This window comes from Pristiophorus japonicus, chromosome 8 (genome assembly GCF_044704955.1).
Source record: "Pristiophorus japonicus isolate sPriJap1 chromosome 8, sPriJap1.hap1, whole genome shotgun sequence".
In the NCBI taxonomy this organism is placed as follows: domain Eukaryota; kingdom Metazoa; phylum Chordata; class Chondrichthyes; family Pristiophoridae; genus Pristiophorus; species Pristiophorus japonicus.
The window spans coordinates 188,421,587-188,493,675 of NC_091984.1; the positions used below are offsets into that span (position 1 = coordinate 188,421,587).

The following is a 72,089-nucleotide window of genomic DNA, read 5'->3' on the forward strand; positions in this document are numbered from 1 at the left end:
AGTTCTCTGAGGCAGCGAATTCTATAGATTTACAACCATCTGAGAGAAGAAATTTCTCCTCATCTCAGTTTTAAATGGGCGTCCCCTTATTGTAAGATCATGCCCTCTAGTTCTAGTCTCCCCATCAGTGGAAACATCCTCTCTGCATCCACCTTGTCAAGCCCCCTCAAAATCTTATACATTTCGATAAGATCACCTCTCATTCTTCTGAATTCCAATGAGTAGAGGCCCAACCTACTCAACCTTTCCTCATAAGTCAACCCCCTCATCTCTGGAATCAACCGAGTGAACTTTCTCTGAACTGCCTCCAAAGCAAGTATATCCTTTCGTAAATATGGAAAAAAAAATGCACGCAGTTTGGAGGAGTCCAACTCCAACTTTGCACGGGGCTTTTTGCAGAATTGGAGCCCATCCTTTCTAACATGGAATGGGTGGTCACCTCCATCATAGAAACATAGAAACATAGAAAATAGGTGCAGGAGTAGGCCATTCGGCCCTTCGAGCCTGCACCAACATTCAATAAGATCACGGCTGATCATTCGCCTCAGTACCCCTTTCCTGCTTTCTCTCCATATCCCTTCATCCCTTTAGCCATGAGGGCCATATCAAACTCCCTCTTGAATATATCCAAATAAACTGGCATCTACAACTCTCTGCGGTAGGGAATTCCACAGGTTAACAACTCTCTGAGTGAAGAAGTTTCTCCTCATCTCAGTCCTAAATGGCTTACCCCTTATCCTTAGACAATGTCCCCTGTTCTGGATTTCCCCAACATCGGGAACATTCTTCCTGCATCTAACCTGTCCAGCCTCGTCAGAATTTTACATGTTTCTATGAGATCGCCTCTCATCCTTCTAAACTCCAGTGAATACAGGCCCAGTCGATCCAGTCTCTCCTCATATGTCAGTCCTGCCATCCCGGGAATCAGTCTGGTGAACCTTCGCTGCACTCCCTCAATAGCAAGAAAGTCCGTCTTCAGATTAGGAGTCCAAAACTGAACACAATATTCCAGGTGAGGCCTCACTAAGGCCCTGTACAACTGCATTAAGACCTCCCTGCTCCTATACTCAAATCCCCTAGCTATGAAGGCCAACATACCATTTGTCTTCTTCACTGCCTGCTGAACCTGCATGCCAGCTTTCAATGATTGATTTACCATGACACCCAGGTCTCACTGCACCTCCACTTTTCCTAATCTGCCCCCATTCAGATAATATTCTGCCTTCGTGTTTTTGCCACCAAAGTGGATAACCTCACATTTATCCACATTATACTGCACCTGCCATGCGTTTGCCCACTCACCTAACTTGTCCAAGTCACCCTGCATCCTTTTAGCGTCCTCCTCACAGCTCACACTGCCACCCAGCTTAGTGTCATCTGCAAACTTGGAGATATTACACTCAATTCCCTCATCCAAATCATTAATGTATATTGTAAATAGCTGGGGTCCCAGCACTGAGCCCTGCAGTACCCAATTAGTCACTGCCTGCCATTCTGAAAAGGACCCGTTTACCTTGACTCTCTGCTTTCTGTCTGCCAACCAGTTCTCTATCCATGTCAGCACATTACCCCCAATACCATGTGCTTTAATTTGGCACACCAATCTCTTGTGTGGGACCTTGTCAAAAGCCTTTTCAAAGTCCAAATACACCACATCCACTGGTTCTCCCTTGTCCACTCTACCAGTTACATCCTCAAAAAATTCCAGAAGATTTGTCAAGCAGGATTTCCCTTTCATCAATCCATGCTGACTTGGACCGATCTCGTCACTGCTTTCCAAATGTGTTGCCATTTCACCTTTAATAATTGATTCCAACATTTTCCCCACTACTGATGTCAGGCTAACTGGTCTATAATTACCCACTTTCTCGCTCCCTCCTTTCTTAAAAAGTGGTGTTACATTAGCTACCCTCCAATCCATAGGAATCGATCCAAAATCGATAGATCGTTGGAAAATGATCACCAATGCATCCACTATTTCTAGGGCTACATCCTTAAATACTCTTGGATGCAGACTATCAGGCCCCGGGGATTTATTGGCCTTCAGTCCCATCAATTTCCCTAACACAATTTTCCGTCTAATAAGGATTTCCTTCAGTTCCTCCTTCACACTAGACCCTCGCTTCCCTAGTATTTCCGGAAGGTTATTTGTATCTTCCTTCGAGAAGACAGAACCAAAGTATTTGTTTAATTGGTCCGCCATTTCTTTGTTCCCCATTATAAATTCACCTGAATCTGACTGCAAGGGAACTACGTTTGTTTTCACTAATCTTTTTCTCTTCACATATCTATAGAAGCTTTTGCAGTCAGTTTTTGTGTTCCCAGCTAGCTTCCTCTCATACTCTATTTTCCCCCTCCTAATTAAATCCTTTGTCCGCCTCTGCTGTATTACAAAATTCTCCCAGTCCTCAAGTTTGCTGCTTTTTCTGGCCAATTTATATGCCTCTTCCTTGGATTCAACACTATCTTTAATTTCCCTTGTAAGCCACGGTTAAAATAAGAACATAAGAACATAAGAATTAGGAACAGGAGTAGGCCATCTAGCCCCTCGAGCCTGCTCCGCCATTCAAAAAGATCATGGCTGATCTGGCCGTGGACTCAGCTCCACTTACCCGCCCGCTCCTCATAACCCTTAATTCGCTTATTGGTTAAAATAATTCCTTTATTGGTTAAAATAATTCCCTTATTGGTTAAGATAATTCCCTTATTGGTTAAAATGGTTGAGGCACCTTCCCCATTTTATTTTTACTTCAGACAGGGATGTACAATTGTTGAAGTTCATCCATGTGATCCTTAAATGTTTGCCATTGCCTATCCACTATCAACCCTTTAAGTATCACTCGCCAGTCTATTCTAGCCAATTCACGTCTTATACCATCGAAGTTACCTTTCCTTAAGTTCAAGACCCTAGTCTCTGAATTAACTGTGTCACTCCCCAGCTTAATAAAGAATTCTACCATGTTATGGTCACTCTTCCCAAAGGGGCCTCGTACAACAAGATTGCTAATTAGTCCTTTCTCATTATACATCACCCAGTCTAGGATGGCCAGCTCTCTCGTTGGTTCTTCGACATATTGGTCTCGAAAACCATCCCTAATACACTCCAGGAAATCCTCCTCCACTGCATTGCTACCAGTTTGGTTAGCCCAATCAATATGTAGATTAAAGTTGCCCATGATTACTGCTGTACCTTTATTGCATGCATCCCTAATTTCTTGTTTGATGCTGTCCCCAACCTCACTACTACTGTTTGGTGGTCTGTACACAACTCCCACTAGCGTTTTCTGCCCTTTGGTATTCCGTAGCTCCACCCATACAGATTCCACATCATCAGAGCTAATCTTCCTTACTATTGCATTAATTTCCTCTTTAACCAGCAACGCTACCCCAACTCCTTTTCCTTTCTGTCTATCCTTCCTAAATGTTGAATACCCTTGGATGTTGAGTTCCTAGCCTTGGTTACCCTGGAGCCATGTCTCCGTGATGCCAATTACATCATATCCGTTAACTGCTATCTGCGCAGTTAATTCGTCCACCTTATTCCGAATACTCCTCGCATTGAGGCACAGAACCTTCAGGCTTGACTTTTTAACACACTTTGCCCCTTTCGAATTTTGCTCTAATGTGGTCCTTTTTGCTTTTTGCCTTGGGTTTCTCTGCCCTCCACTTTTACTTTTCTTCTTTCTATCTTTTGCTTCTGCCCCATTCTACTTCCCTCTGTCTCCCTGCATAGGTTCCCATCCCCCTGCCATATTAGTTTAACCCCTCCCTGACAGCACTAGCAAACACTCCCCCTAGGACATTGGTTCCGGTCCTGCCCAGGTGCAGACCGTGCACCCAGATCTGATGGCTGATATCACAACTTCCATTGCAGCACAAGCAGCTTCCATCAAAGGTCTGATTGCTGCACTGGAAGCTCAGACTGCTGCCATTGTGGTTCTGGATACCACTGTTCAAAGGTGCTTCCAGGGCATTGCAGCAGTCCATTAATCTGTTCTCCAACAGATTAATAGGATTGCTGAGGCGCCGCCCCGGGAGAGTGGCAGTGGTTCCATGGATCACAAACCTGCTGCCTTCTCTCAGGATGACAGCATTCCTGCTCCCACCCCGGCCATTTTGCCAGTACCCTTGCTGTTGCTTGTCAGCCAGCCAGCCCAGACTGCTGCAGCCCAAGTTGAGATGGTGCAGTCTGAAGCCGGACCCTCTAGGCCTAGAAAAGCTCAAGGTCCCCCTCCAAGGCCATGAGCAGTCTCCTCAATTGGAGGTCAGCAGCCTTCCAGCACCCATGCTGCCGTCACTGGGGAAGCACCTCATAGGAGCGCTAGGTGCAAGAAATTCAAAAGAAGATGCAGAGGTATTCTTTATAAAGCATTTGTTAGCAGCCTACAAAAATTGAGCAGCGGCTATTTAATTGACAGACAATTATTTTTATAGTTACTACAACTACAGTGACCCTTTCAGCTACCATCACTGTCTCTGCTGGGCATATGACAAAGAGACATGGAAGACAGGCACTGAGGGAATGCACAAGGCTTATTAGTTTAATTTTGTATGCATTATGTAATGTGAATTTATAAAAATGGATGGAAATGTGCATTTTCTGGTGGCATTTATTTTTGTGTTATTAGAAAAAGAACGAAGTGATGGTCACTGATGGAGGAAAGGTAAAGAGTATGGGACTGTTGGTGAATGTGGAGGTTACTGGTATTATTCATGAAGTGTGTGATCACGCAGAGCCTGGGCAGAAAGGTGTCATGTATCTTACATTATTATATATAACTGTATCCTAACATACTATACATGACTGTAATAAGATATGACCTGTAACCACCAGCATACCTTACCACCAGGGATGCACTTGCATGAGACAGGTATATAAGGACAGGTCTCAGGCAAGTGCAGCATTCCAGAGCTGTGAAATAAAGGTGCAGGTCCAGAGTGACCTTGACTTCACTGCATGCCTCGTGTGAATCTGTACTGAGGGGACAGGACTTTACAAAAGGGACATCTATGTTGTAGCTTTCCTTCCTCTTCCTGTTCCTCCACTTCCTGTTGCACTTCCTCCTCCTCCACTTTCTTCACTTTGTCCCCCTCCATCCTCGTGCTCCTGCTCCTCCTCATGCTCCTGCTCCTCAGCTTCTCACCTGATAGGTGATGGCAAGGGTTGTTCCTTCATAATGGCCAGTTTGTGCAGCATGCAGCATACTATCACAAATCTCGATACCCGCTCAGCTGAGTACTGCAGGGTTCTTCCAAAGCAGTCCAGGTAGTGGAAGCGTTGCTTGAGGACTCCGGTGATGTTTCGTGCGATAGTATGGCTCTCATTGTAGGCCTGCTGTGCATGTGTGCGTGGATTCCTGGCTGGAGTCATGACCCTTGTCGTCCAGTAGCCAGCCTTTGACTTGCTGTGGTGGGTCAAATACAGATGGTACAAAGGACTGCCGCAGAATGACGGAATCATGACTGCTGTCAGGGTATTGAGCATTCACCTGCATGATGGGCTGCCTGTAGTCGCACACCAGCTGCACATTGAGGGAGTGCAATCCCTTTTGGTTCATAATAATGGCCGAGTTCACACGAGGTGCATGAAAAGCGATGTGCTGCAGTCAATGGCACCCTGCACCATGGGGAAGCCTACAATCCATGCAAGCCCTTGAGCCGTGCTTGTCTCTGGCAAGAGGGAATAAGATGAAAGTGATTCTCTGTTTATAGAGAGTCTGAGTAACCTCCATTATACAGCAGTGCATTGCAAACTGCGTGATGTTGCTTATATCTCCAGCTTAATAAAAGTTAAGAGCCATGGTCACCTTGACAGCCACAGGCAATGTTGTCCTTACGCTGCTTTGAGGTTGTATTGGTCCTTGCTGATATTGAGGTAAAAGAATTGCTCCTTAAGGACCCTCGGCCCTTCTCTTCCCCCTCCTCCTCCTCCTCCCACTTCCAGCAGCTTGTTCTGCTCTGCGTGGCCTCTCTTCATTCTCCATCATGCTCAATTCCCAGAGGAAGCCTTATCAGGCCACCCATGTCTACAAGCAATTTGTCTCTGCACAAGATTTTAAATGACCATAAAACTGCTTCAATGCCAGCCACACCACTCCCTGCAGAGTATTCACACTTCAACCAAGTATGGGAAAGCTTCAAACACAAGTACAATTGCACTAGCAGCCAGCAGAAATAATCCAGCAACTAGCCTGTAAGTAGTTCATGATCCCTTTAAATATCGTTGGTGGGAGGTCCTTCATTCCGTTTAACATCCTGTTCAGATGTGTGAGGTTAAGACAAGGCATAGGCTGGAGTGTGGAGTTCGAAAATGGCGGCGCTGGTGTCAAATCAGCATTGAACATTGATGTCATCTTCCCGCTGCTCTCCATGTTGCCAGCGATCGTTAGGCACGCGCACAAAAACCCCTTTGCCAAGATGGCGTCTTTCTTGTCAGAAGTGTGAATGTACGCATCTTGGACCCCATTCGCAATCCTTATGTGGCCGCATAAGTGCTTAGAAATTGGCACTACACGACCCAATTTAACCCCCTTTGCATTTTAAACAGCATTTATTTCTACTGCTGTGCTAGTAAAAAATTGTTTAGCTATAAAGTCAGTCCACTTTAAGATGTGTGCATATCCACACTGAAGAATGTCATTTGACCTCAGCACACTACACTCAACTCTTTCCACCCACAAAATATTTGACACTGTGGCACATAAGGAGATATTAGGACAGGCAGGTCAAAAGCTCGGTCAAAGAGCTAGGTTTGGATGAGCAACTTAAAGGAAGATAGAGAGATAGAGAAGTGTGGATATTCAGGAAGGAAATTCCAGAGCTTAGGGCCCAGGCAGCTGAAGGCACAGCTGTCAATGGTGGCATGATGAAAATTGAGGAGGCGCAGGAGGCCAGAATTGGAGGAGTACAGAGATCTTGAGAGGATTGCAGCGCTGGAGGAGGTTACAGAGATTGGGAGAGGCGAGGCCATTGGGACATTTGAACACAAGGATGAGAATTTTAAAATCATGGCATTGTCAGACCAAGAGCCAATATAGGTCACAGAGCACAGGGGTGATGGGTGAACGGGGCTCGGTGCGAGCTAGGATTCGAGCAGCAGAGATTTGGACATTTCTCTGCGTGCTTTGTCCTGCAGTGCCAAGCCCCAACTTTCCACCCAATTCATGGCGCTGACTGTTCTGTGCCTGGAATTTTTTTCTTCCTCTTGAAGGCATTGATTCTTGTCCGTGGGAGTAGGGCCAGCTTGCTTACGGGTAGGCTCGCTACCCTCTGCCAACCGAGTGCCTAGGGCGCGATCTTCATGTATGAAGCTGGAGAATGAGGCTGACTCCAATCCTGTCCGCGCTCAACACATGCATTTGCAGTGAGAGGTAGAGTGGGGGGGGGGGGCGGGGGCAGATACACCTAACTCTAAGGACACAATGGGTGCCTTTCCTGGTCTGTATGCCTCAGTACTGCACTAGGTACCAGGTTGTACATTAATTCAGTGAATCCTCCTTAGGGAGGAGCTGAGGCATTTTTTTGGAATAAAATATTTGCCATCCTTGATCAAAAACCCTGAAATTTTGCGAGAGGCTTTAAGTGCTGAGTGAGCAAGACTGGCCAGGTAGCACTTTCCTCTTCCTACTACTCTTGATTCACTACTCAGGTCTCCAGGCAGTTTCCCATTAATATATTAAATAACTTACTTAACTCCTGCCACCTGATCTTTAACTTTTAAAGAATGACCCAAGTGCTGGTATTTAACTTTTCAAAACTTTAACGCCAATGTTCCTTGCAGGCCCTTCCATTTAAGAGAGGTACTTAACCTGTTTAAATGGCCTAAGTGCTGGCGATTAACTTTTAATAATCTTACTGAGTTGCTGGCTCTGGGCTAAGCAGAGATGTGTAACTGTGCGGAGGATAAAGCTATACAGACCCCTGGGCTCATAAACCCTTCATGCTCAGACCCAAATAAAGGCTCTGAAATTCCATGGGGTGCAATCCCAGTGGTTGCGGGAGATATATAGACATATATTATGGGATATTGCAAGGCCCATGTAGACAGCCAGACAAGTGGTGATGTTTCCATTGATGGGGGAGTCCAAAACTAGAGACCAGAAATATATTATAGTCATTAATAAATCCGATAGGAAATTCAGGAGAAACTTCTTTACCCAGAAAGTGGTGACTGGTGAGAATGTGGAACTTGCTACTACAAAGAGTAGAAGAAATAGGAATTTTTTGGGTTGGCAGGCTGCAACTAATAGGGTGCCGCAAGGATCGGTGCTTGGGCCTCAGCTATTCACAATCTATATCAATGATTTGGATGAGGGTACCAAATGCAATATATCCAAGTTTGCTGATGGTACAAAGTTAAGTGGGAATGTAAGTTGTGAGGAGGATGCAAAGTGGTTTCAAGGGGATATATACAAACTAAGTGAGTGGGCAAGAACATGGTAGATGGAATATAATGTGGAGAAATGTGAAGTTATTCACTTTGATAGGAAAAATATAAAAGCAAAGTATTTTTTAAATGGTGAGAAATTGGGAAATGTTGGTGTTCAGAGGGACCTGCGTGTCCTTGTACACAAATCACTGAAAGTTAACATGCAGGTACAGCAAGCAATTAATAAAGAAAATGGTATGTTGGCCAATAATACACCTGTGAAGTGCCTAGGGAAAGGTGCTACATAAATACAAGTTGTTGTTGTTTATTGCAGGAGGATTTGCATATAAGAGTAAAGACATCTTACTGCAATTATACAGGGCCCTGGTGAGACTGCGCCTGGAGTATTGTGTGCAGTTTTGGTCTCCTTACCTAAAGAATGATATACTTGCCATTGAGGGAGTGCAACAAAGATTCACCACTGATTCCGGGGATGGGGGGATTGTCCTATGAGGAGAGATTGAGTAGACTAGGCCTATATTCTCTGAAGTTTAGAAGAATGAGAGGTGATCTCATTGAAATATACAAAATTCTTACAGGGCTTGACAGTGTCAATGCAGGGAGGATGTTTCCTCTGGCTGGGGAGTCTAGAATCAGGGGTCACAGTCTCAGAATAAGGGGGTTGGCCATTTAGGACTGAGGAGAAACTTCTTCACTCAGAGGGTGGTGAATCTTTGGAATTCTCTGCCCCAGAGTAAATTCAAGACAAAGATCGATAGATCTTTGGATATTAAGGGAATCAAAGAATATGGGGACAGTGCAGGTAATTGGAGTTGAGGTAGAAGATCAGCCATGATCTTATTGAATGGCAGAGCAGGCTCGAGGGCCGAATGGCATACTCCTGCTCCTAATTCTTATGTTCTTATGAGGGGAATACTACAGATGCCTTTAAATGGTAGCTAGATAAGCACAAGAAGGTGAAAGGAATGGAGTGATATGCCAATAGGGTGAGATGAAGCAGGGTGGGAGGAGGCTCGTGTGGAGCATAAACACCGGCACAGACCGGTTGTGCCGAATGGCCTGTTTCTGTGCTGCAAATTCAATGTCATTCTGCCACGTTAGTGTGGAGGAGCAGCATCTGTTCAGGAGCCCATGCTGGAGGAGCTAAGGAACAATACCTGTGGGTATAGGGGAGTCATGTACAGGCCTGCAAGCATTGGGAGACTGGCTCATGGGACCAGGCCCAGCTTACTCGCAGGTCCATCAGGACCTTCTGTATTCTTAGCAGTCACCCGATTGAAGTTGAGGAGACATCTGCTCTCACCGTGTCACATTGTTTACATGCTCTTAATACGCAAGAAAATAAAAACACCTTGGCACGGGCAGATGGAGTCTGATTTGTTGCACAGCTGGGCTGAATAAGATTTCCTTCACGACCGAAGCCTATAGTTGTATTCTCATTGAGTCTGTACCTTCTATTAGTTTAGAAATGCAACACCATCTCCTGGGTAAGGGGCTGGGGAACACTTGAGACTTTAAATCTTTTCCAAAACATGGTTAGAATAAAAACATTGTTGGAACTCTATTACCTTAGGCCCTGTGCCGAGTCGCTGAAATAGCCATGTGTAGTGTCTGTTTGGCACAGGTTTTTTATACACATAAGTTGATCCTATTAACGTATGGAACAATAACAGTTAGTTAAGTTGTTCAGTATTTCAGTCAAATGGGAACTTCATTTCATGGGCTGGGGGGTTTCTGCCTCTGTGCTCACTGGCCCATGATTATTCTACTCATTAAAATGAATGGGGGACAGGGGTGGTAAATGACAGGCTGGTGAGTAAAACAAACAGAAACCCCCTAATCTAGGTGTTGGCCATGGTTCAGTGCGTAGAACTCTTGCCTTTGAGTGAGAAGGTTGTGGGTTCAAGCCCCACTCCCGAGACGTGACCACAAAGTCTAGGTTTCACTTGAGTGCTGTGAGACGTTAAACCCTCTCAGATGGATGTAAAAAATGCCACGGCACTATTTGAAAGAGTGCTCCCTGATGTCCCTCAACCAACATCGCTAAAACAGATTATCTGGTCATTTATCTCATTGCTGTTTGTGGGAGCTTGCTGTGCACAAAATTGGCTACCGCAATTCCTCGTCAAAAGTAATTAGTTGTGAAATTCTTGGGGGATATCCTGAGGTCATGGAAGACATTATATAAATTCTAGTCAGGCTCAGTGGACAGCTCACATAGCTGGAGAAAGAAATCATCGGCAGAACATGTGATCGTTCAGAGTCGGCCTAAGCTTCAAATCTCTGACAGGCGCTGCCTGATATATCAGCTGTTTCATCTTTCCTGCACCAGCCAGAGAAACACATTGATAATTTGGCTTCATTTCTGTAATCATCTGACCTGGTCAATCGTCAATTATCTGTCTCCAAATTGGCTGCAAAATAGAAATGTTTGTCCTGCCCCCTCCTTGCCTGAGGGCATTGATTCCTTAACCGTTGCACCAACATACGTGGGATCCTCAACAATGAGTGTCCGCAAGCCATCTGACTATAGAGGGCATCAGGGCCTCGTTCTCACCAGACATCCACACTTCCAACAGGGGGCGCTGGATAGTGATCCAGAGCCGGAACAATGGCCGATTTTCCCTGCCCTATTCCAAAGGCACTGAGACCCATTGTATTGTCCTGTAACACTTACAAACATACGAACAATGATGGACAGGTAAAGACTCTTTGGTCCATCCAGCCTGTCCCACACAGTTGTGATACCCTGTGCATCACAATATATACCCTCTCCACCCTACCCGAAACCATGTGATCTCCTGGGAGAGGTGAAAAATCAGATAAAGACCCAGGCCAATTTTGAGGGAAAAAATCTGGGAAATTCCTCTCCGACCGATCTCGGTGATCGAAACTAGCCCAGTAGATCGCCCTGAAATACCTACCTTTCGTAACAGATCATGTACACCCCAGCCATACACAGGTCCAGCTCTCGCTTGAAGGAAATCAGCGATTCAGCATCCACCACATGAGAGGGCAGCCTGTTCCCGAGGTGCACTATTCTCTGGGAAAAGAACCACCTCCTGACATCTAACCTAGTTGACATCAGCCAACTCTTCACAACACGGGCAATCAAACCTGCGTTCTTCCTGACATGTGTGGTTCTGAAACGGTCATTTTATCTCCAACTCAAGTGATATGGATCCAAGCTAAAGAATGTTAAATGGGCGGGTGTGTGTGGGGAGCATAGGGGTGGGGTTGGGGGAGACGGGGAGCAAGTCAGCTCACTATTTACAACAACAACAACAACATATATTTATATAGCGCCTTTAACATAGTAGAGGATTGGGAAACTTTTAAAAGCCAGCAAAGAACGACTAAAAAAAGTAATAAAGAGAAGGAAGATAGATTATGAAAGTAAAGTAGCACAAAATATAAAAACAGACAGTAAGAGTTTCTACAGGTTCATAAAAAGAAAAAGAGTGGCTAAAGTAAATGTTGGTCCCTTAGAGGATGAGACTGGGGAATTAATAATGGAGAACAGGGAAATGGCAGAGACTTTGGACAAATAGTTTGTATTGGTCTTCACGGTTGAAGACACTAAAAACATTCCAATAATGGATAATTAAGGGGCTATAGTGAGAGAGGAACTTAATACAATCACTATCACTAAAGAAGTTGTACTCGGTAAAATAATGGGACTAAAGGCGGACAAGTCCCCTGGATCTGATGGCTTACATCCTGGGGTCTTAAAAAAAGTGGCTGCAGAAATAGTGGATGCATTGGTTGTAATCTACCAAAATTGCCTGGATTCTGAGGAGATCCCAGCGGATTGGAAAACCACAAATGTAATGCCCTTATTTAAAAAAGGAGGCAGATAGAAAGCAGGAAACTATAGACCGGTTAGCCTAACATCTGTCATTGGGAAAATGCTAGAGTCCATTATTAAGGATGCAGCAGCAAGACATTTGGAAAAGCATAATTCAATCAAGCAGAGTCAGCATGGTTTTATAAAAGGGAAATCATGTTTGACAAATTTGCTGCAGTTCTTTGAGGATGTAATGAGCATGGTGAATAAGGGGGAACCAGTAGATGTGGTGTATTTGGATTTCCAGAAAGCATTTGATAAGGTGCAACATAAAAGGTTACTGCATGATGTTATGTATGAAAACCTCACCAATATGTAAGCTTTGTCACCAGGGGGCACACGTGTGGGAGACCTAAGGGTCACCTTTGCACCCTGGGCAAGCAGGTATAAAAGAAATCCACCATGCTGCTTCCTCACTTTGGAGTTACATTAAAGAGACCAAGGTCACAATGGTTTGTGTTATGTCTTGAATAAAAAGTCAGACTAGATACTGCAAGCTCAAAGTAAGGTGTGCCCCTAGTCCTTTATTACAGATCTCAGAGTGCCTCTCCAGCCTGTGAGGCCTCCTTATATACAGTTGCTCCCAAGGGATTGTGGGATCCCTTGGGACTCCAGGGGATAAGCCTTCTGGTGGTTAGACATGGTATTCACAGGTTTACATATATAACAACACTCCCCGCCAACGTCAATAGTGTAACTATTTACAACGTGAGTCGAGCTGGGGCCTTCCTTTCCCTGGTTGATCACCTCGGTGCAGATACTGGTGTTGGTGAGTCGTTGGGCCTTTGCTGGACTGCTGAGCAGCTGGCCTTGCTGGGCTGCTGCGGGTGATGGATTCTGCTTCGTGGTCAACCGCTGGGTCAGTTGCCACTTGTATGTGGGTTGGAGAGTCGAAAAAGGTAGAGTCTATTGTGGGTTGTTCTGGATAGTCCGTAAATCTGAGCTTGGTTTGGTCCAAATGTTTCCTGCAGATGAGTCCATTTGCGAGTTTGACCACAAACACTCTACTCCCCTCTTTAGCCAAAACAGTGCCAGCAACCACTTGGGACCTTGTCCATGGTTCAACACAAATACAGAATCATTTACTTCAATTTCGTGTGACACATTTGCACGATCATGATATGTATTCTGTTGAAGCCGCCTGCTCTCTACCTGTTCGTGTAGATCAGGGTGGACTAACGAAAGCCTTGTCTTAAGCGCCCTTTTCATGAGCAGTTTGGCGGGATGAACCCCAGTGAGCGAGTGGGATCTTGTGCGGTAACTAAGCAGGACTCGGGATAAGCGAGTCTGCAGTGAGCCTTCAGTTACCCTTTTCAAGCTCTCCTTGATTGTTTGAACTGCTCATTCTGCCTGACCATTAGATGCTGCTTTAAACAGGGCAGAAGTAACATGTTTGATCCCATTGCGGGTCATGAACTCCTTGAATTTGGCACTGGTAAAGCACGGCCCATTGTCACTTACAAGGACATCAGGCAGGCCGTGCGTGGCAAATATGGCTGGCCTGTAGGCTTTTAATGGTGGCAGCGGACGTGCTTGCCGACATTATCACACTGACAATCCATTTGGAGTACGCATCTACAATCACTAGGAACATTTTTCCCAAGAATGGGCCTCCATAGTCAACATGGACCCTAGACCACGCTTGGAGGGCCAGGACCATAAACTTAGTGGTGCCTCCCTGGGGGCATTGCTTAACTGGAAACATGTATTACATTTGTGCACGCAGGACTATAAGTCTGCATCGATACCCGGGCCACCACACATGGGATCTGGCTATCGCTTTCATCATTACGATGCCTGGGTGGGTGCTGTGAAGATCACTAATGAAGGTGTCCCTGAACTTTTTTGGCACAACTACCCGATTACCCCATAGGAGGCAGTCTGCCTGTATAGACATTGCATCTTTGCGCCGCTGGAACGGCTTTGTTTCTTCCTGCATCTCTGACGGAACACTAAATCAACTCCCGTGGAGCACACAGTTTTTTACTAAGGAAAGTAAGGGGTCCTGGCTCATCCAGGTTCTAATCTGTCGGGCGGTAACAGGTGATTGCTCACTCTCGAATGCTTCCATTACCATAACTAAATCTGCAGGCTGTGCCATCTCCACCTCTGTGATGGGCAACGGCAGCCTACTGAGAGCATCGGCACAGTTTTCTGTGCCTGGCCGGTGGCGGATCACGTAGTTGACTGCAAACAACATGAGTGTCCATCTCTGGATGCGGGCCGATGCATTCGTATTTATCCCCTTACTTTCAGAAAAGAGGGATATAAGCGGCTTATGGTCGGTTTCCAATTCAATTTTGAGCCCAAACAGATATTGATGCATTTTCTTTACCCCATATACACACGCTAATGCTTCTTTTTCAATCATACTGTAGACCCTCTCGGCCTTAGACAGACTTCTGGATGCATAAGCAACAGTTGCAATTTCCCAAAATCATTAGCTTGTTGCAATACACACCCGACCCCGTACAACGACGCATCACATGCTAGTACCAAACGCTTACATGGATCGTACAACACAAGCAATTTGTTTGAACATAACAGCTTCCTAGCTTTCTAAAAAGCATTTTCTTGGCTTTTACCCCATACCCATTCATCTCCTTTCTGCAGTACAGTGTGCAGGGGTTCTAACAATGTGCTAAGACCCGGTAAGAAGTTACCAAAATAGTTCAGGAGTCCTAAAAACGACCGTAGCTCCGTCACATTCTGTGGTCTCGGTGTATTCTTGATTGCCTCCGATTTCGAATCGGTAGGCCTGATGCCGTCCGCGACGATTCTTCTCCCCAGGAACTCAACTTCAGACGCTAGGAAAACGCACTTCGAGTGTTTTAGCCTGAGCCCCACACGATTAAGCCGACTAAGAATCTCCTCTAGGTTCTGCAGGTGCTCGACGGTGTCCCGAGCTGTAACCAAGATATCGTCCTGGAAGACCACGGTGCGCGGGACCGACTTCAGTAAGGTTTTCCATGTTCCTCTGGAATATCGCCGCGGCCGATCGAATCCCAAATGGGCATCTGTTGTAAATGAAGAGACCTTTGTGCGTGTTGATGCAGGTGAGGCCTTTCGATGGTCAGGTCGAGGTCAAGTCTAGCTTCGTGAACGTTTTCCCTCCCGCCAGCATCGCAAATAGATCGTCTGCTTTTGGTAGTGGGTATTGATCCTGCAGTGAGAAACAATTGATGGTTACTTTGTAATCACCACAGATTCTGACGGTGCCGTCTCCCTTGAGGACTGGAACAATCGGTCTGGCCCACTCATTGAATTCGATCAGCGAAATGATGCCCTCTCGTTGCAGCGTGTCCATCTCGATCTCCACCCTGTCTCTCATCATGTAAGGTACCACTCTCGCATTGTGATGGATGGGTCGCGCCCCCGGAATCAGGTGGATCTGCACTTTTGCTCCTTGGAACTTCCCGATGCCTGGTTCGAACCACGAGGGGAACTTGCTTAGGACCTGGGCACATGAAGTGTCGTCGACGGATGAAAGCGTTCGGACGTCGTCCCAGTACCAGCGTATCTTTCCCAACCAGCTCCTGCGGAACAGCATGGGGCCATCGCCCGGTACCACCCAGAGTGGTAACTCGTGCACCGCTCCATCATAGGAGACCTTAGGAGCACTGCCAATTACGGGAATCAGTTCCTTTCTGTACATTCTCAGTTTAGTATGAATGGGAGTCAAGACTGGCCTTGAAGCCTTGCTGCACCACAATTTATCGAAAGTCTTTTTGCTCATTATGGACTGGCTTGCGCCCATGTCCAGCTCCATGGACACTGGGAGTCCATTTAATTCAACCTTCAGCATTATCGGAGGACACTTTGTGGTAAATGTCTGCACCCCATCTACCTCTGCCTCCTTGGTCTGAGGCTCTGGTTCATTGTGATCCACTGTGGATCTGTCCTTCTCTGCAACATGGTGGTTTGCAGGATTAGCGGGCTTTGCAGTCCGCCTGCACATGCGTTGGAGGTGTCCCATTGTTCCACAGCCCTTACAAACGTATCCTTTGAAGCGGCATGAATGGAAATGATGATCTCCCCCGCAGCGCCGACAAGCTGTTAATGGCCTTGATTTCACCACCCTTGATGGCGGACTCTGAGTCATCTGTGGACGTGCAGCTGCAGGCGTGTAAGTCCTGCTATGTACATTTCGATTTGAAAACAACGTTACTTTGTTCACAGTACTTGCAGCAGCACTAGTGTGTTGAGAAATTTGTTTGGTATTGTCACTGATGGCGATAAATGCCTGGGCTATCGCTATGGCTTTACTCAAGGTTGGGGTCTCCACAGTCAAAAGTTTGCGAAGTATTACTTCATGGCCAATGCCAAGTACAAAGAAGTCCCTGAGCATGTGCTCCAAGTGTCCTTCAAATTTGCAATGTCCTGCAAGGTGCCTTAGCTCGGCGACATAGCTTGCCACTTCCTGGCCTTCAGACCTCTTGTACGTGTAGAACCGATACTTCGCCATCAGGATGCTTTCCTTCAGGCTTAGATGCTCCTGGACCAGTGTGCACACTCATCGTATGACTTGTCTGTGGGTTGCGCTGGAGCGAGCAGATTTTTCATGAGGCCATAAGTTGGTGCCCCGCAAACGGGGAGGAGGATCGCCCTTTGTTTGGCAGCGTTCGCTTCTCCTTCCAGCTCGTTGGCCATGAAGTATTGGTCGATCCGCTCCACAAAGGTTTCCGAATCATCTCTCTCCGAAAATTTCTCTAGGATGCTCACAGTTCTCTGCATTGTTGCAGTGGGGTTCGTCATCTGTATCTCGTCACCAGTTGTTATGTCTTGAATTAAAGAGTCAGACTAGATACTGCAAGCTCAAAGTAAGGTGTGACCGCAGTCCCTTATTTCAGATCTCAGAGTGCCTCTCCAGCCTATGAGGCCTCTTATATACAAGTGCTCCCAAGAGATTGTGGGATCCCTTGGGACTCCAGGGGATAAGCCCTCTGGTGGTTACACATGGTATTTACAGGTTTACACACATAACAGTTTGAGCTTACAAAACAGTCTTGTGGAGTTATTCTGAACATAACAATTGGTGACGAGTTACAGATCATGAACTTTCACGCAGTAATGGCTGCCGTTGGTATTCTTGAGAGATTTGTTGGGGGTGATGATTGGGAAGCCTTTGTTGAGCATCTCAACCAGTACTTCGTGGCCAATGAGCTGGACATGGCTGAGATGGCGGTCAAGCGCAAGGCAATTCTCCTCATCGTATGTGGGTCTTCGATATCTGGCCTCATCAAAAATCTGCTGGCACCAGTCAAACCAACGGACAAGACTTACACAGAGCTGTGCACGCTGGTTCGGGAACACCTCAAGCCACAGGAGAGCATCCTAATGGCCAGGTATCGCTTTTACATGCACCATCGCTCCGAGGGCCAGAATGTGGCGAGCTTTGTCGTCGACCTAAGATGCCTAGCTGGACAGTGCGAATTTGCCAGATCTTTGGGGGAAATGTTGCGGGACTTTTTTGTGCTTGGAATCAGCTACGAGGTCATTCTTCGCAAACTACTGCCGAATCCCTAGACCTGAGCAAGGCCTTCACGATAGCCCAGGCTTTCATATCCACGAGCGACAACACGAAACAGATATTTTCACAGCATCGAAGCTCATCGGCAAGTACTGTCCATAAAATAATGCCTTCAGCAGGCAGAACTATACATGGTAGGGCCTACACGACCGCAGAGGCCAGGCCTAGGGTGACTCCGAGGCTGCTGTGGGGTGTGAATGCATATCCATTAACACCATGTTGGCACTGCGGGGGCAGTCATAGAGTCCATCAATGTCGATTCAAGCACTATGCGTGCAAGGGCTGTGGAACAATGGGGCACCTCCAGCGAATGTGCAAATGACCTCTGACTCATCAGATGGCAGAGTCAGCAGAGGACGACCGATCCAGCGTAGATCATGCTGAACGAGCAGGAGAGGCTACTCAACCTGAGGATGAAGAGGAAGTGTATGGGGTACACACCTTCACCACCAAAAGCCCTCCGATAATGTTAAAAGTTAAACTTAACGGCATTCCAGTCTCCATGGAATTGGACACAGGAGCGACTCAATCAATCATGAGCCAGAAGGTTTTTGAGAAACCGTGGGGCAACAAGGCACAGAGGCCAAAACTAAGCCCGATTCACACAACGCTGCGCACTTACACCAAAGAACTCATACCTGTTATCGGCAGTGCAGCAGTGAAAGGATCGTACGAGGGAATGTTGCATGATTTACCACTATGGATTGTACCAGACGATGACCCAACGCTGTTCCACCAGAAGCTGGCTAGGAAAGTTCCGATGGAACTGGGACAACATCAAAGCACTGTCTTCGGTGGATGACGCCTCGTGCGAAACAAATTCCTGCCGTTATTTGAGCCAGGTATTGGCAACGTCACAGGCGCCAAATTGCATGTCCATCTTGTTCCTGTGGCACGGCCCATTCATCACAAGGCCCGAGCATTCCCATATATGATGCAAGAGAGTCAAGATTGAGCTGGACAGACTTCAATGAGAGGGAGTCATATCGCCAGTCAAGTTCAACGAGTGGGCCAGTCCAATCGTGCTGGTGCTAAAGAGCGATAGGACGATCAGAATCTGCGGGGACTACAAGGTAATGATCAATCAAGTCTCGTTACAGGACCAGTACCCACTACCTAAAGTGGAGGACCTATTCGCAACGCTAGCAGGGGGGAAGTCGTTCACCAAGATAGATCTAACCTCTGCTTACATGACACAGGAGCTGGCTGAACCATCAAATAAATTGACATGCATCAACATGCACAAAGGATTGTTCGTGTACCATGGATGCCCCTTTGGGATTCGCTTGGCTGCGGCCATCTTCCAGAGGAACACGGAGAGTCTGCTGAAAACAGTTCCATGCACCGTGGTGTTCCAAGACAACATCTTGATCACTGGTCGCAACACAACTGAACACCTGCACAACCTGGAAGAGGTTCTCAAGCGACTGGACAGAGTGGGACTCAGGCTGAAACGCTCCAAGTGTGTTTTCCTGGCACCAGAGGTCGAATTTCTGGGACGAAAGATTGCAGCAGGCGGCATCAGACCCATGGACTCCAAGACGGAGGCCATCAAGAATGCACCCAAACCACAGAATGTAACGGAGCTGCATACGTTCCTGGGACTCCTCAACTATTTTGGTAACTTTCTACTGGGGTTGAGCACTTTGCGGGAACCCTTGCATTTATTGCTACGCAAGGGTGACGACTGGGTTTGGGGTAAATCTCAAGAGACAGCCTTTAACAAGGCCAGAAACCTGCTATGCTCTAACAACTTATTTGTATTGTATGACCTATGTAAACGTTTAGTGCTAGCTTGTGATGCTTCGTCGAATGGGGTCGGTTGTGTGTTACAGCAAGCAAATGTGTCAGGCAAACTGCAACCGGTTGCATATGTGTCCAGAAGTTTATCTAAGGCTGAAAGAGCCTACAGTATGGTTGAGAAAGAAGCGTTAGCATGTGTATAAGGGGTTAAGAAAAGCAAAGGTATCAACACCAATGCTTCGTCCCGCATCCAAAGATGAGCACTAACATTGTCTGTGTATGATTATGTAATGCGCCACAGACCAGGCACGGAGAACTGCGCTGATGCCCTCAGTCGGCTATGATTTCCCACCACTGGGGTGGAAATGGCGCAACCCGCAGACTTACTTCTGGTAATGGATGCTTTCAAGAGCGAGGGGTCACCCGTCACGACTCGCCAGATCAAGATCTGGACTAGCCAAGACCCTGTGCTATCACTAGTAAAAAGCTGCATCCTTAATGGGAGCTGGTTGGCGGTTCCCGGGGAAATGCAAGATGAAATTAAGCCGTTCCACCGACGTAAGAATGAATTGTCCATCCAATCGGATTGTCTCCTTATGGGGGAATCGTGTGGTTTTGTCAAAAAAAGGCAGGGAAACGTTTATATGCGACCTGCACGGTACCCACCCGGGCATCGTCATGATGAAAGCTATCGCCAGGTCGCACGTTTGATGGCCCGGCATTGACTCCGAATTGGAGTCATGCGTATACCAATACAACACTTCTCACAGTTCAGCAACGCACCCAGGGAGGCCCCACTGAGCCTGTGGTCATGGCCCTCCAAACCGTGGTCCAGAGTCCACATAGATTTTGCTGCCCCTTTTCTAGGTAAGATGTTTCTAGTAGCAGTGGACGCTTACTCTAAATGGATTGAATGTATGATAATGTCATCATGTACGTCCATTGCCATCATTGAAAGCCTCAGGTCCATGTTTGCCACCCATGGTTTGCCTGACGTCCTTGTTAGTGACAATGGACCGTGTTTCACCAGCTCGGAATTCAACGAGTTCATGACCCGCAATGGCATTAAGCATGTCAGGTCTGCCCCATTTAAGCCCGCATCCATTGGTCAAGTGGAGCGGGCAGTCCAAACCATCAAGCAGAGCTTGAGACGTGTAATGGACGGCTCCTTGCAGATCCGGTTACCTCGGGTTCTGCTCAGCTACCGGACGCGCCCCCACTCGCTCACTGGGGTTCCCCCTGCAGAATTGTTAATGAAGAGCATACTCAAAGCCAGGCTGACCTTAGTCCACCCGGATTGCAATGATCACATAGAAACCCGGTGGTACTGGTATAACGCGTACCACAATCGCTCGGCTGTATCACGTGAAATTGAGATTAATGTGTTTGTTCTCAATTACGGTCAAGGTCCCAAATGGGTTGCTGGCACTGTTTTAGCCAAGGAGGGGAATAGAGTGTTTGTTGTTAAACTGTTGAATGGCCAAACGTGCAGAAAGCACTTGGATCAGACCAAACTGCTATTCACTGACAACCAAGAACAGTTTGAAGAAGACGTTACCACCTATGATCCACCAACACACACCCAACCAGCAATCGACCTTGCTGTCAACCATGAGGATGAACCCACCATGCCCGACAGTCCGATCAGACCAGCCGCGCTGCCGTGCAGCAATGATCCGACCGACTGAGCCCATGCCAGGACTTCAACTCAGGCAATTGACCCAGGAACGTAGAGCGCCAGATTGCCTCAACCTGTAAATAACTTGTACATAAGACTTTGGCGGGGAGTGATGTTATGTATGCAAACCTCACCGATGTGTAAGACTTGCCACCAGGGGGCACATCTGTGGGAGACCTAAGGGTCACCTGTGCACCCTGGACAAGCAGATATAAAAGGCAATCCACCATGCTGCTTCCTCACTTTGGAGTTACATTAAAGAGACCAAGGTCACAATGGTTTGAGCTTACAACACAGTCTTGTGGAATTATTCTGAACATAACACATAAGATAAAAGTTCACAGGGTTGGGGGTAATATATTAGCAAGGATAGAGGATTGGCTAACTAACAGAAAACAGAGTCGGGATAAATGGATCATTTTCCGGTTGGCAAACAGTAACTAGTGGGTTGCCACAGGGATCAGTGTTGGGGCCTCAACTATTGACAATCTATATTAATGACTTGGATGAAGGGACCGAGTATAATGTAACCAAGTTTGCTGATGATACAAAAATGGGAAAGCAAATTGTGAGGAGGACACAAAAATTCTGTAAAGGGACATAGACAGGCTAAGCGAATGGGCAAAAATTTGGCAGATGGAGTATAATGTGGGAAAATGTGAGGTTATCCACTTTGGCAGAAAAAATACAAAAGCAAATTATAATTTAAACGGAGAAAAATTACAAAGTGCTGCAGTACAGAGGGACCTGAGGGTCCTTGTGCACGAAATATAAAAAGTTAGCATGCTGGTACAGCAAGTGATCAGGAAGGCAAACTAAATGTTGGCCTTCATTGAAAGGGGAATAGAATATAAAAGCAGATGTCATGCTACATCTGTACAAGGTATTGGTGAGGCCACACCTAGCGTACAGTTTTGGTCTCCGTATTTAAGGAAGGATAGAGGCTGTTCAGAGAAGGTTCACTAGGGTTGATTCCAGAGATGAGGGGGTTGACTTTTGAAGGTAGGTTGAGTAGGTTGGGCCTATACTCATTGGAGTTCAGAAGAATGAGAGGTGATCTTATCAAAACATATACGATAATGAGGGAGCTCGACAAGGTGGATGCAGAGAGGATATTTCCTCTCATAGGGGAAACTAAAACTAGGGGGCACAGGGCTGGATTTTCCTTTTAAATCGCCCCCGCCCTGCCCGATCCTTGGTGGTATTCCGGCGGTTGCGTCTTTTTCAACCGCCGGAATGCCACTGGTGTGCGCTCCCGCGGTTTTCCGGTGCTCCTTGTCGGCGGCGGCGAAGTGGTGCGGGAGCGAAGTGGAGCGGGCGGCCAAAGTGGGCCCAAAGTCGGCGATCAGCTTTCCTGTATAAAGGAAAGCTGAACCTCTGGCTGAAAGGAATTGCAACGGTTGTCTGCGCATGCGTGTCCATTCGCAAAACGGGCGGTGGTCCGCCGAAGACTATTCCTCTCACTGACCTCAAGGAACGCTCTGCAGGCTGACGATTGCACCGCCAGTATGTTGGGGCCAAACCAGTTCTCCCGGAGGGTAATCCGCATAATCCCTGGACTGTACTATGGTCATCTAATTCAATCTTATGGCAATATAATGTAGAATGTAATGTAATGGTTGTTAGTTCTGACATGATTTTTGCTTTGATCACACTGCCACTTGGAAACCAAACTGTTTGGGACTCAAGTTTTGTTATGTCATGTACTATCTCTATCCTTTGCTTATGATACTTTGATGTAATGATTCTCAGTAAAAAATGTTTGTTCTCTACATAAGCCTGCACAATGTGATTGCTCTGATGTTACCTCTGACTCCTCCCCTCCCGTCGTCAATCATTAATGTTATGTTTTTACAGTTGCGCAGATGGAGCCACCTGCCCCTCCTAGAGAGGAGTCATTGCAGGGGAGACAGAATCTACAGGTGGTGGTGGAGGAGACGGAGGAGATGGTGTTGGAGGAGCTCCAGGAGAATACTCCTCAAAGTGTTGTAACGCTGTTGTTGTATGAGGAGCGAGGGGTGGCGGGACTTCAAGGGTCGTTTCTACCTGCAGCCACCGGTTCCTCGTTGGAATCCAACTTTCTTGGATTCCGGCCTGAGGAAGCGGGACCAAGCGGACTGCAATGACGCACACCGACCCCTGAGGTGAATCCGTGGCGGCTGGTCCGCCAGAGTGGGAACGCTGCGCGACAGGCAGGTGCTAGTCTGGACATCGTGGGACTGTCCAGGATGAGCATCGAATTAATTCAAAGACCTCCTCCAGTTCATTGCTGGGTTGTCTTAAAACATCGCGGCTTTATCAGCCTGCCAATCGGAGGACATGGCAGAGCTAATTTGTGGTGAGGGAGAACACCCGGACCACCAATGCCAATGCAATGCGCCAATCGACTGTCGTGAGATATGGCACTGCACCCTAAGGTGTCATACCACCAATGGTGACAGCGCCTGATAGTTGGGAGGAGGAACTTTCTTCTGACTATGAAGATGGGTCCTTACCATCTCCATCTTCTCCAGAACACTCAAACATAGCGCTGCAATTCTCGCTTCCCCCCTCAGCAGTCATGCTCAGTGTGCTTTTCTGGTGCAGAACATTCTGGTCTCGATGTGGGCAGGGCCAGGGGTCTTGTTAGAGGGAAGAGGAGGAAGGGGTCAGGGCCAAGGGTGAGGGGGTATCAGTGAGGAGAGGTGTTGGGAAAGGTGGCTGCAGGTAGAATTGTGGGAGGATGCAGGTCTTTTCAATGCTGTTGATACTGTTGTCGCTGTTATTGTTGTTGTTGCTATTTGTTCTTTATAATGTTGGTTGTGAACATTTTTATTCATCTAAAATATGTTCTGTTATTACATTGTCAACATTTTTAAAAATTACTACTTTTATATCAAATTTTATTCAACTAAACCATTATTGTACTGTGTCTCACTCACTTCTGGGAAGGGGAAAGTATCTCCCATTTGACAAATTTTAGGAAAGACAACTTTAAATGTGTGATTGAGGGTGTCCATTGTAAACTCATACCATGACGTAGACACAACTGACTGGGGTTTCCTTGAGTCTTGTGAACATCACATAACTGGGTAAGCCACTCACAATGCATTCTCACCGGGGCATACATTACAGTTGTGACGCCTGCTACAGTTGAATAGTCCCATTACCACACTGTCAAGCCACATGAACAATGGTTACTTGCATGTACAACTGGTGAGTGACTCCCTTCTCACCCCCGCACCCCCCCGCCCCCAGGTCTCCTTGCACATCCACGGACTGACTCCTTTCTCCCCACCCCCTTCAGGTCTCTTTGTACACCCACTGACTGACTCCCTTCTCCCTCCCACCGGCCCCCTCCCCCACCCCCCTCAGGTCGTTATGTACACACAGTGACTTGGATGAGGCCCCATTGCGTGGACACAATCCCTCCCCTGTCTGTGTAAGACAGTGAGCCCCTTTCTTTCTGTACTCCTGTACTGCGAGTTAATTCAGTGCCTGGTGTGTGACTGAGACAATGAACCTCTTTGAATAACCATTAAAATAGGAGCACTTTTTAATTGCACAATCAAATCATTTCGAATGATTTTACAGGTCACAATCCTTCATAGGGCCTGAATTTGGTGAAACCCAAGTTCCGCCCGTTTTTCGACGGCCCCCGGGCAGTGCATGATTTTTTATTGCCCGGTACCGCTGGGGCTGAGTGGGCGGGAATTTCATCCCACTTTTCTCGGCAATAGTGGGAGCGGAGTGCAGCGGGCGGTGGAGGCCGATTGACTTGGGAATCTTCGGCTCCCAAGTTGTGCGCACGCGCGTGCGGCTGTCAAACTCTGACCCCCCGAGAGGCATAGTAACATAGAAACATAGAAAATAGGTGCAGGAGTAGGCCATTTGGCCCTTCGAGCCTGCACTACCATTCCCTCATTCCCTCAGTACCCCTTTCCTGCTTTCTCTCCATACCCCTTGATCCCCTGAGCCATAAGGGCCATATCTAACTCCCTCTTGAATATATCCAATGAACTGGCATCAACAACTCTCTGCATGAGGAAGTTTCTCCTCATCTCAGTCCTAAATGGCCTACTCCTTATCCTAAGACTGTGTCCCCTGGTTCTGGACTTCCCCATCATCGGGAACATTCTACCCGCATCTAGCCTGTCCTGTCCTGTCAGAATCTTATATGTTTGTATAAGATCCCCTCTCATCTTTCTAAACTCCAGTGTATAAAGGCCCAGTTGATCCAGTCTCTCTTCATATGACAGCCCAGTCATCCCGGGAATCAGTCTGGTGAACTTTCGCTGCACTCCCTCAATAGCAAGAACGTCCTTCCTCAGATTAGGAGACCAAAACTGAACACAATATTCCAGGTGAGGCCTCACCAAGGCCCTGTACAACTGCAGTAAGACCTCCCTGCTCCTATACTCAAATCCCCTAGCTATGAAGGCCAACATACCATTTGTCTTCTTCACCATCTGCTGTACCTGTATGCCAACTTTCAATGACTGATGAACGATGACACCCAGTTCTCATTGCACCTCCCCTTTTCCTAATCTGCCGCCATTCAGATAATATTCTGTCCGCGTTTTTGCCCCCAAAGTGGATAACCTCACATTTATCCACATTACACTGCATCTGCCATGCATTTGCCCACTCACCTAACCTGTCTAAGTCACCCTGCAGTTTCCTAGCGTTCCCCTCACAGCTCCCACCGCCACCCAGTTTAGTGTCATCTGGTAACTTGGAGATATTACACTCAATTCCTTCATCCAAATCATTGATGTACAGAGTAAAGAGCTGGGGTCCCAGCACTGAGCCCTCCGGCTCTCCACTAGTCACTGCCTGCCATTCTGAAAAGGACCCGTTTATCCCGACTTTCTGTTTCCTGTCTGCCAACCAGTTCCCTATCCACATCAGTATATTACCCCCAATACCATGTGCTTGATTTTGCACACCAATCTCTTAGTGGGACCTTGTCAAAAGCCTTTTGAAAGTCCAAATAAATCACATCCACTGGTTCTCCCTTGTCCACTCTACTAGTTACATCCTCAAAAAATTCCAGAAGATTTGTCAAGCATGATTTCCCTTTCATAAATCCATGCTGACTTGGACCGATCCTGTCACTTCTTTCCAAATGCGCTGCCATTTCATCCTTAATAATTGATTCCAACATTTTCCCCACTACTGATGTCAGGCTAACCGGTCTATAATTACCCGCTTTCTCTCTCCTTCCCTTTTTAAAAAGTGGTGTTACATTAGTTACCCTCCAGTCCATAGGAACCGATCCAGAGTCGATAGACTGTTGGAAAATGATCACCAATGCATCCACTATTTCTAGGGCCACTTCCTTAAGTACTCTGGGATGCAGACTATCAGTCCCTGGGGATTTATCGGCCTTCAATCCCATCAATTTCTCTAACACAATTTTCCGCCTTAAAGGATATCCTTCAGTTCCACCTTCTCACCAGATCCTCGGTCCTCTAGTAGTTCCAGAAGGTTACTTGTATCTTCCTTCGTGAAGACAGAACCAAAGTATTTATTCAATTGGTCTGCCATTTCTTTGTTCCCCATTATAATTTCATCTGAATCAGACTGTAAGGGACCTACGTTTATCTTCACTAATCTTTTTCTCTGCACATATCTATAGAAGCTTTTGCAGTCAGTTTTTATGTTCCCGGCAAGCTTCTTCTCGTATTTTATTTCCCCCTCTTAATTAAACTCTTTGTCCTCCTCTGCTGGATTCTAACTTTCTCCCAGTCCTCAGGTTTGTTGCTTTTTCTGGCCAATTTATATGCCTCTTCCTTGGATTTAACACTATCCTTAATTTCCCTTGTTAGCCATGGTTGAGCCACCTTCCCCATTTTATTTTTACTTCAGACAGGGATGTACAATTGCTGAAGTTCATCCATGTGATCTTTAAATGTTTGCCATTGCCTATCCACCGTCAACACTTTAAGTATCATTTGCCAGTCTATTCTAGCCAATTCACGCCTCAAACCATCGAAGTTACCTTTCCTTAAGTTCAGGACCCTAGTTTCTGAATTAACTGTGTCACTCTCCATCTTAATAAAGAATTCTACCATGTTATGGTCACTCTTCCCCAAGGGGCCTCGCACAACAAGATTGCTAATTAGTCCTTTCTCATTACACATCACCCAATCTAGGATGGCCAGCTCCCTAGTTGGTTCTTCGACATATTGGTCCAGAAAACCATCCCTAATACACTCCAGGAAACCCTCCTCCACTGCATTGCTACCAGTTTGGTTAGACCAATCAATATGTAGATTAAAGTCACCCATGATGACTGCTGTACCTTTATTACATGCATCCCTAATTTCTTGTTTGATGCGGTCCCCAACCTTACTCCTACTGTTTGGTGGTCTGTACACAACTCCCACTAGCGTTTTCTGCCCATTGGTATTCCGTAGCTCCACCCATACCGATTCCACATCATCCAAGCTAATGTTCTTTCTTACTATTGCATTAATTTCCTCTTTAACCAGCAATGCCACCCCGCCTCCTTTTCCTTTCTGTCTATCCTTCCTAAATGTTGAATACCCCTGGATGTTGAGTTTCTAGCCTTGGTCACCCTGGAGCCATGTCTCCGTGATGCTAATTACATCATACCCGTTAACTGCTATCTGCGCAGTTAATTCGTCCACCTTATTCCGAATACTCCTCGCATTGAGGCACAGAGCCTTCAGGCTTGTCTTTCTAACACACTTTGCCCTTTTAGAATTTTGGTGTAATGTGGCCCTTTTTGCTTTTTGCCTTGGGTTTCTCTGCCCTCCACTTTTACTTTTCTTCTTTCTATCTTTTGCTTCTGCCCCCATTCTATTTCCCTCTGTCTGGCTGCATAGGTTCCCATCCCCCTGCCATATTAGTTTAACCCCTCCCCAACAGCACTAGCAAACACTCCCCCTCGGACATCGATGAGAGACCAGAGACTGCCGGCCTGAGAGCGCTTTGGGGCGAGGGGGCGGAGGTGGGGGTGTGGGGAGAGTGAGATCACTGTGCGGAGGGAAGGGGAGAGATCACTGTGCAGTGGGGATGAGCGAGAGAGATCACTGTGCGGGGGGGGGGGGGGGGCGGTGAGATCACTTTAGGGGGTGAGGCAGACCTGGAGGTGAGATAGACTTGTGGGAGGAGAGTCTGGGGAGAGGAGAGACTGTGGGGGGAGAGAGATTGGGAGGGTTAGAGAGACTGTGGGGTGAGAGAGACTGGGGGGGGGGAGAGATTGGAGGGGTGAGAGAGACTGGGGGGTGAGAGACTGGGGGGTGAGAGACTGAGGGTGAGAGACTGGGGTTGAGAGAGACTGGGGGGTGAGTGAGACTGGGGGTGAGAGAGACTGGGGGGTGAGTGAGACTGAGGGGTGAGAGAGACTGGGAGTGAGAGACTGGGAGGTAAGAAACTGGGGGTGAGAGAGACTGGGGGGGCGGTGAGAGAGACTGGGGGTGAGAGAGACTGGGGGGTGAGAGAGACTGGGGGAGGGTGAGAGAGATGGGGGGGTGAGAGAGACTGGGGGGGGAGAGGGACTGGGGGCTGAGTGAGACTGGGGGGGGAGAGACTGAGGCTGAGTGAGACTGGGAGGGGGAGAGACTGGGGGCTGAGAGAGACTGGAGGGGGGAGAGACTGAGGGGGATGTGAGACTAATGTGAGTGAGACGTTGGGGGGGGGGGGAACTGGGGGTGAGAGAGACGGGGGGGGGAGAGACTGGGGGGGATGTGAGACTAATGTGAGTGAGACTAGTGAGTGAGAGAGACTAAAGGAGTAAATAAGGCTTTATTAGACCATTTATATTATTGCCTAACACTAGAAAATACTACAATCCATTTAAAAATACATCAAACTGTGGAGAACTATAAAGATCTGTGTAATAGCAAACAAACCTGTCAGATCTGTGTCCATACCGCCCACTTAAGAGCCACTTAAGATCCAGTCAGACCTGCTTTTTCAGGACGGTATTAAGGTCCGGTGATGAACGGATCTTAATGCTGAAACTTCCATTTTGGGCGGTATTTGGGTGGTAATATATAGCTGGACAGAATTGAATACCGCCTGGCGGGAATGAGTGTGGAATTTACCGCCGGGTAGTATCTGAGCGGTAAATGTGTTTTTTTCGACGAAAGTTGTATTTCTGGGCTGTCGTCATCATCATAAGCAGTCCCTCGGAATTGAGGAAGACTTGCTTCCACTCTTAGCATGAGTTCTTAAGTGGCTGTACAGTCCAATATGGGAATTACAGTCTCTGTCACAGGTGGGACAGACAATGCTTGAAGGAAAGGGTGGGCGGGGTGTCTGGTTTGCCGCACACTCCTTCCGCTGCCTGCGCTTGATTTCTGCATGCTCTTGGCAATGAGACTCGGTAACTGGGCGGTAAATGGGCAGTAAATGGGCGATTTGAGAGGAAACACTAGCCCATAGCCTCAGAATAAGGGGCGCCCATTTATAACTGAGATGAGGAGGAATTTCTTCTCTCAGAGGGTTGTAAATCTATGGGATTCTCTGCCCCAGAGAGCTGTGGAGGCTGGGTCATTGAATATATTGAAGGCGGATATCGACAGATTTTGAGCGATAAGGGGATAAGGGGTTATGGGGAGCTGGCAGGGAAGTGGAGCTGAGTCCAGGATCAGATCAGCCATGATCTTATTAAATGGTGGAGCAGGCGTGAGGGGTCAAATGGCCTACTCCTGCTCCTATTTCTTATGTTCTTATGTCCCAAGGCGCTTCACAGGAGTATTATGAGATATAAAGTCAGTAGAATTTAGTGCAGGTAACCAAAAGCTTTGTCAAAGAGGTATGTTTTAAGGAGCGTCTTAAAGGAGGAAAGAGAGGTAGAGAGGAGGAGAGGTTTAGGCAGGGAGTTCCAGAGCTTGGAGCCTAGGCAACAGAAGGCATGGCCACCAATGGTTGAGCGATTATAATCAGGGATGCTCAAGAGGGCAGAATTAGAGGAGTGCAGACATCTTGGTGCGGGGGGGTTGTGGGGCTGGAGGAGATTACAGAGATAGGGAGCGGTGAGGCCATGGAGGGATTTGAAAATTAGGATGAGAATTTAAAATGAAAGTAAGTAAGAAGTAATGGAAAATAAAAAGTAGAACACAGAATATCGATAATAGAAACAGTAAAATAAAGATTAGAGAAAGATAAATGATAAGAGGAGTGAAGCAAAGCAAAGTAGCCATTTTTTTATATATAGATATTTTAGACGTGAATGCTTTATTACTATCTAGGGTTGCCAACCCTGATTGGACGTATTCCGAGAGGTTGCATCACATGACCTCCCACCTCAAGCCCCGCCTGGTCAAGCAGCTTTTTTTCCCACCTGCAGTATTTTTATAATTAATGAACCGTGTTCAAAGAAAATGAAAAAAAAACCCATCATTTTTAGTGTGGCTATGATTCTTTTCTTGCTTGTAGCAGTTTCCAGAATATTAATATTTAATTGCTGGAATTGCTAGGACAATGCTGGTGCGTTGGCAACCCTATTATCACACTGACATTGTTGTTGATAAAATCACTTGACCTCCCGGGAGTAGTATTGTTATAATAATGTGTGTGATCTGTAATCTTAAAAATAGGCCAGCCCTAGAGTGCTGAATTTCCTGGCAATGCTGGCAGTGTAAGACTTAGAAATATTCTGGAGTGAAGCTGAATTCAATTAAATTTGGGTTGAAACAGTTGACTTCAATTCGCGCTGGCACCTTACCGCATACTGTGACGGGAATATTCGGGATCTGAATCTGGACACACACCGTGCAGGTGTCATTTTCCCTGAGCTGAATCGATTGTTTAAAGTTCAAGGGTGCATTTACGCTAAAGGTTTAGCATCGGTGTGAAGCAGTTCCGGCTATACCTGCGTGAATGTGGAATTAAGGCCGGATCTGACTCCAGAGCAAAGTGGCTCCAGAGCGCGGAGACTTCTCCCTGCTTTGAGGAGTCTCATTCCTCTTCAGTCTTCACTAAAACATCAGGTCCGGCTCCTGCACCTGGAACCGGGGCCAGACGTCCATCCTTAGGTTCTCCTCAGGTTGAAAGGCCTGTGCCACTGTTTGAAAACGGCTTCTCTGACTCTTAGCGTACCAAGAGTGATTTCAGTGCAGCCTTGCGCATCAGTCAGGTTCTAATATATAACCCATCCAGACTCTATCCTTTTATTAAGGTTCAGTGAGTGATCCAGCAGGTTCTGTGCTACAGGAAAGGACACAGAGTTAATTCATGCCCGCAAGGAAAGCCAAGTGTCTGCATTAACTGAAGGCCCTTCACTGTAGCTCAGAAGCTGCTGCACCTTCTCGACAGTGATTAGCTTTGAGATTAAATAGTTTATGTTTATTTTTGATGAATGGTTCTGGTCTTTCGCATCTGTCTTTTTAAGGAATTTGAGATTGCAGTTCAAAAGGAAAGTTTTTATAATGCTGTGGGGCCGAAATTCAAGGCCATTAAAGGGGAGGGCGCACTGCTGCGGCCGCCATCTTATTTTTTTTTATCAGCCAACTGCCAGGTCGGCCTGACAATTATGCCCCCGGGTTTGGCCGGGCCACCAACAGGCAGCCTGGCACCCTCTCTTAGGTGCCAGGTTGCTGGCCCAGCCGAAACCCTCCCTGGTGGCCCAGTGGACCGAACTAAAAGAACCATAGAGCTCGCAGCGGCCCTCCCCTTTAAGTAAAGAGGAGAGACTTGGTGATGCGCCAGTGTGACGACGTCATCAGTGCCACGTTGATGACTGACAGCAGCGGACACTCCGCCCACCCCCAGTCCCGCCCCCATTTTGACTGACTTCCGCCCCGCTCGACAAAAAAAAGAGCTGAATTTCGCGCAAGAGGCCATCGTGATGGTGAAAACACAGGAAAAACGGTGGTTACCACCTGTTTCTGGCGGGGGGTGTATTTCGGCTTCACATGTCTTTCTGAGATCAAAGAATGCGACAGTACCGCAATAGGCCATTCGCCTCATCGAGTTTGTGCCAATGTTATTCTCCACATGAGCCATAGACTAACCCTACTCTCCTCACACTCTTTAGTATTCCTCTTTTTCAAGCAACAATCTAATTTCCATTTTAAAGGATTTATGGACTTGGCTTCAACAACGAATTGAGGCACAGAATACCTCATTCCAACTAGCCTCTGCATAAAGAATTTTTTCCAACCTTTAATTTTTTTTGTGATTGTCTTAATAGGAACAAGAGTAGGCCATTCGTCCTCTCTCTCTCTCTCTCTCTCTCTCGAGAGAGAGAGAGAGAGAGAGAGAGAGAGATTGTTCCGCCATTCAATTAGATCATGGCTGATCTCCATCTTAAGCCCACCTACCCACCTTGGTTCCATAACCATTAATACCCTAAACTTACCTTCTTGCTGATGGGAGGAAACAATCCGTGCATGGATTAGGAATTAATGGGGCAAAATTGTCCCTTTTTATAGCCCTGTTAACTCCTCTGGGGGGGGCGCTAACGGGGCAGAAGAGACATTTCGCTCGGGGAGCGGGTGCTACCGCCTCCCTGGAAATTGCTCAGGAGTTTACGGAGGCACGCCCCACGGTTAGCGCCCTGGACCACCGCGCCACTGCCGATGACGTAATTGTCCTGCACGGCGACCCCTCACTGCACCGCGGCGGAAATTGCCCTGCTGTCCGCAAGGCTAGCATCAGCAGATGTCAACGCCAACTTCGCGGGCAACGAAATTGACCAACATTCACTCTCGGGGCGGTGCTTAAAGGGGAGGGTGCCAGCGCCCCGGGCTGCCATCCTTTATTGTTGGCTGACTCGCGGGTTGGCTCAAAGATGGCAGCCTTAGCATGGTCCGGTCCACCTTCGTGCAGCCCGGCACTCCATCTAGGATGCCGGCTGCTGGCCCAGTCGCACGCTGCCCTGGTGGCCTGGTGGCGGTCATCAGAGGCCTTGCAAAGTGCGCAGGGCCCTCCCCTTTAATTGAAGGGGAGAGGCATTGAATCGCACCAGCACTACGTGGAGCATCCACGTAGCGCTTGACTCCCCGCCCCAGTAGCGCCACGGTTACCGCCCCCAAAGGAAATGGAGCGCGGGCGAATGCGGCCCGCTTCCTTTCAGGGGCGGCAAGGGCAATTCCGCGCCGGGGGCTAAAAGTCCCGGCCGCAGAATGTTACCGCCCCCAATCGGGTCACGGGGCAATTTAGCCCCTAAGACTAATATTTCAGGATGACAACATAAGAATTTGCAGAATTTGCCTTAAATTTAAATTTCTTGACATAGAATTAATGTATGGAATGCGGTGGTTCCTGAGCTGCTGAGATGCTGGAAGAGTCATATTGAGTCAGGCAACTGGGCAAGGTTGTGTAGGTATATGGATCGATAGGTATTCTGGAGGTTAAGGCACAGAAATCCACCTGACTTTTAGGTGCTAAGCGGGCGCCTAAGCCTCCAATATGGCGAATTGTACGTTACAGGACATACCATAGATTTCATATATATTTTAATAACATATACAGGACCATTATAACCCAGTAATAGAGTGCATTATATAATACAACCCCCTGTGGCCACCTGCCTTTCACAGGCCTTGTACACAAGTTTCTGTTGTGCTAAGATTGCATTAATTAGGTTCAGACGAACATTTGTGGAACGTCTGCCAGATGTTATCAGACAGCTGATGGATGAGATCTGTTGGTAGCCCCCGATTACACTGGAGGAAGGGTTGGAAAGATCTGTGTGCAAGTAATTTCTGTAAAGGAAGTTGACAAAAGATAATAACAATATTCCTGCATTACAACAGTGACTACACTTCAAAAGTGCTTTGTTGACTGAGAAACTGGACTTTCATGAGATTAAGCAGAGAAACCTGGGGTGGGGATTTGGACTGACACTGAAACTTCAGATCCAAATGAAAATGTTACACATACCAGAAAGGGAGCCTTCTGGACTCAAAAACTTGTTCAAAAATTTCAGAGCGTATCCGCTGCCAATCTTTGGCTCCCTTCCACACTCCCCCCCCCCGCACACTCCCCTCCATCCCCTCCCCCCTCAGAGCCTGTTTCTTTCTTTTTTTCTCCTTGTCTCTAATGGCAGTTGGTCATTATCCCACCATTCACACCCTATCTTGACTAATGTTTTTTTAACTCCTAGCATTACCATTTGAATTTGGCCCATCATCCCTTTTGTCTCTCTAATCTCTCCTGTCTTCCACCTTATCACAGACCTTCCCTTTTGTTCTTTCATCTCCTCCTTTCAGTGCTTGTTAAGAATCTGTTCTTTTCGAATACACTCCAATGCTGATGAAGGGTCATCGACCCGAAACATTAACTCTGCTTCCTCTCCAAAGATGCTGCCTGACCTGCTGAGAATTCCAGCAGTTTCTGTTTTTATTCCAGAAAGGATGTTTACTGGAAGTGGGGTTGAAGCACACTGTAGGAGTATGGTAGAAGGCACTTTATTAATATCTAGCCCTCTCCATACTTGAAGCAGGAATATTTCGATATTTGCAAGTCCCATGATTTGTGCAGGTTTTGACTGTGCATGTTTCACACAGGAAATCTCAAGGTGATTTGTGACATGCTTAAATATCCCACGTGAAGCGTGAGCTTTTGCAAAAATGTCCACAAATCAGGCTGAGTTTTAGGAACACGGTTGCGTTCAATGATGCCACTGGGTGTAAAAAGTGAAAATTATTCCATTTCCCAGCACTGACATCCCTGATCCTCATAAGCACAAAAACTCACCCAACAAAATATTGGGGGGAAAATTGCGGTCGGAGGCTTCCTTCGTACGAACACCTCCGACCCGAAAAAATCTACGAAAGTACCTGTTGGTCACGGAGGAACGTAAGATTCCGGTCGGAGGCCTAGATTCGCTGCGCAGCACATGGGGAGATATCTTTCAGGTACGTACGTACAAGCTGGAGTCACATGGACCTGGACCACCAATCACTATGCAGTATTCTCATTGATAAAAATGGGAGCTCCGTTTGTACAGGCTTTTTTGGCCCAATATTTCCACAGCAAACTTCTCTTCTAACTAAAATACTTATCCATTTTACTTTAGCACAACAGAGGAATATAGCATTCGTTTCTCTCAGGGCCATGGAATATCCTTGGAGCTGACTCCTCTCCTCCACCGTAACTTCGACCTGGAAGTGAGGTGCAAATGCACTTTACGCTCATAAGCGCAGTTTTCCACCTCACTTCCGGCGAAATTGCGGCAGTGAAACGGGAGCATCTCCGAGATTAATTCCCGGATATTCCCAGCTTTCTCCAAATTCAATTCCTAAACCTGGTCACTCAGCAAAAGGGAAAACCCGTCAACAACAGAAAACTCTGTAAATGCACAGTGGATATTGGGAAGCTGATAGTTCGGTTTGCCAAACACTGGCTGGACGTATTTCCGGTGGTTTAATCACATGGCCTCCCACCTCCAACTGTCCTGCCCAGTCAAACAGACCTTTTGTTTCCCCCATTTACAGGATTTTTATAACAAGTAAAGAAAAGTGTTCAAAGAAAAGAAAATAAATACACAACTTTCTTTGCTGCCCTGTAATTTTTCTCCCTGGTTTATCACAGCAACGTCCAAAAGATTAATCTTTAATTGCCTTGAGACTCCCGGACAATCCTGGCAACCCTACTATTAAATCCCATTTGGACTTGAAGGGTGAATAATTCTTTACTTAATCCTTTACTACATCCTGCTCTGTGTCCGTATGCTCCTAAACAACATGCATTCTTGTAACTGTAGCCAAGCTAACACTGTGTACATAGGCGGATGGAGAGAGTACTGCAGGTTATGTAAATAATCTCTCTTCTCATGGAATTTTATTGGAAGCCGACACTCCTCTCCCCACAAGCAGCAGGTATCTTTTCCCATGTTCTCACATTCAGCGAGATAAATTGCTAGCGGCTCCCTTGTCAAATTAACTTTTCAGACAGAGTAGTTTGCTTTGGACTCTATACAAATAATAGCTTTCTGGAGCCAAATAGTCACTCTATGCTGGGTCAAATTGTCAATCACTCCTCCCAGAAGAAAAATACATCAGACTGAAAGTGCTGATGCTATCAGTAAATGGCTCAGGGACGACTGCCCTAGTCACTGGTGGTGCTTCTGTTTTGCGCATTCTGAATGGTTCGCCCCACACATTGGTATGTGGTGCGGGTGCAAACACGTTATTGTAGACAGCAACGTGATTTTTCCTACATGGAAATAGTTGCGGAGAACCTAGAATTTGGGTTACTTCAATAACCACTGTATGATAGGCATCCAGGAAAAACATTCATATAATTTTGTTTTTCCTCTACATTTACAGCCAATCCTCCATTAATGCCTCTCAGCCGTTATTTTCCCCTAATCCCTCCAGTTATCGCCCCTCCTTTGCTCAAGGCACCGACTCCTGCGGGGATCCAGTTCTCTAGGAGGCGGCCGCCCTGTAATATCTCGCCCGAGTGACCATTCTTTATCTGCAATCCTCGACGGTGAGGGTCAGAGCTGGTTATTTGATCTTGTGAGTGGTGAGGGGGGCATCGCAGCCAAGACCAACCCTGACCCCACCCAATGTACGCACATGTGCGCATTCCAGCAAAGATCCCTGAATAGTGATCTGAAGTGGGAATGTTGGTTGGTCCGTTTTTTGACACGGAGTTCAAGTTTAACATTCCCTAGTTGAGATCAGCTAACTCAGCACAGACCGTTTGCTTTTAACAAATGTGCTCATCAGGAACTGGGCTCACCTTCTTCTGAGTTATATTCCTCCCAGTACTGAAGCCTTATATTACAAGGGTGCATCAAAGTGTATGCAGACACAAACTTCTATGTTGTAACAGCTACATTCATTAACATGGCACTATGCTGTTTACATCCTACTTTGTATTTGGGCAACATCTTTAACATAGAAAAATATCCCAAGGCATTTCACTGACGCATAATCAGACTGAAATGGTGCTGAGCCAGAGAAGGAGATTTTAAGAAGAGTGCACTTGGTCAAAGAAGGCGGCTTTAAAGAGGCGTTAGGGAGCGAATTTCGGAGCATGTGGCTTAGATGACATAAGAACATAAGAAATAGAAGCAGGAGTAGGCCATTTGGCCCCTCGAGCCTGCTCTGCCATTCAATAGATTATGGCTGATCTGATCTTGGCAACTCCGCGTCTCTGCCCGCTCCCCATAACATGGAAACAATGGTCTGGTGAAGGGAGGGAGGACGTCACAAGAAGCCAGATTCAGATGAAGAGAGAGTTTGTTGGCGGAGAATGAGATAAATAGGGGTGAGGCCATTAGGGGATTCAAACCCAAGGATGAGAATTTTAAATTGCAAGTATTGGGGAACTGTAGCCAATGTAAGTTACCAAAGACATGGGTGATGAGAGAGCAGGACGGAAGCAAATTCATGTTTATGATTAAAGCACATCTATAGCAAATATGTGTTTGTGCCTGTATCTGTGAATCACTTTCACCCTTATCATGCATGGAGTTTAAATCTAAATGAAATAGGACAAATGTTCCTGTTTCTGAGCCTGAGGCTATTGAATCACCTGGGTGAAACAAGTACAGGAGTATTAGCCACGCGTGCAAGGAAGCCTGTCTGATTTTCTATCCATTTAAATGAATGGTCAGAAGATCCGAAGGGTTCTGTTCGGGGAACTCCTCTCTGGCTGGTTTTCCTGATTTCACAGATCCCAGCTGATCCAGTACTCCCAGGTTCAGGAATAGGGATAAATGTTCCAATAAGTGAAAACATTGATTTAGTACCCGCCCCCCCCTTCCCCCACCTCCCCCCACAACCACAAAAAGGCCAAAAAAAACAGGGCCTGGAATACTGGTTAAATATACATCCATTTCTCCTTTGTAAAGTGCCTGAGGACATTTACTACATGAAAGGTCCTACATAACTTGTACTGTTTGAGCATGACAGTGGTGTTTGAAAACTGGACATGTTTAGAGAAACAAGGCAGTGGTGTTCACCTTGCCACCCAGACGTTAAACTTGCATTGCAGAGTGAGCGCCCGTGAGATAAACCGCCTGATTTTCATCTCCATTGAAGATCTGCCCTAGTGTCATAAGCACCAGCAGAAATGATCAGTGACCAGTGACCAGCAACAACTGTGTGGAGTGGGCTGTGGAACTGAGGATATCCAAATTGACTGAAGGACTGATGGTAGATGTGTGCACTGGAGTCTGACCCTGGTCACTGGAGCAGGTATCCCTGCTGATCTGAGGTAGAAGGGAATGAGGTTGATCTCTAGTTGTCCAGTGTGACTCATGACTGGAAATTTAAAGTCCACTTGGCAATCCCTTTGGAGATTGTGAACTCACTGGGCTTTGTACGTCTGGAGTAAAAATAAAATGGGGAAGGTGGCTCAACCATGGTTAACAAAGGAAATTAAGGATATGCCAAGGAAGAGGCATATAAATTGGTTAGAAAAAGCAACAAACCCGAGGACTGGGAGAAATTTAGAATTCAACAGAGGAGGACTAAGAGGGGGAAACTAGAGTACGAGAGGAAGCTTGCCGGGAATATAAAAACTGACTGCAAAAGCTTCCATGAATATGTGAAGAGAAAAAGATTAGTAAAGACAAACGTAGGTCCCTTGCAGTCGGAATCAGGTGAAATTATAATGGGGAACAAAGAAATGGCAGAACAATTGAACCAATACTTTGGTTCTGTCTTCACAAAGGAAGACACAAATAACCTTCCGATTGTACTAGGGGACAGTAGATCTAGTGAGAAGGAGGAACTGAAGGATATCCTTATTAGGCAGAAAATTGTGTTAGGGAAATTGATGGGATTGAAGGCCGATTAATCCCCGGGGCCTGATAGTCTGCATCCCAGAGTACTTAAGGAAGTGGTCCTAGAAATAGTGGATGCATTGGTGATCATTTTCCAACAGTCTGCCGACTCTGGATCAGTTCCTATGGACTGGAGGGTAGCTAATGTAACACCACTTTTCCAGGGTGACCAAGGCTGGGAACTCAACATCTAAGGGTATTCAGCATTTAGAAAGGATAGACAGAAAGGAAAAGGAGGTGGCGTGGGCATTGCTGGTTAAAGAGGAAATTAATGCAATAGTAAGGAGGGATATTAGCCTGGATGATGTGGAATCGGTATGGGTGGAGCTGCGGAATTCCAAAGGGCAGAAAACGCTAGTGGGAGTTATGTACAGACCACCAAACAGTAGTAGTGAGGTTGGGGGACAGCATCAAACAAGAAATCAGGGATGCGTGCAATAAAGGTTATCATGGGCAACTTTAATCTACATATAGATTAGGCTAACCAAACTGGTAGCAATGCGGTGGAGGAGGATTTCCTGGAGTGTATTTAGGATAGTTTTCTTGACCAATATGTCGAGGAACCAACCAGGGAGCTGGCCATCCTAGACTGGGTGATGTGTAATGAGAAGGGACTAATTAGCAATCTTGTTGTGCGAGGCCCCTTGGGGAAGAATGACCATAATATGGTAGAATTCTTTATTAAGATGGAGAGTGACACAGTTAATTCGGAAACTAGAGTCCTGAACTTAAAGAAAGGTAACTTCGACGGTATGAGGCGCGAATTGGCTAGAATAGACTGGCAAAGGATACTTACAGGGTTGACGGTGGATAAGAAATGGCAAACATTTAAAGATCACATGGATGAACATCAACAATTGTACATCCCTGTCTGGAGTAAAAATAAAACGGGGAAGGTGGCTCAACCATGGCTAACAAGGAAACTGAGGATAGTGTTAAAGCCAAGGAAGAGGCATATAATTTGGCTAGAAAAAGCAACAAACCTGATGACTGGGAGAAATTTAGAATTCAACAGTGGAAGACGAAGGGTTTAATTAAGAGGGGGAAAATAGAGTACGAAAGGAAGCTTGCAGGGAACATAAAAACTGACTGCAAAAGCTTCTATAAATATGTGAAGAGAAAAAGATTAGTGAAGACAAACATAGGTCCCTTGCAGTCGGATTCAGGTGAATTTATAATGGGGAACAAAGAAATGGCAGACCAATTGAACCAATACTTTGGTTCTGTCTTCACGAAGGAAGATACAAATAACCTTCCGAAGGTACTAGGGGACAGTGGGTCTAGTGAGAAGGAGGAACTGAAGGATATCCTTATTAGGCGGGAAATTGTGTTAGGGAAATTGATGGGATTGAAGGCCGATAAATCCCCATGGCCTGACAGTCTGCATCCCAGAGTGCTCAAGGAAGTGGCCCTAGAAATAGTGGATACATTGATGATCATTTTCCAACAGTCTATCGACTCTGGATCAGTTCCCATGGACTGGAGGGTAGCTAATGTAACACCACTTTTTAAAAAAGGAGGGAGAGAGAAAACGGATAATTATAGACCAGTTAGCCTGACATCAGTAGTGGGGATAATGTTGGAATCAATCATTAAGGATGAAATAGCAGCGCATTTGGAAAGCAGTGACAGGATCGGACCAAGTCAGCATGGATTTATGAAAGGGAAATCATGCTTGACGAATCTTCTGGAATTTTTTGAGGATGTAACTAGCAGAGTGGACAAGGAAAAAACAATGGATGTGGTGTATTTGGACTTCCAGAAGACTTTTGACAAGGTCCCGCATAAGAGATTGTTGTGCAAAATCAAAGCACATTGTATTGGGGGTAATGTACTGACGTGGATAGGGAACTGGTTGGCAGGCAGGAAGCAGAGAGTCGGGATAAACGGGTCCTTTTCAGAATGGCAGGTAGTGACTCGTGGAGTGCCGCAGGGCTCAGTGCTGGGACCCCAGCTCTTCACAATATACATTAACGATTTGGATGAAGGAATTGAGTGTAATATCTCCAACTTTGCAGATAACACTAAACTGGGTGGCGGTGTGAGCTGTAAGGAGGACACTAAGAGGCTGCAGGGTGATTTAGACAGGTTAGGTGAGTGGGCAAATGCATGGCAGATGCAGTATAATGTGGATAAATATGAGGTTATCCATTTTGGGGGCAAAAACACGAAGGCAGAATATTATCTGAATGGCGGCAGACTCGGAAAAGGGGAGGTGCAACAAGACCTGGGTGTCATCGTTCATCAGTCACTGAAAGTGGGCACGCAGGTACAGCAGGCGGTAAAGAGGCAAATGGTATGTTGGCCTTCATAGCTAGGGGATTTGAATATAGAAGCAAGGAGGTCTTACTGCAGTTATACAGGGCCTTAGTGAGGCCTCACCTGAAATATTGTGTTCAGTTTTGGTCTCCTAGTCTGAGGAAGGACGTTCTTGCTATTGAGGGAGTGCAGCGAAGGTTCACCAGACTGATTCCAGGGATGGCTGGGCTGTCATATGAGGAGAGACTGGATCAACTGGGCCTTTATTCACTGGAGTTTAGAAGGATGAGAGGGGATCTCATAGAAACATATAAGATTCTGATGGGACGGGACAGGTTAGATGCGGGAAGAATGTTCCCGATGTTGGGGAAGTCCAGAACCAGGGGACATAGTCTTAGGATATGTGGTAGGCCATTTTGGACTGAGATGAGGAGAAACTTCTTCACTCAGAGAGTTGTTAATCCGTGGAATTCCCTGCCTCAGAGAGTTGTTGATGCCAGTTCACTGGATATATTCAAGAGGGAGTTAGATATGGCTCTTACGGTTAAGGGGATCAAGGGGTATGGAGAGAAAGCAGGAAAGGGGTACTGAAGGAATGAACAGCCATGATCTTATTGAATGGCAGTGCAGGCTTGAAGGGCCGAATGGCCTACTCCTGCACCTATTTTTCTATGTTTCTATGTTTCTATGTACCAGTTGAAACCAGAGCCCGAAAAGCCCAACTTTCAACTCTGAAGTGTAAGGAGCATATTCAGCAGTTGGTAACATGCCCAGTTCACTTTTGCTTGAGTGACCAGTCTTGCAGCCTAGAGTGAGCTTACGGCTCCCAGTTACAAATCTGTCAGCACTTTTGGATGAATCTCTCATTATTCCTCTTAGCCACGGTGAGGCTGTTTGTCAAATATGAATCAGTACAGTGAGTATTGACAGGCTATTTAATCACAACCGTTGCCACAACTGAGCACAAGCTTGTTCTCGCCTAACATTCACACATCCAGTAACTAGGATTAGTTAGTGATTTGGGGTAATAATCCTGGGCAAGTTTCCTTTTTGTCAGTCTGGAGATACTGAGGTCAATTGAAGCCTCATCATTACTGAATGAGATGGCCTAGATCTGAGCTTACATTGGTTTAATGGGATACTGGTGCCCATTGTTTTCCTGAGCCTTCCCAGTCGACCTTAGTGAACCCAGCAAGTTTAATTAGAGGTTCATCATATAACTAGATCATGGCTGATTTGTACCTCAAACTACATTTATTCGCTTTTGATTCATATTTCTTCATACCTTTACATAATAAAACTGTCGATCTCAGTCAAATTTCAATAGTCCCAGTCTATAAAAGGCCCAGCGGCAGCGAGAGGCGGCAGCAGTTAATGAGACGCGAGTCCGGGGTCAGAGGCCTATAAAAGGCCGAGCAGCAGCGAGAGGCGGCGGCAGTTAGTGAGGCGTGAGTCCGGGGTCGGAGGCCTATAAAAGGCGTACTTGTGCAGCTACAGGGAGAAGGCAAAAAAGAAATAAAAAGAAACAGAAAGGTGACGTCACAGCCAAAGGGGTAAGTGATTGGCTGGTGATTGGTGAGTAGTTTTTCTTTCTTCTCTTTAACAGTGAGTAAACTTTAACATTATTGTTGCCTATCTAAAGGTTAAGTCATGGCAGAAGAGCTCGGTCGCGTGTTATGCTCCTCCTGTACCATGTGGGAACTCAGGAACGACTCCAGTGTCCCTGGGGGCTACGTGTGCAGGAAGTGTATCCACCTCCAGCTCCTGACGGTCTGCGTTGCGGAGTTGGAGCTGAGAGTGGATTCACTCTGGAGCATCCACGATGCTGAGAATGACGTGAGTAGCACGTGTAGCGAGTTGGTCATACCACAAGAGAAGGGTACACAGCTAGATAGGGAATGGAAGACCAGCAGGAAGAGCAGTGCAAAGAAGGTAGTGCAAGGATCCCCTGTGTTCATCCCCCTGCAAAACAGATACACTGCTTTGAGTACTGTTGAGGGAGATGACTCATCAGGGGAGGGCAGCAGCAGCCAAGTTCATGGCACCGTGGCTGGCTCTGTTACACAGGAGGGCAGGAAAAAGAGTGGGAGAGCGATAGTGATAGGGGATTCAATTGTTAGGGGAATTGAATGCGTTTCTGCGGCCGCAACCGAGACTCCAGGATAGTATGTTGCCTCCCTGGTGCAAGGGTCAAGGATGTCTCGGAGCGGGTGCAGGACATTCTAAAAAGGAAGGGAGAACAGCCAATTGTCGTGGTGCACATTGGTACCAACGACATAGGTAAAAAAAGGGATGAGGTCCTACGAAACGAATTTAAGGAGCTAGGAGGTAAATTAATAAGTAGGACCTCAAAAGTAGTAATCTCGGGATTGCTACCAGTACCACGTGCTAGTCAGAGTAGGACTCACAGGATAGTACAGATGAATACGTGGCTTGAGCAGTGGTGCAGCAGGGAGGGATTCAAATTCCTGGGGCATTGGAACCGGTTCTGAGGGAGGTGGGACCAGTACAAACCGGACGGTCTACACCTGGGCAGGACCGGAACCAATGTCCGAGGGGGATTGTTTGCTAGTACTGTTGGGGAGGAGTTAAACTAATATGGCAGGGGGATGGGAACCAATGGAGGGAGACAGAAGGAAACAAAAAGGAGATAAAAGCAAAAAACAGAAAGGAGATGAGAAAAAGTGGAGGGCAGAGAAACGCAAGCCAAAAAACAAAAAGGGCCACTGTACAACAAAATTCTAAAAGGACAAAGGGTGTTAAAAAAACAAGCCTGAAGGCTTTGTGTCTTAATGCAAGGAGTATCCGTAATAAGGTGGATGAATTAACTGTGCAAATAGATGTTAACAAATATGATGTGATTGGGATTACGGAGATGTGGCTCCAGGATGATCAGGGCTGGGAACTCAACATCCAGGGGTATTCAACATTCAGGAAGGATAGAATAAAAGGAAAAGGAGGTGGGGTAGCATTGCTGGTTAAAGAGAAGATTAATACAATAATTAGGAAAGACATTAGCTTGAATGATGTGGAATCTATATGGGTAGAGCTGCAGAACACCAAAGGGCAAAAAACGTTAGTGGGAGTTGTGTACAGACCTCCAAACAGTAGTAGTGATGTTGGGGAGGGCATCAAACAGGAAATTATGGGTGCATGCAATAAGGGTGCAGCAGTTATAATGGGTGACTTTAATATGCATATAGACTGGGCTAACCAAACTGGAAGCAATACGGTGGAAGAGGATTTCCTGGAGTGCATAAGGGATGGTTTTCTAGACCAATATGTCGAGGAACCAACTAGGGGAGAGGCCATCTTAGACTGGGTGTTGTGTAATGAGAGACGATTAATTAGCAATCTCGTTGTGTGAGGCCCCTTGGAGAAGAGTGACCATAATATGGTAGAATTCTGCATTAGGATGGAGAATGAAACAGTTAATTCAGAGACCATGGTGCAGAACTTAAAGAAGGGTAACTTTGAAGGTATGAAGCATGAATTGGCTAGGATTGATTGGCGAATGATACTTGAGGGGTTGACTGTGGATGGGCAATGGCAGACATTTAGAGACCGCATGGATGAACTACAACAATTGTACATTCCTGTCTGGCATAAAAATAAAAAAGCGAAGGTGGCTCAACCGTGGCTATCAAGGGAAATCAGGGATAGTATTAAAGCCAAGGAAGTGGCATACAAATTGGCCAGAAATAGCAGCGAACCCGGAGACTGGGAGAAATTTAGAACTCAGCAGAGGAGGACGAAGGGTTTGATTAGGGCAGGGAAAATGGAGTACGAGAAGAAGCTTGCAGGGAACATTAAGTCGGATTGCAAAAGTTTCTTTAGATATGTAAAGAGAAAAAGGTTAGTAAAGACAAATGTCGGTCCCCTGCAGTCAGAATCAGGGGAAGTCAGAATGGGGAACAAAGAAATGGCGGACCAATTGAACAAGTACTTTGGTTCGGTAGTCACTAAGGAGGACACTAACAACATTCCGGATATAAGAAGGGTCAGAGGGTCTAGTAAGGAGGAGGAACTGAGGGAAATTCTTATTAGTCGGGAAATTGTGTTGGGGAAATTGATGGGATTGAAGGCCGATAAATCTCCAGGGCCTGATGGATTGCATCCCAGAGTACTTAAGGAGGTGGCCTTGGAAATAGCGGATGCATTGGCAGTCATTTTCGAAAATTCCATTGACTCTGGATCAGTTCCTATCGAGTGGAGGGTAGCCAATGTAACCCCACTTTTTAAAAAAGGAGGGAGAGAGAAAACAGGGAATTATAGACCGGTCAGCCTGACATCGGTAGTGGGTAAGATGATGGAATCAATTATTAAGGATGTCATAGCAGCGCATTTGGAAAGAGGTGACATGATAGGTCCAAGTCAGCATGGATATGTGAAAGGGAAATCATGCTTGACAAATCTTCTGGAATTTTTTGAGGATGTTTCCAGTAGAGTGGACAAGGGAGAACCATTTGATGTGGTATATTTGGACTTTCAGAAGGCTTTCAACAAGGTTTCACACAAGAGATTAATGTGCAAAGTTAAAGCACATGGGATTGGGGGTAGTGTGCTGACATGGATTGAGAAATGGTTGTCAGACAGAAAGCAAAGAGTAGGAGTAAATGGGTACTTTTCAGAATGGCAGGCGGTGACTAGTGAGGTACCGCAAGGTTCTGTGCTGGGGCCCCAGCTGTTTACACTGTATAATAATGATTTAGACGAGGGGATTAAATGTAGTATCTCCAAATTTGTGGATGACACTAAGTTAGGTGGCAGTGTGAGCTGCGAGGAGGATGCTATGAGGCTGCAGAGCGACTTGGATAGGTTAGGTGAGTGGGCAAATGCATGGCAGATGAAATATAATGTGGATAAATGTGAGGTTGTCCACTTTGGTGGTAAAAACAGAGAGACAGACTATTATCTGAATGGTGACAGATTAGGAAAAGGGGAGGTGCAACGAGACCTGGGTGTAATGGTACATCAGTCATTGAAGGTTGGCATGCAGGTACAGCATCCGGTTAAGAAAGCAAATGGCATGTTGGCCTTCATAGCGAGGGGATTTGAGTACAGGGGCAGGGAGGTGTTGCTACAGTTGTACAGGGCCTTGGTGAGTATTGTTTACAATTTTGGTCTCCTAACCTGAGGAAGGACATTCTTGTTCTTGAGGGAGTGCAGCGAAGGTTCACCAGACTGGTTCCCGGGATGGCGGGACTGACCTATCAAGAAAGACTGAATCAACTGGGCTTGTATTCACTGGAGTTCAGAAGAATGAGAGGGGACCTTATGGAAACGTTTAAAATTCTGACGGGTTTAGACAGGTTAGATGCAGGAAGAATGTTCACAATGTTGGGAAAGTCCAGAACCAGGGGTCACAGTCTAAGGATAAGGGGTAAGCCATTTAGGACCGAGATGAGGAGAAACTTCTTCACCCAGAGAGTGGTGAACCTGTGGAATTCTCTACCACAGAAAGTTGTTGAGGCCAATTCACTAAATATATTCAAAAAGGAGTTAGATGTAGTCCTTACTACTAAGGGGATCAAGGGATATGGCAAGAAAGCAGGAATGGGGTACTGAAGTTGCATGTTCAGCCATGAACTCTTTGAATGGCGGTGCAGGCTAGAAGGGCCGAATGGCCTACTCCTGCACCTATTTTCTATGTTTCTAAGTTTCTATCCACTGCCATTTCGGGGGGGGGGGGGGGAGAAAATTTGCCCTTCCCTTTGTGTGAAGGAATGCTTCCTGAAGGTCCTGGCTCTAATTTTAAGACTGTGCCCATTTATTCTGGATACCCCACCAGAGGAAATAGCTTCTCTGCATCTACTCTATTGAATCTTTTTTTTAAATCAATTTAAGCACATCTATTAGATCACCCCTCAACTTTTTATACACAAGGAAATACAACTCAAGGTTCTGCAACCCGTCCTCATAATTTAACCCTTCAAGTCCCAGTATCATTCTGATGAATCTGCACCAATCTGAGGCCAATGTATTCTTCTTGAAGTACAGTGCCCAGAACTGAATTCAATGCCCCAGATAAGGTCCAAGCAAGGCTCTGTACTAGTTTTTGAATGACTGGTCCACTAAGATAATCACTACACTACTGCCACCTGAAATTAACTGGCGCCCAGAATTCTGATATTAAAACTCAGCCAGCATTAAAGTGATTCAGCCTCATTTTTACCAACATAACACCCCGCATTGAGCAGTAACTTGTATCCTAACTCGCAGTCCTCTTTTCAAACTATAAATTAAGGGTAGACTTAAACCCTGCTTCTGCTTTTTTTTTTCCAGCTTTCAATTACATTCTGAGACCTGTCATTAACATTCCTTTGATGAATTTATTCTATAGTTCATCTTCTTGAGCACAGAGCGGTTTTAAAATAATACATTAATATGCAACTGAGCTGCTGAGACGATGCCAACAGGAACTGAATTTGCATAAAACCAGTATTCAGGAGCAGTGACTCAGAAACGCTGCAGGAACAGATTGTGCAACATTAAAGGTTAGCCAAGAACACCCACCAGTTACCAAAGGCACATAATCTGGGTTGAGGAACATGGCAAAACTGGTTTCCACATATTTCAAGTTCCAGTTCCTGCTAGTTTAACCATAATTTAAAACCACGGGGTTAATTAAAATGCAACAAGGCCAAGGCTGTGAATACAACTAGCCAGCAGGCCGAGAGGAAAAATTTAGTATATCGCTGACTAGGGTTCTGGAATTGGTCTTAAATGGGCACATCCTTCACGGAACAATGTTTAGGAAGCCAGGGGTCAGTGCGCCATCTTGGCATGTTGATGTCACACCACAAGTGCAGCATTTCTACCATATTTGTATCATTGTGATTGTAAACTGAACAAAAAAATAAGGTTTGCCAGAAAAGGTTTTTTTCTGAAAGCGCTGCCTTTAAAAAGGCAACAGGATAAATATTGTGAGGTTCATCGGGTGATAAACCACGCACTGGACCTTGTGGCCCTGAGCCTTACCCCACCCAATTTTATGACGTTTATCGGACCGCACGACTGGCAGTAGCAGGCCACTTTTACAGATTCCAATTAGCAGCTCCACCTTGAAGGCCGAACCTTATAAGTTTTGGTGAGGCTCAATCCTTGTCTAATGAAAGTGGCTGCGGAGGTGTCCTGGGAAGATGGCCTGACGAAGCAGCCCTCTTAAAGCAAAAAGATAAGTTTGTGTGTGTGTGTGTGTTTGTGTGTTGTGTGGGGGTGGGGGGAGGACTTCCGCTTCAGTTGCTGCATTTGTTCTGTGCATTCGTCGGTTTTGTTGATAAGGCCTGAATGTTTGCTCTTTTTGGTCTCTTCCCCCGCCAGTACTTTTCTGCAATACTGTTGGCTTTGAAGTATCACCTTACAGAGAAGTGAGGGTGGGTTTCAGGGGTTACAAATGTGTTCCATTATTGACATGAAGAGGGGTTTGTGATGGATAAACTCATCCAGGTGCAAGGACTCCTGTGGCGCAGACCACACTCATCACTATACGTCAGGCCCTGTACTTGAACGTACAACAACAACTTGAATTTATATAGTGCCTTTAATGTAGGAAAAGGTCCCAAAGTGCCTCACAGGAGAGCAATCAGACAAAAATTGACACCGAACCAAAGAAAGAGATATTAGGATTGGTAAGTGAAATCTTGTCAAAGAAGTCGCATCCTTATTGTGCCCCCTTCACACGATATGCTGCCATAGAGTTGGGCCATATGCTGCAGAATGATCTGCACACAACATCTGGGATGAGTGGCGACTCTTCCAATTGAAGTGAATGTTACTACAGCATGAAGCTTTCATGCCCCCACATCCTTCCATGCCACCCCAGGAGGCATCTGCCCTGTCAGGCAGTCTGCAGTGCACACGCGTGTTAGGGAAGTGACTAGCGCTATGCTTGCAAGGGGAGATATCTTCATCCCTTTCAACTGTGGAATGGATGCTGAAGTTAGACAGGAGGCACAGCTGGCTGAGATTCCTCGATTGCGAAGAGTCGCACGTTGGACCCATGTGGGCCTCAGAGATTTCCACATCAATCTGACAGCCTTCATAATGGTCTTCAGCCCCAGATAGGACCCACCCTCCATTGACACCCCTCCTGTAAGAGAAAAGCTTTGCACCTAATTTGTGTGCAGGTGATTTCCCACATTACAACAGTGACTACACTCCAAAAGTACTTAATTGGCTGTAAAGCGCTTTGGGACCTCTGGTGGTTATGAAAGGCGCTATCTAAGTGCAAGTCTTTCTTTCTTGATATGGTTCCACAGATATTGTTTACATCAGTGATCATTATACAAGAAGCAACCATGATGGCGTCAGTGTGCAACATACTATAGTTTCCACATTGTTTAAAGGAGAAGGTACAGTGGGTGGATGGTTGTTAGGGAAACAGGGCGACCCCCTTCATCCATGTCTACTAACTTCACTGAGACAGTTCCCAACAACAGATGAGTACCATGGCCTGAATATATCAACATCTGTTTGCTATTCCTTGGCTGCCACCTCTACCTTCAGGAAAGGTGTTCTATGCAGATCGGGCACAATGAAAGAATTGGGTATTATTGTGCAAAAAGACTAATGGGCTTGGGCACAAGCTTCAAATGGTACCTCCCAGAGGGTGCAGGAGTTTCCAGTTTGGCTTTGTGCAATGCTTGGTGGGCCTCCTAAGAAATGAGGAGCCCACTCATCTTTGCCTTGCTTCTGATAGCAGCTTATCTTTTTCACATTTGCAACAAAGTACAAAGGAGATGGGTGACTGCATTAACACGGGAAGTCACCTCCCTCTATACAGCTGTCACCTGCACTTTTACTAGATAATGGTCCTCAGCCCGCTGTCCATTGACACTCCTCCTGTAGCAGGACCTCCAACTCTTTGGCATCAAAGGAAGTAGTGTTTCCAATATGAACAATTTGTTTGCTTTTCTGCCAGCTTATGGCGAGCTGCAGCCCTTTAAGTGCTGCTCCTGCAATGGATTTTGCAATCTACAGCCAAGTATGCTGTCGACTAAGTTCTCTGGGCAAGCTTTTCCTTCACTCACATCCTATCCAAAATAGGAGCATGGTTTATAATCGCAGAAATTGACATAGTCTGCTACGGGCACTAATGCACCTACAATCTACACCAATACAATCCCAGTATTTGCCCGGATCTCAAGGAATATTACGTTTATGGTATAGTATCGCTGGAACGACCTCGACGGTGAATTGCAAAGAAGTTATCATTGTTTGTAAAATCTACCTTTAAAACTCTGCAGCAAGAATAAATGGGCATGAGAACTTAGCGCATGCATTCAATATTAGCTGGCGGTGGGGGGGGGGTGGCGGCGGGGGAAGGGCGGGGAACAGATCAGAGGGCTATATTTTCTGATCTATTTATTTTAAATGGGTTAACGCTGACTTAAAAATAGCACAGAGAGGATTGTGTTATAAATCTCTATTTTGCCTCGTGGGAAATATGCCCTTAATGTCCTAGCTCTTCCGAAATTGGAAAAAATAACATCAATTGAAAATAACTTTTGAAATACACACTAGTGTATTTTGGAAGAAAAGCAAAGAAATAACATGTTAAATTTAGAAGCATCAAGTTGACTTTGTGGACTTCTCACTCCTTCCCCTCCCCTCTACAACATTACAGCACATAACTGCAAAATATGTTACCTCAATCAGTGTATATAATGCCCCACCCCTCTCCTCCCCAACAGTGTTTACCGCAGATATTGTAAACAGTCCCTGCCACATTTTATTGTTCTGGGGAATTGTGCTGTCCCATAGCCCACAGCTGCAAAGTGCTCTGAAACTGTTTGCAGAATTGTTCAGTGAGTCGAAAGCGCAAGCTGAGCCTTGAAAAGACTTTATTTGGTTCCAGTCTGTGCGGCTCAAAGTAGAGACGAGTAATGAGGAGGCACGTTTATAATTAGATACCAGAGACTTGATGATAAAGCGAGTAAATTACTATTGGGTTGTGCTTAAAGCTTTACATAATAGCTGTGTTAGGATGATAATGTTGATTTAAGCTCTTTGCCATCACTTTGAATTTACCACAACTATCCCTTTTGCAAAAGTTGCTGATAATTGAAAGCTAAATTGAAAGCTTTTACTGAGGGACTGCATACATCGAATTACATAGAATATACAGCACTGAAACAGGCCATTTGGCCCAGCCAGTTCGTGCAGATGCATAGGTCGAGTAATTTACTCGAATACGAGTCAATGGATTCAATATTCCAGTTTTACTATCGAGACAAAGATGGGCCCTCAGCTACAATGCTGCCACTAATTTTCTTTGTAATGTGCAGTCCCTTTAACAGGCTGTGCAGCCCATTCAAAATTTCACACATGTGCAAAATCTCTGATTTGAAAAGCCAGTCCCGGGCTACGCAGTTTTAAGGGAACATTGCTCAGCTATATATTATTTATTGACCTGATGTAATATCACTTGATATTCTTATCCTTGTTTTCAACCCGCTCCATGGACTCACCCCTCCCTATCTCTGTAACCTGCCTCAGTCCTACAGTCCCTCAGGATCTCTGGTTCCTCCAATTCTGGCCTCTTGCACATACCCCACTTTCCTTATCCCATAATTAGCAGCCGTGCCTTCAGCCAACTAGGCCCGAAACTGTGGAATTCCCTCCCCAAACCTCTCTGCCTCTCCACCTCTCTCTCCAGCTTTAAGAAGCTGCTTAAAAGCTACCTATTTGACCAAATGTTTGGTCGCCTGTCTTAATGTCCCCATCATATAAATTTTGCTTGTGAAGTGCCTTGGGACATATTACTATGTTATAGACGCTATATAAATGCAAGTTGTTGTTATTGTTGGCCTGACCTTAGTTCTCACTCCATCCCATTGCCACATCTACCAATAGGTATGATAGATATTATGTACATATATGCTGCACAAACCCCTTACCGCATCCATAGAAATTACAACACAGAATCGGGCTTTTTGGCCCAGTCAGTCGGTATGGGTGTTCACCCTTCACACGAGCAGTTTCAGAATTTATTGATAGAAAATGAAAGAGTTATTTAGTTTTAAAAAGAAAGACGCCTTTCATGACCACCGGATGTCTCAAAGCACTGTACAGCCAATGAAGTACTTTTGGAGTGTAGTCACTGTTGTAATGTGGGAAACGCAGCAGCCAAGCTTCCACAAACAGCAATGTGATAACGACCAGGTAATCTGTTTGTTGATTGAGGGATAAATATTGGTCAGGACACCAGGGACAACTCTCCTGCTCTTCTTCGAAATAGTGCCATGGGATCTTTTACATCCACTTGAGAGAGCAGACAGGGCCTCGGTTTAACATCTCATCCGAAAAACAGCACCCCCGACAGTGCATTGCACTGGAGTGTCAGCCTAGATTTTTATACACTTATGTCCCTGGAGTGGGACTTGAACCCACAACCTTCAGAGTCAGAGGTGAGTGTGCTACCCAGCTGGCATCGGGTCCCACAGAATGGTTGCAGCAAGACACGGAGAGGCTGGGGGTGAGGAGCTACTGCACATCTGCAGACGACCCGGCACAGTTTTCGGCGCAGGACACTGGCTCCAACCCCGACTTCACTGACCACCCTGGAAGAGGCCGGACAGCGGCCAAAGTGGGAAGGAAATTTTTCGGCACACTTCTGAACGGAGAAAAGCAGCGCAATTCCGGTAAGTGTGCTGAAAAACGGGTTGGGCCAAACTTGAAGCCTATGTCTCCTAGTTTTAGTTTCCCATATGAGCGGAAATATCCTCTCTGCATCCACCTTGTCGAGTCCCCTCATTATCCCAGCACCGATCCTTATAATCTCCTCCAGTCCTACAACCTTCCGAGATCTCTGTGCTCCTCCAATTTTGTCCCCTTTGCTCCATCATCGGTGACCGTGTCGTCAACTGCCTGGGCCCTAAGCTCTGGAACTCCCTCCCTAAACCTCTCCGCCTCTCTAGCTCTCTCTCCTCCTTTAACTCGCTCCTTAGAACCTACCTCTTTGATCAGGCTTTTGGTCACCTGTCCTAATATCTCTTTATACTGCTTGATGCCAAGTTTTGTTTGATAACACTCTGGATATTTTGCTACATTAAGTGCAAGTTGTTGTTGTCTTGTAGACTGCATAGGTACAAATTCCCCCCCCATCCCCACCCCCCTCTCCCGCCCCCCCACCCCCCCGCCTCATGCCAGTGTGGGTTGCGCAGTGTTGCAGGGACCTGACTTGACGGGGGTTGAACCTAGCTCATTTAAAAATGTTGGGTATAGTTGGATGGAACTACTGCCTGGGCATGACCTCCAAACCGGAGGTGGGAAATTGTGGGACAGCTGCAGGCTTTAAAGGGCTGTTGTAACACACATTCCCATCAGTACTTTTGCCTGCTGTCTGCAGAGAGAAAGAGCAGCCAGATAGGAGCACAGGAACATTAGGATCATGAGTAGCTCATTCAATGAGACCATGGCTGATCTGCGCCTCAATTCTATTTAGCCAATTGGTTCCATATCTCTTGATACCCTAATCTAACAAAAATCTATTGATCTCAAACTTGAAAGCTCCAATTGACCCAGCTTCCACAGTCTTTCGGAGAAGAGAGTTCTACATTTCTACCACTCTTTGTGTGAAAAGTGCTTCCTGATTTCTCACCTGAATGGACGAGCTCTAATGTTGGCCCTGAGATCCCTCGTGTAGCCCTGCTGCAACCCTTGAAATTAAAAAAATCCTTCATCGCTGAGATCCTCTGATCTAAAAGAATAATCAACAGTCGATAACACTCAGTTTTCTTCTTTGTAGGCACCCGCTGGGCAGAATCCCCAGAACATCGTTGGGGGGCGGGGCGTCATATCATTCCCCTGTCATTTACATAGAATTCTAATGCTTCTGCCAACACTGAAGTGCCCCAATAAACACATGTCAAGCACAAAGATGCCATGGGAACACCCTTTTTTTCTCTGTCAAATGCGCTGGTAACAGGCGCTCATCGGGCATTAAGCAAAGCAAAATAGACCCCATGAAGTTTCAATCCATGTTCCCATTTATTTGTATATTTCGCATCTTGCTGATCTTGACATTCAGGTAATGAATTTATCACCACTGAGACAACATTGCTATAACCAGTCTTGCTCTGCTGCTCCTGGGCCACGATCCCGCTGCTGGTCCTCGCTGCGCCGCTCCTGGGCCACAACCCCACTACTGGGTTCGTCCTCGCACCACGAGATGCCAGCCAATCAGTTATCTGGGATGCCGTGACCTCGCCTGCTGTGCACTCGTCGCACTCGCCGAGCTGCTCGCGCTGCACCCTATGTGGCTAGGCTCCTCGTTATGCCTTGCTGCTCCAATGGTGTTTCCTCCTAGGTCGGGTTGGGCCGTGCTGGTGCTCGGAACTACAGTCATCGAACTTGCATCTGCGCACACTCAGAGGCCGAACTCCAAGCCATCGTCAACACTTTCACCGAGGCATACGAGAGCATGGGTCTCACACTAAACATCTGTAAGACTAAGGTGCCCCACCAACCTGACCCCGCCACACAGCACTCTCCCCCCCACCCCCCCGGTCATCAAAATCCACAGTGCGGCCTTGGACAACATGGACCATTTTCCATACCTTGGGAGCCTAATTTCAGCAAGGGCAGACATCGATGACAAGGTCCAACACCGCCTTCAGTGTGCCAGTGCAGCCTTCGGTCGCCTGAGGAAGAGAGTGTTTGAAGATCAGGACCTCAAATCTGGCACCAAGCTTATGGTCTACAGGGCAGTAGTGATACCCGCCCTACTATATGGCTCAGAGATGTGGACTATATACAGCAGACATCTCAAAGCGCTGGAGAAGTACCACCAGCGCTGTCTCGGCAAGATCCTGCAAATCCCTGGGAGGATAGACGCAACAACGTCACTGTTCTCGCTCAGGCCAACATCCCCAGCATTGAAGCATTGACCACACTCGATCAGCCATGTTGGGCGGGCCACATCGTCCACATGCCCGACACAAGACGCCCTAAGCAAGTGCTCTACTCGGAACTCCTACATAGCAAGTGAGCCCTAGGTGGGCAGAGGAAATGTTTCAAGAACACCCTCAAAGCCTCCTTGGTAAAGTGCAACATCCCCACCGGCACCTGGGAATCCTTGGCCCAAAACCGCCCAAAGTGGAGGAAGAGCATCCAGGAGGGCGCTGAGCATCTCAAGTCTTGTCGCCGAGAGCATGCAGAAACCAAGCGCAGGCAGTAGAAGGAGCGTGTTGCAAACCAGACTACCCACCCACCCTTTCCTTCAACGACTGTCTGTCCCACCTGTGACAGAGACTGTAATTCCCATATTGGACTGTACAATCACCGAAGAACTCATTTTTAGAGTGGAAGCAAGTCTTGCTCAATTTCAAGGGACTGCCTATGATGATAGTCAGCTTGAGCAAAGCTCTAAGTCCACAGAATTCAATCAGGCAAACCAACAAAATGAAATGTTGCCACAAATAGGACTGAGTTTCCCGGGCTTCGAGGGTGAAATTGCCAGGCCGCAAATGGCCCAATGACAATGGGTTGGACATCCTGCCATCAGGAAACGCGGAGATACTGGAGATATTCAGCATGGTTAATCAGCTCCTCAAGAGATAAATAAACTTACTGGAGCCCAAGGTGGTGCTAATTGATAATAGTCTGGCGATGAATGGGCCTGTGGATGGTACGATCTCTTCTGAACTCATATGAACTAGATTGATTTCTGGGATGAGAGGCCTGTCCTATGAGGAGAGATTGAATAGAAATAGACCTATATTCTCTGGAGTTTAGAAGAATGAGAGGTGATCTCATTGAAATTGAAATGTATAAAATTCTTAGGAGGCTTGACAGGGTAGATGCTGAGAGGTTGTTTCCCCTGGCTGGAGAGTCTAGAACTATTGGCCATTGTCTTAGGATAAGGGTTCAGCCATTTAGGACTGAGCTGAGGAGAAATTTCTTCACTTAGCGGGTGGTGAGTCTTTGGAATTCTCTGCCCCAGAGGGCTGTGGATGCTCAGTCGTTGAGTATATTCCAGGCTGAGATCAGTAGATTTTTGATCACAAAGAGAACCAAGGGATTTGGGGATAGTGCAAGAAAGTGGAGTGGAGGTAGAAGATCAGCCATGATCTTATTGAATAGCGGAGCTGGCTCGAAGCACAGTATGGCCTACTCCTGCTCCCAATTATTATATTCTTATGTTCTTTAGTAGTCCTTATAAACATTCTGTACCTTATGAGGTACATCTCATAAAAAGTACCTGATATTCGCCAAAGCATTTTATATTGGGGGAAAGATTGCGTTCGGAGGCTTCCTTCGTACGAATGCTTCCGACCTGAAAAAAATCTACGAAACTACTTGTTGGTCCCAGCGCATGGGGATCTGTCTTCCACGTACGGACATCTATGTTGGAATCATGTGGGCCTGGACCACCAATCACTGGTTTGTACGAGTTCCCATTACTATTAATGAGAATAATCCCCTAAAACAAGAAACACATCACAACAAAAAACACCTCACACATTTAACATTAATTGAAATTAAATGTAATGTTTTAGAAAAAAAAATCTTTTGGGGAATTTTTTTAAATGTATTTTAAAAGGGTTAAAAATAAACTTACCTTAATGGACAGGGTTTTTAACATAAAAATTAATGATTAAATTTACTTTTTCTATGTTTTAAAAGTGTTATGCTGGTAAAAGTAAGCTATGCGCCTGCTTTTACCAGGCGTAAGAGTTTGAAGGACATTCGCTGGGCAAGAGTTGTCTCTGCCCCATGACGTCCTTCCTGCAGGGTACTGTGTAGAATCTATCTGAAGAAATGTTGTCAGATCGGAAAAGCCGGTTTACGGTGCATGCTCAGCGCACCCCGAGAACCAGTTTTTGTGAAGCCTCGCCAAGTCCGTGCGCACTTCATACGGACCCGTCAAGGCCACAATTTTCAGCCCAATATGATGGTCCAAATGTGTCGGCTTTCATTGTGTCTCAGTGGGTAGCACTCTCGCCTTTGAGTGAGAAGGTGGGTTCTAGTCCCACTCCAGGGAGTTGAGCACAAAAAAATCTATGCTGACACTCCAGTGCAGTGCTGAAGGAGTGCTGCACTGTCAGACATGCTGTCTTTCAGATGAGACATTCAATCGAGTCTGTTCTCTCAAGTGGACGTAAAAGAGTCCATGGCACTATTTCGAAGAAGAGCAGGGGAGTTATCCCCAGTGTCCTGGCCAATATTTATCCCTCAATCAACATAACAAAAAATCAGATTATCTGGCCATTATCACATTGCTACTTGTTGGAGCAACAGTGACCACACTCCAAAAGTACTTCAGTGGCTGTAAAGTGCTTTGAGATGACCGGTGGTCATGAAAGGTGCTATATAAATCCAAGTCTTTCTTTTTTCATTGAACTATTTGTTAATAGGTTTATTGACAATACATTCCGCTAATACTTCAACAGCACATCGACAGTAAACAAATCCAAGTTAGTATGTGGCGTTAGTGTGTGTTACCATCTTCTATAGTGGGTCACTTTTAATGATCTCATATGTTTCTTCTTTAAATGTCATGTGACTGCACCAGTACCATCAAAACATTTAAACATTACAACTCTGCAAGGCCTCAGATAAAACGACTATGTTGGCAGGAGTGTTGGGGTAATACTTTGCATTGCAAAAGATTTTGAATATCACATGTTTTTTTAAACTCTCCTACCTCTAAGGAGAAACTCTCTCTTTATACCCTATTTGTTATTGGAAGTAGCCTTGTAAACAAACACCATTTGTTGAAGGCACCATGACTGAGGGGGTTTTCGAAGATGGCAGCATCGGAAAATATAAGGGCCAATATGAGCTCTGCTGGCCCTCCTTCAGCCCAATCATCAATTTGGGCTGTGATCATAAAGAGACTGAACTCTCTGCTCTCTGCCTGCAGTGCAGCCTCCTTGTCGTTGGCCCATATAAACATTCTCCTGACATTGGAGAAGATCCCGGCTAAATCATCAAACTTGAACCTTGCAAATTTGTGAGATCCGCACACATGCATTTGATATGAAATCACATTCGCAACTTTGGAGCAACTGTGCCCAGTTATCCGTTGTTGCTCAATTCATCCCACAGCATAAGAAAGGAAGATTCAGTAGGAAGAAATGGTTATACAACAGTATTGCTACCAATGGAAATGGATCTATACTGGAGTCGGGTCATCATCATCATCATCATCATCATCATCATCATCATAGGCAGTGTTATGTCTCGAATAAAGCAATATGACTGAGTACTGTAGACGTGACTAAGTGTGACTTTAGTCTCTTTATTCTAACTCCAGAGTACTAGTACAGCATGGGAGGCCTGCTTATATACAGTGCTCCCAAGGGATACTGGGATCCCTTGGGACTTCAACACATACGCCCTCTGGTGGCGGTAGAATGCTGGTTACGTAGTGTTGCATACAAAACATCACTCCCCCCTCCAAAGTCAATAGTACACTTATTTACAGGGTGAGACGATCTGGGGCTTTCCGCTCTCTAGTCGATCGTCTCAGTATAAACACAGATGTAGGTGAGTTGGTTCGGCCTTCGCTGGGCTGCTGCGCAGCTGGCCTTGCTGAGCTGCTGGGAATGATGAGTTCAGCTTCATGGTCAACCGTGATGTAGGTTGCAACTTGTGTGTGTGTGTCGGAGGGTCGAAATTGGTGTTGTCCTCTTCAGGTTGCTCGTGGCTGTTTGTGAACCGCAGTTTGGTTTGGTCCAAATGCTTTCTGCAAGTTAGTCCATTTTCAAGTTTGACCTCAAACACCTTACTCCCTTCTTTGGCTACGACAGTGCCAGCAAGCCATTTAGGACCATGTCCATAGTTGAGTACAAATACAGGGTCATTGACTTCAATATCGCGTGACAAATTAGCGCGATCATGGTACATGCTTTGTTGATGCCGCCTGCCCTCGACATGATCATGTAGATCAGGGTGGACTAGAGAGAGTCTTGTACTGAGTGCCCTTTTCACGAGCAGTTCGGCAGGGGAAACCCTGGTGAGCAGGGCTCGGGACAGGTGGGTCTGCAGGGAGCCTTCCGACACGCGTTTAAAGCTTTGCTTGATGGTTTAGACTACCCGTTCTGCCTGGCCGTTGGATGCGGGCTTGAACGAGGCAGATGTGACGTGCTTGATCCCATTGCTGGTCATGAATTCCTTGACTTCAGCACCGGTGAAGCACAGCCCATTGTCGCTGACAGGGACATCAGGCAGGCCATGCGTGGCAAATATGGCTCGTAGGTTTTCGATAGTGGCAGTGGACGTGCTTACAGAAATTATTACACACTCAATCCATTTTGAATAAGCATTCACAACAACCAAGAACATTTTGCCTAGAAACGGGCCAGCAAAGTCAACATGGATCCTAGATAATGGTTTGGAGGGCCATGACCACAAACTTAGCGGTGCCTCCCTGGGTACATTACTCAGTTGAGAGCAAGTGTTGCACGCAAGACTCCAAATCTGAGTCGATGCCGGGCCACCACACATGGGATCTGGCTATAGCTTTCATCATTACTATGCCTGGGTGGGTACTGTGTAGGTCGCGTATGAACGTTTCCCTGCCTTTCTTGGGCAAAACCACGCGATTACCCCACAACAGACAGTCTGCCTGTATGGACATTTCATCTTTGCGACGCTGGAACGGCTTGATCTCTTCATGCATCTCCGCTGGGATGCTGGACCAGCTCCCATGGAGGACACAGTTTTTTACAAGGGACAGTAAAGGATCTTGGCTGGTCCAGGTCCTGATCTGGCGAGCTGTAATGGTGACTTTTCATTTTCAAATGCATCCATCACCAAGAGCAAGTCTGCAGGCTGTGCCATTTTCACCTTGGTGGTGGGCAATGGTAGCCGACTGAGAGCATCATCTGTGCCTGGTCTGTGGCGGATTACATAGTTATACGCAGACAGCGTGAGCGCCCATCTTTGGATGCGAGCAGAGGCATTGGTATTAATCCCTTTGCTCTCTGAGAATAGCGATATGAGTGGCTTATCGTCAGTTTCTAACTCGAACTTAAGCCCAAACAGACACTCTTGCATTTTTTCTATCTCATAAACACATGCCAGGGCTTCTTTTCCAATCATGCTGTCGGCCCTTTCGACCTTGGACAAGCTCCTGGACGCATAAGCAACCGGTTGCAATGTTCCCGATTCGTTTGCTTGTTGTAACACACACCCGACCCCGTATGAAGACGCATCGCAAGCCAGCGTTTACATGGGTCATACAGAACAAGCAGTTTGTTGGAACATAAAAGATTTCTGGCTTTCTCAAAAGCAGTCTCTTGTGATTTCCTCCATATCCAGTCATCTCCCTTGCATAGCAACATGTGTGGAGGTTCTAGCAGGGTGCTTAACTTGGGTAGGAAATTACCAAAATAATTGAGGAGTCCCAGGACGACCGCAGCTCCATCACATTCTGTGGTCTCGGCGCGTTCTTGATGGCCTCCGTCTTGGCGTCAGTGGGTCTGATGCCATCTGCCTCGATTCTTCTCCCGAAGAACTCGACCTCTGGCACCAGGAAAACACATTTCGAATGTTTCAACCTGAGTCCACACGATCTAGCCGACTTAGAACCTCTTCCAGGTTCTGCAAGTGTTCGATGGTGTCACGACCTGTGATCAATATGTCATCCTGGAAAATCACGGTGCACGGAACCGACTTTAGCAGATTCTCCATGTTCCTTTGGAAAATAGCCATGGCCGATCGAATCCCAAATGGGCATCTATTGTAGATGAACAGACCTTTGTGCGTGTTGATGCAGGTGAGGCTTTTCGAAGATTCCGCCAGCTCCTGCATCATGTAGGTCGAGGACAGGTCCAACTTAGTGAATGTCTTCCCTCCTGCCAGCATCGCAAATAGATCAATAGAAACATAGAAACATAGAAATTAGGTGCAGGAGCAGGCCATTCGGCCCTTCGAGCCTGCACCGCCATTCAATAAGATCATGGCTGATCATTCAACCTCAGTACCCCTTTCCTGCTTTCTCTCCATACCGTAAGGGCCATATTTAACTCCCTTTTGAATATATCTAACGAACTGGCCTCAACAACTTTCTGCGGTAGAGAATTCTACAGGTTAACCACTGTCTGAGTGAAGAAGTTTCTCCTCATCTCGGTCCTAAATGGCTTACCTCTTATTCTTAGACTGTGACCCCTGGTTCTGGAACTCCCCAGCAACGGGAACATTCTTCCTGCCTCTAACCTGTCCAATCCCGTCAGAATTTTATATGTTTCGATGAGATCCCCTCTCATTCTTCTAAACTCCAGTGGATACAAGCCCGGTTGATCCAATCTCTCCTCATATGTCAGTCCTGCCATCCCGGGAATCAATCTGGTGAACCTTCGCTGTACTCCCTCAATAGCAAGAACGTCCTTCCTCAGATTAGGAGACCAAAACTATACACAATATTCCAGGTGTGGCCTCACCAAGGCTCTGTACAACTGCAGTAAGACCTCCTTGCTCCTATACTCAAATCCTCTAGCTATGAAGGTCAACATGCTATTTGCCTTCTTCACCGCCTACTGTACCTGCATGCCAACTTTCAATGACTGATGTACCATGACAGGTCTTGTTGCAGCTCCCCTTTTCCTAATCTGTCACCATTCAGATAATATTCTGCCTTCCTGTTTTTGCCACCAAAGTGGATAACCTCACATTTATCCACATTATACTGCATCTGCCATGCATTTGCCCACTCACCTAACCTGTCCAAGTCACCCTGCAGCCTCTTAGCGTCCTCCTCACAGCTCACACCAACGCCCAGCTTAGTGTCATCTGCAAACTTGGAGATATTACATTCAATTCCTTCATCTAAATCATTGATGTATATTGTAAATAGCTGGGGTTCCAGCACTGAACCCTGCGGCACCCCACTGGTCACTGCCTGCCATTCTGAAAAGGACCCATTTATTCCAACTCTCTGCTTTCTGTCTGCCAACCAGTTCTTATCCACGTCAGTACATTACCCCCAATACCATGTGCTTTAATTTTGAACACCAATCTCTTGTGTGGGACCTTGTCAAAAGCCTTTTGAAAGTCCAAATAAACCACATCCACTGGTTCTCCCTTGTCCACTCTACTAGTTACATTCTCAAAAAATTCTTGGAGATTTGTCAAGCATGATTTCCCTTTCATAAATCCATGCTAAGACCGATCCTGTCACTGCTTTCCAAATGCGCTGCTATTTCATTTTTAATAATTGATTTAAACATTTTCCCTACCACCGATGTCAGGCTAATTGGTCGTCTTGGGTAGTGGGTACTGATCCTGCAGCGAAAAACGGTTAATCGTTACTTTATAGTCCCCACAAATTCTGACCATGCCATTGTCCTTGAGAACCGAATCTATCGGACTGGTATAAACTCCACCAGCTCGATGATGCCCTCTCGTTCCAGCCTGTCCAGCTTGATCTCCACTTTCCCTCGCATCATGTATGGCATCGCCCGTGCTTTGTGGTGGATGGGTCGTGTACCGGGAATCAAGTGTATCTGCACCTTCACCCCATAGAAATTTCCGATGCCTGGCTCAAACAACGACGGAAACTTGCTCAGAACCTGGGCATATGAGGTGTCGTCGACGGACGAAAGCGCTCAGATGTTGTCTCAGTTCCAGCGGAGTTTTCGCAGCCAGCTTCTGCCAACAGTGTGGGGCCATCTCCTGGTACAATCCATAGTGGTAGTTCATGCACTGCTCCATCATAGGAGACTTTTCTGCTGCACTGCCAATTACAGGGATCAGCTCTTTAGTGTAAGTTCTCAGCTTTGTATGAATAGGGCTCAGCTTGGGCCTGTGTGCCTTGTTGCACCACAGCCTGTCGAAGGCCTTTTTGCTTATGATAGACTGACTCGCACCTGTGTCCAATTCCATGGATACTGGAATTCCATTCAGTTCAACTTTTAATATGATCGGTGGACATTTCGTGGTGAAGGTGTGTACCCCATACACTTCTGCCTCCTCGGTTTGAGTCTCTAGTTCAGTTTGAACTGCCATGGATCGGTCTTCCTCTGCAACGTGGTGGTTTGCAGGGTTTGCAGCTCGTCTGCACATTTGCTGGAGGTGTCCCATTGTTCCACAGCCTTTGCACTCATGGTGTTTGAAACGGCATTGATGGGCTCGATGATCACCTATGCAGTGCCAACAAGGTGTCAATTGCCTCGCATTCACGTTTGATGGTGGACTCTGAGTCATCTGAGATCATGCAGCTGCAGGCGTGTACGTTCTGCCATATGCATTCCTGCCTGAAAACGATGTTACTTTGTGTATAGTACTTGCCGAAGCATCTTTATGCTGCGAAATTTGTCTGGTGTTATCGCTGGTGGACATAAATGCCTGGGCTATCGTTATGGCTTTGCTCAGGTTCGGTGTTTCAACAGTCAATAGTTTGCGAAGAATAACCTCATGGCCAATGCCAAGCACAAAAAGGTCTCTTAGCATTTGCTCCAGGAATCCATCAAATTCGCAATGTCCTGCAAGGCGCCTTGGTTTGGCAACATAGCTCGCCACTTCCTGGCCTTCAGACCGTTGACATGTGTAAAATCGAAAACTTGCCATCAAAACACTCTCCTTCGGATTTAGCTGCTCCCAGACCAGCGTACACAGTTCTTCATACGATTTGGTTGTTGGTTTCACCGGAGCAAGAAGATTCTTCATGAGGCCATAGGTTGTTGCCCCGCAGACGGTGAGGAGGATCGCCCTTTGTTTGGCAGTGTTCGCATTCCCTTCCAGCTCGTTGGCCATGAAGTATTGGTCGAGTCGCTCCACGAAGGCCTCCGAATCTTCACGTTCTGAGAATTTCTCCAGGATACCAACTGTTCTCTGCATTTTCGCGTGATGGTTCGTTATCTCATCGCCAGTTGTTATGTTTCGAATAAAGCAATGTGACTGAGTACTGTAGACGTGAGTAAGTGTGACCTTAGTTTCTTTATTCTAACTCCAGAGTGCCGGTACAGCATGGGAGGCCTGCTTATATACAGAACTCTGGGATCCCTTGGGACTCCAACAGATACACCCCCTGGTGGCAGTAGAATGATGTTTACATAGTGTTGCATACATAACAGGCAGTTCCTTGAAATCGAGGAAGACTTGCTTCCACTCTAAAAGTGAGTTCTTAGGTGACTGAACAGTCCAATATGGGAATTACAGTCTCTGTCACAGGTGGGACAGGCAGTCGTTGGGGGAAAGGGTGGGTGGGGAGCCTGGTTTGCCGCACGCTCCTTCTGCTGCCTGCACTTGTTTTCTGCATGCTCTCAGCGACGAGACTCGAGGTGCTCAGCGCCCTCCCAGATGCTCTTCCTCCACTTAGGGCGGTCTTTGGCCAGGTGTCGGTGGGGATGTTGCAATTTATTAAGGAGGCTTTGAGGGTGTTGGGATTCAATGGAAAGCCATTCAGCTGATCATAGAATCATCACCATTTCAGCAGAGACGGTGGCCATTCAGCCTCTTGTGTCTGTGCTGGTGCTAGCTCCCCACCAGGGTGATTTACTTAAATTCCGGTCCCTGTTCTTTCTCCAGTTAAGATTCCAATTTACGCAGGGATTCCCAATGCACGAAATGACCATCAAATTAATCACTCAGCTACAATAGCCACTTATATAGATCCTTGTCATGTCCTTCTGAAACATCTCAAAATGCTTCACATATACTTGGATCTGAAACCCAATCACCAATAAATATGATGTTTCACCATATTATAAACTGCCATGGTACACCTGAGCATTCAGCAGTGGGTCCAGTGATCAAAGAACCAGAGAAACATGCACCCATAACCATTCCTTAACTCCCTCAGTTTTCCAATCCTCCTTCCTACGAGATGAAGTAAGGCTGGCGGGGGGGGGGGGGGGGGGGAATTGGGTCACGCCCCGTATGGGGGCGGTAACAGCCACGAAGCAGGATTTCCTGCGCCAGACACGGAAGTCCCGCCCCGCGACCTAAATTCTTGTTACCGCCCCGAGATCAAATGGAGCGCAAAATACCGCATTCCACTTGCTCTGTGGGGCGTTAGTGGGGCGGAAGGACTGCACGAGGGGCGCAGTGTTGCCGCGTAGATCGGGGAGGGCCAAGCTACTGACTCTGCTGCAGAGAAACAGGTCCCTACCTGGTGCCGTGGGGTACCATGACACTAGTCTGGCACACAAGTGGAGTGCCGGGCTGGAAGATCGTGGCATGGACCCCGCAATTCGACATCCAGCGGGCTGCGCGCGACTGGTCATTTCTTTTTGAAATGGCCACCTTGCCGTTAAACTTTACCCTGTGAATGGCCTGCAGCCTGGTACAGCCCCCTGGAGATGTCACTGGCGTCGCCCGACACAGCTTCACGGGGCGCTATCGAATTTTCGCTCCAGGGCGAAAACGAGTCGCCGCGCACGGTGATGACATCGTCATTGCCAATGGAGCGGGGCAGGGCGCTACCGGTTATCATGGGGCACTACCAGTTACCACGGGGTGCTACCGGTTACTGTCGCTGCGAAACTCCCGCGGAATTTCACGGGAGTCGTTAGCAACACCGCGCCCCGGGCAAAAAGTCGCTTGTGCCCCGTTAGCGCCTCTGGAAGGCGCAAACGCCCCGAATTTCTCCCCCAAAATGTGAGAGAATATTTATATGAGCCAGCAACAGGGCGGCTGCACTACCGGCAGCGAGCAGAGAGTTCAGTCTGCTTGTGCTCACAGCCCAAAATGGTGGTTGGACTGAAGGAGTGCAGCGAGGACTAATGTTGACCTTTATATTTCCCGATGCTGCCAATCAATTATTTGGAGGTGAAGCGACTGTTGTTATGTGGCAGCCATTTTGTGCACAGCGCAATGTCAGCCAGAGGCTCAGACAGTGACTTGCTCCACAAAGTCAGCAAGGATTAACATCCCATTATTGCAGCCAAATCCAAAGCTCTGTGCCATTTTTTTAAATTCAGTGGTGACGTAGTAGCAGCAATTCAAACCTCCCATACCTCAGGGGACGCTGCTAAAAACTGTTCTAACATGTCCACAACAGCTGTGTCACATCTCATAGGTCAACTTTCCCACACTTCACAGCATAGAGGGAATAGCAGAACCCTGGGAGTAGGAATCCTGCCTGGGGGAATGGGGTATAATACCAGTAAGGGAGGAATAAATAAGTATGAAGACATGCTTTCATTGGCTATAGTGATAAGCCAGAAAGCTAATAAGTAAGATAAAGAAACAAACTAACTTAGGAGTAATGCAAGTTGCAAATAAGCTTTATTAATGGTGAGTTTAAAAGAGTTATGTGATGCTTCTCTCTTCTCAGTCTCAGTCAGTAAATTACTCCCATATTCCCTGCTGCTCCTTGTTGACAACCCTACTAAGTGCTTTAAACCAAATATTGTAAATCCCTGACTGATTTGGTGATATTTAAAGCAGAGTCAGATTAACACTGTCCAACAACACAGCACAAAAGTGAACTAGAAGGCACCATTCATGGATCACTGCAAAAGCTACCTAACAAACACAATCACTAGCTTTGCTCAATCGCAGTCACTAACCTCCCTCAATAACAGAAAGTCTAATAAAAACCGCAAGCATGCAAACGCTTAGTGCCCTTTTATGTTTGCTTGATCAGTGATGATATCAACATTGTATACTGAAGACCACAGGTGTGAACATTGGAGCCATGGGACCAATTTTTGGCTAAATTGAAATTTATTTTGGTTTATGTCAGGAGATAAACAGAGAATTGTTAAATTAGCTCCGAGTAGTGATATCTGATCCCGGGAGACAAGCTATATTTTATTTTCAAACGGCAGAACCTCTCAGCTTTTCTTTTACAAACCTCCTTGATCTTTCCCTCTATAGGTTTGAGTCCAAGTGATATTTGGATCTGTAACCCAATAACCAATATATGATGTTTCACCATATTATAAAATGCCATGGTACACCTGAGCATTGAGCACTGGGTCCAGTGATCGAAGAACCAGAGAAACATGCACCCATAACCATTCCTCATCTTCCCACGTTACAACACTGACTACACTCCAAAAGTATTCATTGGCTGTAAAGCACTTTGAGATGTCCGGTTGTCGTGAAAGGCGCTATATAAATCCAAGTCTTTCTTTCTTTCTTTTCCTCAGTTTTCCGATCCTCCTTCCTACTGGATGAAGTATAAGGATAAGCTGAAGCCAAGCTTTCAAACATAAGCTTGACATCACTAAGCCACTATTTCTGTATTAAGCCGCGGGTACAACTTTACCTTCATCAGTAGCCCGGTGGGCGGACTGCCCACCCGTTAAAGAACCCACCTGATTTTCATTTCAGGTAGTGAAGATGAAATTCTACCCGCCCGCACCTCCCAACCCCCAACCCCCCACCCACACATCTTCTGTCATTCTGGAATATAAGGATAAATCTCGGCTTCTATTCTCCACTGCAAACCGCTTTTTTAACCCCCTCTCCCCAGTCTCCACCCTCACCTCCGACAATAAGTGTAAGGAGCTCATGGACTTCTTTGTCTCTAAGATTGAGACCATCCGTTCAGCTGCCTCTGCCTCTTCCCTTCCTTCCCGTAGCTCACCGGGCCAAACTTCCTCCAAGGATTCCCCCCTGTCCTAGCCCTGACCTCACATCTTTCTCTCCAATCTCCCCTCACGGCCTTTCCGTCCATGATCATCCTGTCCATGAGACCCACTTCCTGCTCCCTTGACCCTATTCCCACCAAACTGCTGACCACCCAATTTCCTTTTCTGGCTCCCATGTTAGCCGACATTGTTAATGGTTCTCTCTCCTCAGGTACTGTCCTCCTCTCCCTCAAATCATCTGTCATCACCCCTCTCCTCAAAAAATCAACCCTCGTCCCCTCCGTCCTTGCAAACTACCGTCCATCTCCAACTTCCCTTTCCTCTCCAAAGACCTAGAACGTGATGTCACCTCCCAAATCTGTGCCCATCTTTCCCGCAACTCCATATTTGAATCCCTCCAATCCGGTTTCAACGCGGGCCACCCGTACCGAAACGGCTCTCATCAAAATCACAAATTACATCCTTTGTGACTGTGACAAAGGCAAACTATCCCTCATCCTTCTTGACTTGTTTGACATGGTTGACCACTCTATCCTCCTCCAACGCCTCTCCACCAATGTCCAGCTAGATGGGACTGCACTTGTCTGGTTCCATTCTTTTCTATCGAATTGTAGCCAGAGAATCACCTGCAACGGCTTCTCTTCCCGCCCCCGCATCGTTACCTCTGGTATCCCTCAAGGATCTATCCTTGGCCCCTTCCTATTTCTCATCTACATGTTGCCCCTTGGCGACATCATCCCAAAACACAGTCTCACTTTCCAAATGTATGCTGATGGCACCCAGCTCTACATCAATACCATTTATCTCGACCCCTCCATGATCTCTAAACTGCTTGTCAAACATTCAGTTCTGGATGACAGAAATGTTCTCCAATTGAATATTGGGAAGACCGAAGCCATTGTTTTTGGTCCCCACCACAAACTCCATTCCCTAGCCACTGACTGCATTCCTCTCCCGAACTTCTTTCTGAGGCTAAACCAGATTGTTGGAACCTTGGTGTCATATTTGACCCTGAAATGAGCTTTTGATGACATAGCCGCAGCATAACTAAGACCACCTATTTCCACCTTCGTAACATTGCCTGTCTCCGCCCTTGCCTCAGCTCATCCGCTGCTGAAGGCCTCATCCATGGTTTTGTTACCTCTAGACTTGACTATTCCAACGCACTCCTGGTTAGCCTCCCACATTCTACCCTATGTAAACTAGAGATGATCCAAAACTCGGCTGCCTATGTCCTAACTCGCACCAAGTACCATTCCCCCATCACCCCGTGCTCGCTGACCTGCATTGGCATCCGGTTAAGCAACGTCTCAATTTCAAAATTCTTATCCTTGTTTTCAAATCCTTCCATGGCCTCGCCCCTCACTATCTCTGTAATCTCCTCCAGCCCCACAACCCCCGAGATATCTGCGTTCCTCTAATTCTGCGCTCTTGAACATCCATGATTACAATCGCTCAACCATTGGTGGCCATGCCTTCTGTTGCCTAGGCCCCAAGCTCTGGAACTCCCTGCCTAAACCTCTCCGCCTCTCTACCTCTCTTTCCTCCTTCAAGATGCTCCTTAAAACCTATCTCTTTGACCAAGCTTTTGATCACCTGCGCTAGTTTCTACTTATGCGGCTCGATGTCAAATTCTTTTATCTCATAATATTCCTATGAAGCGCCTTGGGACGTTTCACTACGTTAAAGGCGCTATATAAATATAAGTTGTTGTTGTTGTCTTTATCATTTAAATCTTAGTGGTAATCTGTTTGAATGTTTCTCCTCCCATTTCTGTTTCAAAATTTGTTTTACAAACTGCACTTTGTGCACTTTGTGTCAATTTTGTTCAGTTGGTTGTAAGAAGAAAAAAATAAGAAAATAAGAAAGAAAGATTGCATTTATTTAGCACCTTTCATGAACTCAGGAAGTCCCATGCGCTTTACAACAAGTAAATTACTTTGAAGTGTAGTCACTGTTGCACTGTAGGAAACACGGCAGCCAATTTTCGCACATTAAGGTCCCACAAACAGCAATGAGATAACGACCAGATAATGGCCCGCAAAAGCTGGTTCTTGGGGCGCGATGCGCATGCGCCAAATACCGGCTTTTCCGATCTGTCAAGATTTCTCCGTACAGATCCTACGCATCCCCGGAAAAGAACATCCGCGCAGGAGAGATTGGGCTATTTGCCCAACTCATACCCAGTGAATGTCCTTCAAAATTTACGCCTGGTAAAAGCAGGCACATAGCTTACTTTTACCAGCATAACACTTTTAAAACATATAAGAATTAAATTTAAACACTAATTTTTAAATAAAAAACCCTGCCCATTCAGGTGAGTTTATTTTTAACCCTATTAAAACACATTAAAATAATTCCAAAAAATATATTTTTTTCTAAAACATTTAATTACATTAAATCTCAATTCATTTTAAATATGTGAGGTGTTTTATTTATGTATTATGCTGTGTTTCAGTTTTTTTAGGGGGTTTCTCATTGATATTAATGGTAGCTTATACAAAGGGAGCTCCAATTTTTATCAGTGAGAATAATGCATAGTGATTGGTGGTCCAGGCCCTCGTGACTCCAGCATGTATGTACGCACATGAAAGACATCTCCCCATGCACTGTGCAGTGAATCTAGGCCTCTGACCAGAATCCTACATTCTTCCAGGACCAACAGATAGTTTCGTAAAATTTTGCCGGGTCGGAGACGTTTGTACGAAGGAAGCCTCCAACCCTAATTTGTTTTAGTGATGTTGGTTGACGAATAAATATTGGCCAGAACTGTTCTTCGAATAGTGCTGTGAGATCTTTTACATCCACCTGAGAGGGCAAGTGGGGACAACAATTTATATGGCAACTTTAATGTAGTAAAGTGTCCCAAGGCAACGTTATCAAAATAACTTTGGCACCGAACCACTTAAAGAAATATTAGGACAGGTGAGCAAAAGCTTGTTCAAAGAAGTACGTTTTATGGACCGTCCTCAAGGAGGAGAGAGCTATAGGGAGGGACTTCCAGTACTTAGGGCCGAGGAAGCTGAATGGTGGGCCAATAGAAATAGGGGGTGCGCAGCAGAGCAGAACTGCAGGAGCACAGAGATCTCGGAAGGTTGTGGGGCTGGAGGAGGTAACAGAGATAGGGAGGGACGAGGCAATGGAGGGACTTGAACACAAGGATGAGAATTTTAATTTCGAGGCATTGCCGGATCGAGAGCCAATATAGATGATTGTTCAAATTGAATCCATTGGTTGTAAAGCACTCCGGGGGTGGGGAGTCGGGGTTTGGGGGGAAGGGAATGTCTTGAGGTCCTGATAATGGGATAAATAAATGCAAGTTCTTTTTTTAACTCATCACCTTTCCATAATATGTCTGGCACAATCAGCTTGAATGTTGTCATTTATCTGTACATTGAGAATATTTTTTACAAGATTCCCACCAACATTCCAGAATCACTCAGCATGGGGAGTGCGGTCACACAGTGAGGAGTCGAGGGCTAGAAATTGCCCCCTGCCTGAAACGGGATGCACGCACCCCGTTTGAGTGGTTTTTACCGCAGCTGTGGTTGAGGTCGCCTCTTGAGCGAACTTCCACTCCTTGTTGTTTTTTTACTCGGATCCGGAAGTCGCTCTTAACGAGGGTGGTGACTGCACGAGAGGGGCGGATACACAGCGGTGGCAACACTAGAAGGGCTGAGGTCGGGGGCGATGCGGATTGACCGCCGCGATGACATCACCGCGGCACCGTGTCAACACAGCTCTCCCCTTCACTTAAAGGGGAGAGCCTCCGCGATTTAAAGAATTTGGCCCACTGGGCCACCAGGGAGGGTTACGGCCGGGCCAGCGGCCTGGCACCCAAGAGGGGGAGCTTGGTTGAACCCAGGGGCATAATTGTTGGGCCGACATGGCAGTCGGCCGACAAAAAAAACATATGGCGGCCACGGCAGTGCGTCCTCCCCTTTAAGGGAAGCCACACCGCCGCTGCAGAAGGCCACAGCCTCACTGGGCTACTGGGAAAAAACAGGTTTTGGCACCGCCAGGCAGGCCAAAGATTTTCAGAGGGTAATGTCGCCATCATGGGGGGGGGGGGGAGGGGGATAGATTGGCAGTGCGCACAGTGACGACACACTTAAGACGGATGGGTAGCAGTGGAGCGGTAGTGGGGTGGATCGGGGCACCGCCGGGAAACCTCGGAAGGGCAATTGGACTATCAGCGGCCACTCCTCGAAAAGTCGGTGGCCACTCCACTCCACAGCGTGGCCACCGATTTGCGGTGGTAACAGGCCTTATGAAGAGGGGAAATTTCGGCCCCGAGGAGTCTTATGAAAGGCTCTCTCAATCTCACATCACAGCTGAACCACAAGGTGGGACCCTCCAGGTGGAGGACCTCTATGGAGAAAATGGACACTGGATGGAATTTTTACCTTGCTGCAAAGCATGTTAATAGCCCTATCGGGGAAGG

At 46.5% G+C, this 72,089-nt stretch overlaps 1 long non-coding RNA gene across 1 annotated transcript; it reads right to left on the reverse strand.

Annotated features, from left to right (window-relative positions):
• Positions 1-33,586: 33,586 nt before the first annotated feature.
• On the reverse strand, positions 33,587-35,241 carry LOC139268263 (uncharacterized). Its single transcript, XR_011593996.1, has 2 exons — positions 34,930-35,241; positions 33,587-33,852 (listed from the first exon to the last, which is right to left on the reverse strand). It is a non-coding gene; the product is annotated as an uncharacterized lncRNA (long non-coding RNA).
• Positions 35,242-72,089: the final 36,848 nt, after the last annotated feature.